The 70,851-nt window shown below is 52.8% G+C and overlaps 1 long non-coding RNA gene and 1 pseudogene across 3 annotated transcripts; both read left to right on the top strand.

Moving 5' to 3' along the window:
- The first annotated feature begins 33,053 nt into the window (after nt 1-33,053).
- Nucleotides 33,054-41,151, top strand: LOC132516381 (uncharacterized). 3 transcript variants are annotated; one of them, XR_009539305.1, is made up of 5 exons: nt 33,054-33,151; nt 37,713-37,808; nt 38,946-39,131; nt 39,898-39,975; nt 41,100-41,151. It is a non-coding gene; the product is annotated as an uncharacterized LOC132516381 (long non-coding RNA). The 3 variants fall into 3 exon arrangements; XR_009539307.1 differs by lacking the exon at nt 39,898-39,975 and having other exon boundaries at nt 40,543-41,127; XR_009539306.1 differs by lacking the exons at nt 39,898-39,975; nt 41,100-41,151 and adding an exon at nt 39,552-39,887.
- Nucleotides 41,152-50,574: 9,423 nt separating this feature from the next.
- On the top strand, nt 50,575-51,759 carry LOC132516380 (large ribosomal subunit protein uL18-like; annotated as a pseudogene).
- The last annotated feature ends 19,092 nt before the right edge of the window (nt 51,760-70,851 follow it).

Here is a 70,851-nt window from a genome sequence, read left to right as displayed (position 1 = left end):
CCACTTGACTCTCAATTCGTTGACCCTGTAGTATGACCGATCATCCTGGTTCACTCGAGACTGTCTCAGTTTTAGCACTCAAAGTCCCTGGTCATGAGAAGCCCCACAGTCCAGAGTAAACTGGGACAGTCAGTCAAACCCCCTGTGCCCTACAGAGGTTGGAGAGGGGGAGGGGAGAACTGGCAGTGCTGGACAGAACAGCTCTCCATAAAGCCTCCTCTCTAGTCAGGACTCCCTAGGACCCCAGACCCTGAAGCCCCCTCCTCAGAGGTGGCTAGGCTCGGGAAGGGCTAAAAGTGGCACCTGGAGTCCTAGGCAGAATCTGTGGGCGTCAGGGCCCTGGGCCCTGGGGCTGTAGCTCTGATAATATCCCAGCCTGCGTCAGCTCTGGGGCCCGCCTCCTGCAATATTTGCTTAACAATCAGAAACGGCAGAAACGGCATTGTTCAGGACAAAAATGAAAAACATTGGCCTGGGACTTGTTGTTTTTTCTTTGCCTTCCAAATTCCTCTGGGCCCTTGGGAGGGGAGATGGTATCTCGGCACTGCCACCTCAAGGACAGGCAGAAGCAAGAGTTGGGACACCTGGCTTCTGTTCCCCATTTCCACCCCCCAGGAACTTGGGGTTGGTCTTCAGTTTCTCCAGGTGCTCAAAAGGGGAGACTTTGGACTGCGAGCTGAATGAGACAGGAGAATATTTGGTTAGGTTAAAATAGCTATCGCATTACGGTGCGTTTATTGAAGCCTTCCAACTCTCCAGGAAGGAAGTCTCATTCCCATTTTACAGATGGGGAAGTTGAGGTTCAGAGCACTCACCTGAACCAACATCAAAACCAAGGCCAATCAGAGGACGTGAGAGAGAGAATTTCTATTTGGCGTCTTGGGGGAACCAGATTCTTCTCAGAAATGAGCCTTCTCTTCAAACATGTGTTTGCTCATTAAACACCTTTATCAAGGGCTGAGGAAGTGGGCTGGAGAAATGAGGGCAGGGGGGCTTTGCCCCTTTCTCCAGAACTCTTGGGCCCTCAGAGAGTGTGGCTGCCTTTTGTGCAGGTACCTCCTTTCCCCCAACCCCATCCAGGAGGAGGCCAGCCCCCACCAGGGCAGCCCCACAGGAGGGGCCCAGCTCTTTCCCCACGATGCACAGGAGGAGGAGGACAGGAGGCAGGCCTGGCTCGCCTGCCAAGCCTGGCAGCTTGGCACGCAGATGGGTGTGGGGCAGAGATTGAATGTGCCTGGGGAGGGGTGCAAGCAACCAACGGAGGCCAGGCAGGGCCAGGGCTGGTGCTCCCCGAGCCCACTCTGTGTTTCAGGCACTTTAAATGCGACACCTCCTGTGTCCTCACGGCAACCACTTGAGGTCTTCTCGTCCTCATCCTCAGGTCCTGCGAAGTGAGGAAAGGAAACTGAGATTCGGCGAGGCAGGTTCAGTGGCTCAAGGTCACATAATAGCAGTCTTGAACCCAATCCTGACTCTCTACTGGGCATAACCAGGGCTGGCCCTCCAGCATTAAGAGATGGTTCTGGGGTCAGGCCTCTTGGATTCAAATCCTCAGTCTCTGACTCACAGCTGTCACATGAATGACATCACTGGTCTGTGCCTCTGTTTCTTCATCTGTAAGATGGGGCAATAACACAACCTCCTCACAGGGTTATCGTGAGGGCTCAATGGAATAATGCCAGGCACAGAGAAGCTGTTTGACAGAGGGTGGCCATTGCTGTCACCACCTGCAGTTAGAGTAATAACCTTCTTACTTCAGGACTCAGGCAGGGGTCCCCCCAGGACTGGGGGCTCTGTAGGCTCAGGATCCTGTATCATACTAGAACCTGGACCTCCAGCTGCTGCTTAACCCCTGCCGTTTGGATGGATTCTTTTCATCCTCAGCCCCCAGTTCTGGACCATTCTAAATGCCCTGGTCTTGCCAGGACCACTCAAGACTGTCTGCCTGTGACCTGAGCAGGTATCTCCCAGTGGACCCCTGCCTTCTTAGGTGCCTCACCCTTCCCTGCTCCATGGTGGGGAGGGGCCTCCCTGCCTTGAGACCCGGGCCCTGGATTCTCACCCCAGCTTGTTCTCAAACTCAGACAAGGCTCTCCCCAGCTCTGGGCCTCAGTGTTCCCAACTGAAGATAAGACCGAATGAACCCCAAGGGTCCCCAGAGGCTAAGATCTGGGAGCCCCAGACTCCCTGAGCTGAGGAAGGAGGAACAGTAAATCTGGGCGCCCTCAGGCTCCCCTGGAATTCTGCAACTGCCTCCTAAAAGGGCACTGGCCCCAGGCTGGTCCTGCCCACCTGCTGTCCACGTAGCAATGGATTTGAGGCCATCAGGGGTCCAGACTCCTTCCTGTGACTCACAAGGTCCCTCCAGGTGTGACCCTGCCACCCTCTGCTCTCTCCTCTTCGGCTCTCCCTGCCCCAACACACTGGCCTTCTGCTTTCCCTCGAAAGTGCCATGTGGTCTCGGCCCTGGCCTTTGCTTGTGGCGTGGCATTTTCGGGAATGCTCTTCTTGCCTGGTCCCTGCCCCTACCCCTCTGTTGTCAGGTCTCAAATGAGACGGCATTTTCCTGACCACCTGCCGTAGTCTTGGTCACATGTCCCTCCTCTAAGCTTCCAGAAACCCTTGCTTTTCCTGAGTGTGAGACCACCTGGTCCCTGCCCTCAAGCAGCTTAGCATCCAGGGGAGGAAATGAGGTAAGCCCACAGGTACTGGCTCATTCATGCATTCTTTATCCAGCCAGTATCTATTGGGCACCTACTCTGGGCTGCTGCCAGGGCTAAGCTTGGGGAGCCTGCACCCCTGGGGACTAGAGAACTGGGGACCTGGGGGGCACGGGCAGGGGGATCATGCTATTAGAAAAGTGTTACAGGAATGTATGATGTGATCCCCCCCACCACAGGCCTGAGCGCACCCACAAGGCCAGGACTGTGTGTTAACAAGTTTTTCTCTCCCTGCACCCAGTCAAGTATAGCACAGGGCTTGGTGCACAGCAGGGGCTCAGTCAGTGTGGGTTGAAGAGAACTGAAGGCTGGTGTGTGTCCTACATAAGGGCTTTGTGAATTCCAGGTGGGAAAGGGAGATTACTGTGAGCTGCAGCAGTCAGAGAGGACTTCCTGGGGGAGGTGTCAGGAGCAGGGCCTTGAAGACCGTGGAGGCTCAAAAGTTGGCAGGGAGGAGGGGGGATACTTTCCAGGCATGTTGGGGGCTAGGATAGAGGTGGGAGGAGCAGGGGTGTGGAGTTGAAAGCAGGGTGGGGGCAGATGGGGCAACCACACAAACCTGGGGGGCGAGGGTCCTGTCTATGAATTTCATTTCAGAAAGATCCAGGCTGCCCATCTGGTAACCACCATTCCTGGGACCCCCTAAGTCCTGCTCTGGCTGGTGGCGACTGGGAGTCCTGGTTCTTGTGCGCAGGGAGACCAATGCCTGTAGTCAAAGACGTGGGTGCCCTGCCCCCAGCCCCAGAACATGGGGAGTGCCCTGGGCAGGGCTTGCCCAAGCCTGGCACTCAGAATGCACCCTCCACCCTGGGACGTCCTGTACCAAGGAGGACCTATTAAAGGGACAAAGGTCCTCATGGGGTGCAGGCACCCCAGCCCAGCCCTGGCAGCTGGCCCAGGCTTGGGCTACAGCAGGAACCCCTACCCACAGCCCTGCCAGCTCAGACCTCAGGGCAGAGAGGAAAGGAGCAGGGTCCTGGGTCTGTTTCCCTTGGGGCAGGGCCCCCCAAGTTGTGTGAGGACAGGATGCTGCTTGGCAGGTGCTCTGCACCTGGCAGGGCACAGACAGGAGGCAGGAGGCAAGGCACTTGATAGTGTGGACCCTGGAGTCCAGTAGTCTTGAGTTTGAATCTTGACTCAGCCCCTAACCCGCTGTGTGACCTGGGGCAAGGGACTTGACTTCTCTGAGCCTCAGTTTGCTCACAGCTAATTAAAACAGGATTAAGGATAATACCTATTATTCATGATTCCTTGAGAAAATGTCTGAAAACACTACCACAGAACCTAGCACAAAGTAGGTGCTCAATAAGGGTAGCTGTTACGTGCTGTGTTTTGGAAAGAGGGATGGACAGGTGGACACCGCAGGTTGGTCTAGAGCCCGCTCTGCAGGTCCTGGTGAAAAGGAAGCAGCTTTGAGATTCTTGAAGAGATGGGAGGCTGCATCCTCTCTCCAGAAGATACCCAGGGAGTCGGCCAGCGGCAGGAGTGATCAAAGTGCCCTGCAGACGTCGCATGGGTTAGGGGCAGGGTGGTTGCTTCGTGGAGGTCTCCTCGGGCCAGCACAAGACACAGGCTTCCTATCGCTGAATCAGGGTGTGGGGGCAATCAGCTGTTAGAAAGTGGACCCGGGTTTTATTATTGCTGAATGCTATCATCCTTGATAAGAACCAGATTAAAAGGAAGGAGCGGGAGGCAGAGGCGGGGGTGAAGGGGTGGGGGAGAAGCAAAGGGCAGCGTTGGTCTTGCTGAGCAAGCCCTCAGCTGCTCTTGGGGCACTGGCCAGGACCCCACAGCCAAGCCCCTTCCTCGGGGGGGGGGCCCTGGGAGAGGCGGGGATGCAGAGACTGGAGAGGAGCGACCTGGCGGAGCAAGGGGGCAGGAACGCTGCAAGCTGGGGGCTCCCACGCGGGGACACGGTCCTGCACCTGGTCCTCTCTGCTGCCAGCTGTCACCAGGGGCGGCCTGCTGAAGTGACCAAAGGGAGGGACAGATGTGAGTGCGGATCCACCTCTGCCACTTATAAGCCAGGTGACCTTGGACCAACAACTTCGCCGTGCGAGCTCGCTTTTCCCATGTGTCATGTTGATCGCTGTGCCCCCTCCAAGGCTCAGGATTACATGAGGCGAAGGAGGTGGAGTGCCTGCCACACCGAATCACTCCTCCGTCCTCCCGCCAGCTCCTTTGAAATGGTAACTGTTTTGCCTCCCTTTCCCCTGGTCTCTGCCTCTCCCTCCTGCCCTCACAGGGCCCTGGCCCTGGGACCTGCTGACCCTCTGCCCCATTCTCCCCAAAGCTTCCCCACCCTTCACCACCATGGGAGGCACGCAAGGCCTGATAGTCCCATTTTACAGGTGGGGAAAGTGAATTTTAGAGCCCAATAGTGGCCTGCCCAAGACCAGAGTTGCAATCAGGGAGTCCTGGCTGTCTGTTCAGGGCACTTCCACCTTCTTGGACAGCATCCCTGGCCCTGTGACCTGGCAGGGGTGGGGGCCTGGCCTAGAAGGGCTTCAGAGCACTGGGGTGTCAGGCCGGCATGGCTGCGGGGCCCCCAGCCCCCTGAGGTAGCTCGGCCCAGGAACCAGGACTCCCCAGGATGGGCCCCACTGGCATTCCTTGCCATCAGGGAAGGCTATAAAAAGCAACACTTTTCAGCCCCAGAGTGTGACCTGTGCGACTTCACAGAATCCAGAGAAAAACAGAGATAACCTTGGGGAGGCCCGACCTTCAGGCGGGGCAAGGGTGAGAAGGGGGCACCCCACCAGGCTGCAGCTTAGCCTGGGTTTGAGATGGGGCGTGGGACATGGTGTAAAATGAAAAACAGAGCTTCTTGGTGGTAGTTGGAAATATTATTAATTATTAATTTAATTTTAAATTATTATTATTAGAGCCACTGAGGATTCAGGCCTGGCCATGGGCTGGCCTTGTGCATAGATCCCTGGGTCCTCCCAAGTCCTGATGAGGTAGCTCCTTTTTTTTTTTTTTTTTTTTTGTCGTACGCGGGCCTCTCACTGCTGTGGCCTCTCGCGTTGCGGAGCACAGGCTCCGGACGCGCAGGCTCAGCGGCCACGGCTCACGGGCCCAGCCGCTCCGCGGCATGTGGGATCTTCCTGGACCGGGGTACGAACCTGCATCCCCTGCATCGGCAGGCGGACTCTCAACCACTGCGCCACCAGGGAAGCCCAGAGGTAACTCCTTTTATTATCCCATTTGACAGGTCAGGAAACTGAGGCCCAGAGAGGACCAACAGCTTGTGCAAGGTCACAGCTAGAAAGGAGAGGGACTGGGTTGAACAGCCTCCACCTCACTGCATCCCACTCAGCACACTCCAGCCACATTTGCATCATCTCTGCTCTTCAAAAACTCTGGGCTCTTCACTCAAGACCTTCACACACGCTGACCTGAGGGCTTGTCTCTTTTCTCTCCACCTCTTCAGATTTCAGCTGGAACGTAACTGCCTCCGGCAGGCCTCCCCGGACAGCCTTGCTTATTCATTCAGGCAACACCTATTTATTGAGCACTTACTATGTGCCAAGCACTGTTGTGGGTGCTGGTGACACAGCAGTGAACAGAACTGACAAAATTCTGTCCTCAAGGGGCTGGCGGCCAGAGTGGATCAGTGAACCCTGAGTTTCTCTAGCTGGGGGAGATATTGCCCTGTGTTGGGGGGAGGTGAAGCCGCAGGATAAACCTGGCACGTCATCTCAATATGTCAATTTCTTTCTTAAATTTGGCAGGAGGGGGGTGGGGAGAGAATTATCTTTTATTTAAGCAACACAGATCCATTATGGGATAGCACATGATACTTCTATAAACTGAGGGGGGGGGTCCCAGGGTTTTACCACAAGGCCACCCTGGTGAGGGGCTGCCCTTAGCAGCACTTTGGGGGAGAAGGTTTGAGACTTTGTGTCCCACGATGGAGCTATCCCAGCCTGAGAAAGCCAGGTGTCCAAAGGACTGGGGCTAAGTTCCTCCGGCCAAGCCCAGAGCCAGGGAGGCCGGGGTCAAGGCAGGCTCTGATCCTGCCTGCTGTGCAAGCCTCCTCCCCAATCTGGGTCTTCGTTTCCTTGTGGGTAAAATGATGGGCTTGTGTTAGAGTTTCTCTAGGGTCCCAGGAGCCCCGAAAAACCTGTCAGACTCTAAGGCCAGATTTGGTTGACCAGCTTCATCTGGTCCCATCCCATCTTCCCACAGTCTTCCCGCCCCCCCACGTCCCCATCCCCCACCTCAGCATCTGTCCTAGTGGTACCTCCAGCCTGAGACCCAGCTGAAGGCAAAGACCCTGCCCCACCTCACCCCAGGCTCAGAGGGGAGAGGAAGGGGAGGCAGGAGGAAGGTCACTTTTCTTACTTGGCCTGCTGCCTGGTTTTCATTAGGCCCGCTGCCTAATTTTCCTGGGCGGTACTTGCTGTCTTGGTGAGTCTCTCTTTCTTAACCGTTTTGGAGGAGACAGCCGTCACGCCCCGTCCCCCTCGCTGCTGGTATCATGGCCTGAAGTTCTTCCTGCTGTGTCACCTCCGTGCCTCTTGCTGCCGTGTCAGCCCTTGTCCCCTTTTCCCGGAGTCCCCAGAGACAGAGAGCAGCAGCTCAGATGTACCCAGACTTGATTAATAATCACACTAATTATGACCATTAGCATTTATCGAGCACTTACTATGTGCCAGGCCCTGTGAACCCAGTAACTTCCCCCCAACAACCTTATGGCGTATGGACTATTATTATCACCCCCATTTTATAGATGAGGAAATCGTGGCTCTGAGATGGCAGGTTGTGGGACTGGGACCCCAAAATCAATGCTTCTAACCACCATTCCATATGGACTCAAAGAGCCCATGAATGCCCTTCTCCTGGCTAAATGCCTGCCCCACCACACACACACCCTTGTCTTCTAGACCTCTCCCTATCACTTCCAGAATGGTGTTTTTTCCTCCAGTGCAAGGAACCAAAACCCCAAACACAATGCCCTTGGGGTAGTGAGCGCTGAAGGATCCGACCCATTTTAAAGGTGTGGGAGGTGAGGCAGCCCCGGCAGGACTTCTGGGCCCAATAGCTGGTTTCTGGGGACCTCAAGGGCTGGGCCTCTTTCTGGGGTCAAGATCAATTAATGATGGGGCCAAGGAGAAACTGAGCCATCTGGCAGAGGGTGAAGGGAGGCAGGGCCTGCATGGGGACCCAAGCCCCTGCCCTCCACCCCTGAATCTGGGATAAGCAGAGCCAGAGAGATGATGCCGAAGGCAAATTAGCGCCCCACCCTGTGGACTGAATTCTCCTGTGGGCAGAAACAAGTGGAGGGAAGTCGGGGAGAGACTACTTGGAAGTCTAGTTGATGCCCTAGCTAGACGGGGGAAGCACGGGCCCTTTCCAGTCTGAAGCGGGAGGGAGCATGCTGTTACCACCAGCCATGCCACCGTAAGCCCTGGAAGCCAGCCACCCACTCCAGGAAGAGATAACCAACTTTGCCCCGGACCCAGAGCTCAGCTGGTACTAGTGGGCTGCCCAGCTCCTTGGGGCCAGGCCGGCAATAAAAATCCTGCAGTGGTGAGTGCAGTGATCAGAGGAGGGAGGGAGAGAGAGAGAGGAGAGGGAAAAAAACCCTCTAGTGCCTGACATTCTTTTTAGGATGCCCATAAAAGATAATGTGACCTGTAAAATCTGCAAGCTGCTTCCCAGCCTGTGGCGCCTCGGACCCACACCCCACTCCCACCCCCAGCTCCACTCTCCTGCCCTCAGGGCGAGGGCACTGCCCGGGGTGTCCCTTGGGGCTCAGGCCCTCAGAGCATCAGGGACCCTTGGGCTGAAGGAAGCAGCCGACCTAAGCCCCTACGGTCTGGTCTGCCAAGGTGGGTGGAAGTGGTGTGGCCCCTTCCACCCCCTCCTCCTCTGAGCCCCCATTTCCCGGGCCCTCGGGTCAGCAGGGCTGCTGCTGCCAGGCCAGGGGGCAGAAATGTGCTGGGGCAGATCCCGGCTCTCCTCTCCCAGGTGAGTCACCCCTGTGGGAGTGTGTTGATGAGTCTGAATCCCTGCTCTTTGTTTTCAGCTCCTGGGAATTCACACATTGCAGCAGATACCGTATGCCCTAGAAGCCTGGGTTCTAGTCCCAATGTTACCACCGAGCAGCTGCTTGAAATCATGTGTGTTCTGAGCCACTTTGGGCCTCAGTTTCTCTACCTTTAAAATGGGCATAAAAAAAAGAAGGAAAAAAAAAGAAAAAGAAAAAAAAAACAAAAAAAGAAAAAAAAAGAAAAAAAAGAAAAAAAAAGAAAAAAAAATGGGCATAAAAATCCTGCCTTTTGTAATTTTGCAAGAAGGTGATAAAGCAAAAGAGAGGGTCACAGCATGGGATGATGACAATAACCATCATTTACTGACCACCTACTATGCGCCAGGTGCCCAACTAAGAGGTTTATAATCTTCTAACCACCTTATGAAGCCTGTGAGATTATTATCCCTTTTTTTTAAGGCGGAAACTGAGAGAGTTTAAGCAACTCTCCTGAGGCCACATGACTTATACACCCAACCATTAGGCTCCCTCGCCACCCACAGTGAGAGTTAAGGGCATCCCTGCAAATGCCGGGAGCAGTGACCACTGTGCTGACCGGGCCTTCCCCCGCCCTCCAGGTGGGGACCAGTCCTAGGTGCTCCCTTCACCGGCTTTGTCTCCAGAGGGCCCACCCCTGCCATGGGTCCTGATGGAACTACCAGCACCCTCCCATGGGCGGACGGTTGAACTCTGTGTACCCAAACTGAAACGTACACTCGTCACAGCCAGGAAGCCGTCCAGATCTGTAGATCTGCCTTGGGAAGGCACCGCCGGCTGGGTTTCTCAATTTCCCAGACTCCACATCTTCACCCCAGCCTGGGGAGCAGGCAGCTCCTTGGGACCCCAAGGCCTCCTGAGAACAGTCCCTGAGATCAGACTTCTTTGTAGGGTGCAAAAATTTGAGTTCCAGTCTAACCTCCTCTCAGCCCCTTTCCTGGGGTTCATCTGACATTTCTAAATGCATCAGTTGGGCAATGAGGTAAGGCAGGAAATACTCCCTCCCCAGGCAAAAGCCCTTGGCCCCATGCTTCTGTCCCTTCCTCACACTTCTCTAAATCCTCTCATTCGCATTTCCCAGTTCCCTCCGTGCCTTAGGAAAGCCACTGTCTCTCTCTATGTCCTCATAGCAACACAAAAACAATGGCAACAGGCGTCGTGTGTCAAGCATGTGCTGTGTGTTAGGTGCTCTCCATACGGTCACTCATTTCACCCCCTTTTTACAGATGAGGGAATTGAGACTCAGAGAGGTCCAGTGACTTGCCCAAGGTCACACAGCTAGTCAGCATCAGAGCCAGGGTTCAAAACCCACATCTCCTGGACACAAAGGCCCTGGTTCTCAGCCATCAAGATTCTTCCAGCTCTGCCAGCTCGTGAGGCTCTTGCTGATTCTGTCCACGCTCAGAGCGGCCTGGTACAGAGCAGGGGTCCAATGAGTGCTTCCACAGTGGAAGAACTATCTGAATGATTTTTGAATGTGTGAAAGCACAAGTGAGAGAATAATCAGCAAATGAATGAATGAATGAATGACCTCCACCCTCCCCATAACCATGAAAGATGGGCAGCATTATCCTCATGTGTCAGATGAAGAAACTGAGGCTCAGAGAGGGGAACGCAATATGCTTGAGGTCACACAGCGAGTTGAGGGCAGAGAGGAAAATGCAAGCCTCTTGACTCCTATCCCAGGACTCTTCCCCCTCGACACCAGCCAGCCACAGGCCCTTCCCACCTCCTTTATCCCTTCATCATCCCAGCCACACTCTGGGCCCAGCTCTGCCTCGCATCTCTGAGGGAGGCTGCGGGCGCAGCATCTTTAAGCTGCCCTTTGAGGGACGAGCCAAGGAGGGGGCTGGGGAGGGGGGGCTCCACCCAGCACGCAGGGCAGGGAGCCCAAGCCCGTCCGTCTGAGATGGGGTCAGTGCAGGGGGTCTTTCTCGGCAAGCACTTACGGCACAATTGATGGGAGAAGCGCTCATCAAACAAGGGACAAATCATAAAGTTCGGGAGATGGAAATTAGGCAGGACAAACGATCCAGGTGCAGGGGAGATTTATGGGGGAGGCTGTATTCTAGCTAATGATTTCTGCTAATGATTCTCCGAAGTGTACAGTGGCACGGAGCCCGCGCTCCATGGGGTGACATGAATCCTGCGGGCCGGATGAAGGACGTTCCTGGGGAGACGGTGACGGCAAGGGGATGATGAAGAATGACGGACGGAGGGGGCCCCCAGATCCCCGGCCCCCTGGGGGTGGCTGGAGGAGACGGGACTCTCGGGGCGTGAGTAGGTTCTTCAGAGATTTATCGCTCGGCCCGGCTATTTGGCCCTCTCTCCACTCGCCCTGAAAGCGCCTCCCTGCCTGGCAGCTCTAAGTGTTGGTGGGGTCTGCCCACTGCTGACACACACATTTTCAGAGCCCACCACCATCTTTCATTCCACCAGCCCCGCTCACAGACGCAGGCTTCTGGCTGCAAACGGTCCCTCCCTGCCCCCTTTCTTCTCTCCTCCCTGGTCCTCCCCTCTGTAAGAGTCTCTCCTCCCAAATGCTGCTGCCCCACTCCGCGGCTGTTCTCTTCCCCTCTCAAGTTTCAGTGACCCCAAGAATGCCACTTCCGAGGACCCCAGCCAGGGACTCCCCCAGCATCTGTCCCCGGAGCACCCAGTTCCCCTCTGCTCCCCTCCATCACCTGGCTCGGGGATGCTGACCCTCTCACCTGGGACAGTCCCTCCCAATCTACCCTAAATTCTACTTACTGTGGACCAAGTCCAGCCTCCTGGCTCTGTAGTGGAGGACCCTTGAGGGACGGGAAGGCCCTGCCTTTCAAATCCATGACCAGAAAATGTTCTCAGTAGTTAATTCACAAGGGTCGAATGGCCAGGGAATTACATTTGCTTCTTAGAATCTTTATATATTGTCTGATTTCTCCGCAATGAGCGTGTGTGTGTGTGTGTGTGTGTGTGTGTGTGTGTGATTTTTTTAATTAATTTTTATTGGAGTATAGTTGCTTTACAATGTTATGCTAGTTTCTGCTGTACAGCAAAGTGAGTCAGCTATACATATACATATATCCCCCTCTCCTTTTTTTTTTTTTTTTAAATTTCCTTCCCATTTAGGTCACCACAGAGCACTGAGCAGAGTTCCCTGTGCTATACAGTAGGTTCTCAGTAGTTATCTATTTTACACATAGTAGTGTATATATGTCAGTCCCATTCTCCCAATTCATGCCCCCCTTCCCCCCTTGGTGTCTATAGGAATTGGTTAAATATACCATAGAGTAAGGAATTTTATGGAGTCAGTGAATGTAGTTTTCAATATGTACTGACATGGAGAAATGTTCAAAAGACATTGGAAGTAAACAAGGCAGTTTCCAAAACAGTTTGAGGCGTAGCATCCTGTTTTTCCTAGTGGAGAAAGATCTTTGTGTGGACACATGCATAGAAACAGCTGAGTTTCCCCCCCAGTGTCTGTAATGGGGAGGGACGATTTGGGGACTTCTCTTCCATATTGTCTGAGCCTTACAGAGCAAACATATGTGCCTTTAATAGCGAGAGGGGGGAAAGATAGCAAAGCTATTTTCATTGAGAAAACAAAAAAGGAGCAGCTCCAAGCGCAGGCCAGAAGCAACGCCCAGGTGGGAACCTTGCTGTCGGAGCGCCAGCTTCAGGCCGCTTGTCATGTATCCTCAGAGCATCACTTCTGACAGCAGATACTGGTACATGTCCAGGGAGGGGGTGTTGCCTTGGAATCCACTCTCCTCTCCACTCCTCAAGGCCCCTACCCCCACTCCTCCCTGGCCCACCCACCACCCCCTCTGGGTGTGATCAAAGGCCAAAGTGAAAACGAGATCTGAAACTTCAGCCTGGAAAAGCAACGTCGCACTGATGCCGGGATAAGAAGGATCACCGCTCACCAGCTGGGTGCGCCCCCCCACCCCGGCTCCGCCCCTTCCCTCTGATCACCTCCCGCCTGCATCCCAGGCCCTGTCCAGGGACAAGGCCTTAGGTGTCCCCTACCCCATCCACTGCCCTAGAGCAGATTGAGGAGTCTGCTAGAGACACCCCTTACACTGGTCTCGTTAATTGCACTTAGGCAGCATCTCTCGAAGGCTCCTCTGATAGAGTTAGCAAGTTCCTGGAGAGGCAACCTGTGAAACTGGCTGGATGAAGTGATTGGAGCAGCTGCTGGGAGAACAGAGCCCTGGTGGACTGGGATTGGGACAAGTCAGTTTCACGGGAACAAGTTGGAGGCTCCTGGGGCTCTGAGAAAAGGGAGGACCACTAGAGAGTTAGAAGAGATGCAATAAAGACAAACGGCACAAAGCATCATGGAAAGATCGTGAGCGCTGGCATCAGAGACACCCAGTTAAAGTCCCAGCCTGGCCATTTCTAGCTCTGTGGCCTTGGGCAAGCCACTCACTTCTCTGAGCTTCCTTTTCATCATCTGTAAAATGGGGATAATAGTAATAACTTCACCTGGCGAATGGAGGGATTAGATTTAATATATGCCAAGTACTTCATAACTGCTACTGGTCAGCTATTACTATTGTCGTTGAACTTAGCGAAGAAGAGACAGTAGGCCTAGGAGGACCGTAGACCTTGTCTAGCATAGGAGAGATTTGGGGCTGAGTGGCCCCAGTGTCAGTCTGGTTCACCCAATGACTAGACAACGGGAGGAGAACAGGAAGAAGAAGGGGAAGGGGAGGCACTGGAGATGATCTGGGTCATCAGCTGCACCCCAGGAGTCATGATTCAGCTGGTGAGAAGTCCCCACCCAGAGACTGGTCCCACAGGCTGTGGCCAGGCCCACGGGCACAGCAGGAAGTCCCGTGGAGCAATGCCCAGAGTCACCCATTAGCCCAAGGGCTCAGGCACCCCTTGGCCTCTTTACAACGCAGCCCAGGATGAGGACCCAGAGCCAGCTAATGACTCCCCCAAGGCAGGGCAGGCCCAAGGAGATCAGGGAGTTTGCTGGGGCCACACAGCAAGTTCTGTGAGGTTCATCTCCTCCAAACCCAGAGAGGTCAGGTCACTTGCCCAGGGTTACACAGCTCAGATATGATAGAGCCAGGAAGCCTAAAGTTGGCCCATGACAGCAGGCTACCCAGAGTGTGGCTGGAGATGGTGCCACTGTGAGGCCCAAGCCTTTTAGTCCTAAAGCCCCAGAGCTGTGGAATGCTTATGAGGACGGGTTCTGTGGGCCTGGGTGCTCGGGGGGCTTCCCTGAGTCTCCTGAGGACCAGATCTGTGGGACATTTTCACAGCAGACCTTGCCCCCAGGAGTGAGAGATGGACAATCGCACTTGCCCACGTGCCCTTAGGGCCTCGCCTTGTCCCTGAGCCTCCCCAAGCACCTCTCCTTCCACTGGGAACGCCCCACCTGCATCCCTACTTAAAGCTCTGTGGCCTCCTCCATGCAGACCCGCTGCCCCCTGTGTCTCCCTGTGCCATCTGGCCCTCTGCCCCGGGGCCCTGGAATCAGCATGCCTGACTCTGGGTGGCTGGGTAACTTCTCCAGTCTGTTTTTTCTTTCTCTTTGGAGTGCATCTATATGTGTGTATCCCCTTGTTTGTTACTTCATGGCATTTATCACGTGTGTGCTTGTCTTCTCCCCCAGCTAGGCTCCAAGCTGCCCAAGGTGGGAACCACGTCATCACTGCCCTCCGTTCCCACCCCCACTACCTAGAACAGGGCCCTAGGTAGTGGGGGAGGAGGGTCAGAGTGTTCCAGCACAGGTCAGGGCAGCCTTGCTGTAAACAAAAGCAACTCTTTTGACTTACTATCCCATGCCCAAGGCAGGTCATTTACTTTACAGCAAGTCTTTGCTTTGGAGAAGGATGCTCAGCAGGGTCCCTCAAACAGCCAGCTTTCCTGGTACCTAAAAAGTAGATTTGTCCACAGAGATCCAACTTGCCTGCCCTGCTCTGAGCCTCACGGGCTGGGTCCACCGGCAGCCTGAGAAGCCCACATACCTGTCTGCTCTCTCTCCCTCTTTGGTGTGGCAGTCACGGCCTTTCCCAATCTAGCTCCAACCTGCCTTTCATAACAGAAATAAAAGCTATGGTTAAAAAACACAAACAAAGAAACAAAACCAATGGTGAGATGGTAATTGACATTCACCCAGTGCCTACTGCCTGAGGACACCTGACATAGCTGTCACTTCATTCATTCCTTGGATGACTCTGAGATGGGGTGTCAACTGTCATCCTCACTGTAAAGAGGGCAACAGAGAAAATCTGAAATGTCCCAGAAGGGAGCTGAGACTTGAACCCAGGTTAGCTAGTGCCCTAGGGCGAAGCCCTAACCAACGAGCCACACTGTCCCATTTGTGGCAGCCTCTCCCGCCAGGTAAGCTAGTCAGCCCTGCCATTGCTGACCACCAGCCTCTACATACAAAGTTCTCCTGCCCAAAAGTTCTCACTCTGTTTGTCCTTGGGTCCAACTCCTACTTACCTTTTCATACACAGATTTAATGTCACCTCCTCAACCCCACCACGCAGAATTAGTTCTGGTGGCCCTTCATTCAGCTCTCTGTGTGGCACCAATGACGTGATCTTAGGATTGTCGATACCTGTCACCCTTGCTGAACCAGAAGTCCAGCCACTCAGCTGGGATGTATTAGAATCATTCGCCTAGTCAACCAATATTTAATGAACATCTACTATGTGCCAGGACTCATGGTAAATGAGAAAAATGAGGTCCCGAGCTTATGGAGCACAAATCCGAGACGGGGAGAGAAATAATATATGTGTTGACAGACACGTGAACAAGATAATTTCAGATGGTGACAATCCTATGAAGAAGCAAACAAGGTGACATTCTGTAGAGACCCTGAGCAGATGTGATTCTGGTCTTCACCAAAGTGAGTCTTCTCTTAGTTTGACCTGGCTCTATCTAATGATATCTATCTGTCACTCACTCACTCATTCATTCATTCATTCAATCACTCATTTGCTAAGCACAGACCTTGCTGGGTTCATCCTCCAAAGCCCTGGGGTCCCTTGGGGAGGTGAAACCAGGGAGACTAAGGTCAGGGAGGGGAGGGACTACATGGTATAGAGCATTTCCACGCCCTCTGATCAGTCATGCTTCCTAATTCAATAAGGTGAGAGGAGCATAATTTGATCATATTTGTTTTGCATCACTGCAAAAACAGAAAATGAAGGGCTGCAGAACCGCACCAGTTTACTTCATCCGACCTTGATTAAAAGAAAATTAATTGTCGCATCTCTCAGGATATCACAGGCAGTAGCCAATGGCTCTCCAGGATACCACAGAGAGGGAAAGAGAGCAGAAGATGCTTCATGCCCTTTTCTCTAGCACTTCCAGTCCAGCTGGCAGCAGAGACAGCCGAGCTGGGGAAGCGTCTCTCTGCACAGGAGGCTGCTGGCAGATAGCTGGGGGGCCCTGAGTCCTTCCTCTTCTCTCCTACCCATTCTGGATTTTGCCCCCCTTCAACCCCACACCCCGCCCACGGCCCAGAGAAGATTCTCTGGGCTGGGGCCCCATCCCAGAGCCCTCCGCGGGCTCCTCAGTGCCTCCCCTCCCATCCCCAGGGCTGGCAGATGCCTCGTGGAAGATGTCCCCCAAAGAGCCAGGCCCCCTCGAGCTTGCCCCACCCTCAGCCCAGGCTGCCCAGCCCAGAGGGAAGGAAGGAAGGAGGGGGCTTGGCGCTGCCCGGGTGAGCCAGAGCAGGGGGGGTGGGGTGTCAGTGGGGAGAGCATCTCATGAAAAGTTAATGCCCCCTTGCAGGTTGTTGATTTTTGTTTGTTTTTCTCTTTTTGCCAGAAGAGAAGCCTCTTTCATTAGCCCAGACTGTCATTACCCGGCATTAAATTTTCATAGAGCGGGCGGGAGGCCAGGCAAGGGGAGGCATGCAGCGGGGCGGGCTGGGGGCTCCCTGAGCTGGGCCTGCTGGGGGCTGAGACTGGCTCCCCTGGGTTCCCGTCTGCACACTGCTAGGTCTTAGTAATAACACTCGCTTTTCTCTGTCACCCACAATATGTTAAGGATGGCCCGTGGACTACAGTCTATGGTCTTCCTAATGCTCCTCTGTGGTGGGTTCTAACTATCCCCATTCTACAGATGAGAGAAACTGAGGCTCAGGGAACTTGTGGCTCTTGCCCGTCACAGACAGTAAGAAGTTGCCTCACTGACTCCCCCCACCCCACCCCAGGCTGTGCTCCCACGGGGCTGAGAGGCAAAGAGAGGAGTAGAGAGGTGGAGGGGGTGGAAGGGGTGGAAGACAGACACGAGCAGGGTGGCGACTCGGGTGTCGTGGGTGCTCTGCCCTGCAGGGAGCAGCAGGAGCCTGGCCCCCAGCCCCATCCTGGGAGGCGGGGGTGTGGCTCTCTCAGCCAAGCAGGGCCTGCGCCCCGCCAGGCAGGTGTCAGGGCCTTCACAATGGTGCACCTGGCATGGGCACCAGGCCTGGCCATTCAGCCCCGAACAATCACTGCTCCACAGCCGCTGGGCCAGCGGCCTCCAGGGGCAGGAGGACAGGAGGGCAGCAGATGGGCCTTGGGTGTCAGATTTCCAGCCTGGGGCTGGGGGAGCAGGCAGCCCTGAAGGGGGAAGGGGAAGGATCAGGGTCCTTCCCGCCCCCCTATGGCCCCTCCCAGCCTCTGGTCCCTGAAGGAGGGTAGGAGGGACAGGGTGGGGGTGCAGGGGACTCTCTGCCCACCACCACTGCCACCTAGAGCAGGGCAGAGGGGAAACAGTCCCCAGGCCAGGACTGAACTGGTGGGCTTCTCATAGGGCTGGGGAGCCCTGAGAAGGCTGCACTCTGGCCCTACCACCCATTGGAGGCTCACAGAACCTCTCTGGGCCTCAGTTTCCTCATCTGTAAAATGGGTGTCTACTTGCTAAATATTTACTGAGGACTTGCTATGTGCTAAGCGTGCTAGAAAAGCAGCAGTGAACAAAAGAGATGCAAATCTCTTCTGCACCTGCACCCTGAAGCTCACATCCTAGTGTAAGAGACAGACAACAATCAACATAAAAGAATTAAATACTTAGTGGGATATGGAGGGAAGTAGGCAAGGGGGTTACAACTTGAGACAAGAGGTCAATCCCCAAAAGAGGTTATCAGCCAGGCAGATGTGGGGGAAAAGCATTCCAGGCAGAGGGAACAGTAGATGGGTGCTAAGAGTACCTGCCCTGTAGGATTTTTCTGGGGCTGGAGGAGGGGGCAGGTGAAGGGCTCAGAATAGGGCCAGGCCCACAGTCTGGGCTCACAAAGGATGCACTAAGAGCGGAGCTGACAGTGGCACTTACCACGCTCCTGTGCCAGTTAATTTGTCTACCCCGTAGCCTCTGAGCTCCTGAAAGGTAGCATCATTATCCTCGTTTTACGCATGAGAACACTGAGGCTTGTGAAGGGAAAGGAAGTGAGTCACGCCTTGTGTGCTGGGTGCCAAGTTCTCCTGTTCCAGGTCAGAGGTGAGACATGGTACAGTCAGGACGCCATCCTGGCTGGGACTTCTGCTCCAGTGCTCTGCCCATGTGATACCAGACAGGTGGAGGATAGGATGGTGAAGTCAGGGAAGGAGCAAATGCCCCACAACCGGGTCATGATCGGCCCATCTTTGCAGGGTCTGGGGGAGAGTTTAGTGCCCCTGTGCTTCGGGAAAGCTTCCTTGTCACTCTGAACTTGGCTTTGAGGCACCAGATGCCTATGGGGGTGAAGACAGGAGGCTCTGAGAAGGGAGGGGGGAAAGTTCAAACCCCTGATGTCACAGAAGTGGAAACCAAGGCTCAGAGAAGGTTTTCGGAAAAGCCTCTGCCCATCCCTGACCTCAGTGATTGCATCTGTGCAATGGGACTGGGGCTGTAATGGATATAAAATACCAACTGCCCCAGGGGTGGAAGGTACTCCCTCCATCCAAGGCCGGGAAGGGACAGCCTGAGAGATCAAGTGGGAAGACTCTTCTGAAGGGCGTTCTGGCTGTGGACGTTGGCACACACAGGAGGGCCCTTGGCACAAGGAAGCTCTCACAAGTGTGTGAGTACGGCTGCAGGCCTGGGGGCAAACGGCGGTGCACCTGGCGGTGATGCAGATGGGGATCAAGGAGAAGCTGGAAAAGGTGGCCCACCCACTCCTAAACTCCAGTGTGACTGCCTCATTTCCTTAGGTGATGCTCTTCAAGCAAAGTCTCCTTGGAGGTGTGTCAAGAAGACTGTGGGGCTCTTCCATCCCCCAGGGGGGGAGATGCAGGCAGACAAGGGGTGACAGACTGCTGGAGGTCGAACTCATGGGCCCTGGAGTCACAGACATCTGGGCTCAAACCTAGGCTCTGCCACTTACTAATGTGTGACCCCAGACAATCATATGGCCTCCCCATGCCTCAGTTTCCCCATCTATAGAATGGGAACTGGCCTCATGGGGTTCGGGGGAGGATTCAATGAAACTGCATGCAAGGTCCTCCTCGCAGCCCGGGAACAGGGTCAGCTCTGGGTGTGGGCACTGTCCTTAGTGCCCGGCGAGCCGGGAAGGAGCATCGTACCTGCAGGCAGGGTCACAGGGAAGCAGCTGAGGCCTGAAGAGTTTGGGGACTCACCAAGGTTACACATCTAATAAGTGAAAGTGTCAGGATTTGAACTCAGGTCTACCTGATTCCTGGGCTCTCTCTGGTGCACAGTGGTGGATTGGAAGGCCCAGGGGAAGTAAGGGATGGGGCTCAGGTGCGAGGAAATGAGGTGGTTCCCAGCCCCCTCCAAGGCCCAGCTGGCTCCCCAGGGACGCCCCCACGGTGGGCTCGGGGAATGACAGGGCTGCCTTACTCTTAGTAGCTAGTGGCACCTACTGTGCAGCAGATGAAGGATGAGGGTGCTGCGCGCCCCCTCCCAGCCACCCCCAAGCTTGGCTGGGTTCCTTCGCACCCATCCCCGGCTCGCTCATTCTAAGAACAAAGGCAACGCAGGCACAGCCCCACTTCCTGGCGATGCTGATTATCTAATTCTCTATCCCGCAATTACCACTTCCTGAGGGAGGCATTATCCCGGGAGATCCTGCCCTCCTGCCTGTCCCAGGGGCTCTTGGGGGTGTTTATGGTAGGGGTCCCCATTCTTACAGGGAAGCCCGCAAGGGGCCGGGCTGGGTCCTTGACCTTGCCTTCAGGAATTGGGCCCTCCAGCGGGGGCACTTGGCCCACGCTACGGCCCCACCCCCCTACCTCTCCCAGTATCCTGGGCTCTGGGCCTCCATGGGACCCAGATCCATGGGCTCTCAAGAGGTCAAGGAGAGGTGTGTGCAGGTATACGTAGGGGTGTATGTTAACACGTGTAAGTGATGTGCACATGTGTGAACAAGTGTACTAAGGACTAAGTGCATAAGAATGTACAAATACAAAGATATGAATGTGTATACATCACACTGTATATTTATACAAGTGAGAATGTGCAAAGATGAGTGCGTACAATGAGTCTGTGAGCACATATGTGAGCCGGTAACACAAATGATTGCATAAATGAGTTGCAGATGTGTATAGAGGTATATATATTAGTGTGCATTTGTGCATGGCTGAGTTTGTGTTGGACTAAAAACAGGTGTGAGAGGGTGTGACTGAGTGTGGACAGGGCCACCCGAGGCTGGGACAGGAGGAGGGGGAACCCCCACTCCCAAGCAGGGGAGCTAGCTGGGCCTGGCAGTGGTGAGGGGGAGGGGAAGGTAGGGATGCCCCCCAGGCCAGCAGGTGGGGACCTCAGACCTCCAGCCAGAGGCCTGCTTCCTGCTGCCCCTGGAGCTCCCACCCTTCCTGTCAAAGGGAAGGGAGTGCTCACCTAGGGCTGGCGGAGCTGGTTGCAGATGCAAAAAGACTCAGTGCTGATTTGCATCTTTCATCTGCATACATTTCCACAGGACCCACTGATTGGTTATTTGAAAGCCCCAATCCTTCCCAACTCCTGTCAGCTTGCAACGGCCCTTCTTGGAAAAAAATCAAGGTTAGGTTCTGCTTGACCCAGGGCTGAAGCTAAGTAACCCATGGGCCTGGCCTGGGTGGTACTTGGTGCTCAGTGAGATACTGGCCCTTAGGGGTTGCTCACTAGCACAGAGCAAATAGCATTCCTCAGGTCTTGCCTGACGCTGTGAAGGTGCTTACTGGCTATTCCATCAATGCATAAGCAAAGTTGTGGATGGGGACAAAGCAGGTGCGAGCTACCTGGGCTTCTCAAATCTTCAGGTGGGGTCTTAGCCATGAGGTCCCCAGAACCTGAGGTGGGGCCTGGTCCCCTGGGCCAGGGGGGCCAGCCCTGAGGATGGATGTCGGGGAATCTGAAGGTTGCTAGTCAGAATCCTGACTCCGGAGTTTTGCCTCTCCGTCCCAACCATCCCTCCCCCTCCTGCCCCTGCCTCCCACCACCTAAGATGGGATCCAGAGGCATGACCTCCTCTCTCCTCATCACGGCCAGATCCCCGGTCAAGCATTTTTGGAAACACCCCTGTTTCCCCAGGCCTCTGAGTCTCCCAGCCGCCCAAAGTGCACGCAGCAGGAGGCTGGGTGAGTTCTCAGAGACGAGGAAAGAATTGAGATGCCCAGCAGAGGGGTGAGTGTGTGTGCGTGTGTGTGTGTCACTCACCACTGTGAGTGTGCATGGTATAGTCTCTGAACAGGGGAGAAGGCGTACATTCTGGGCCCGGAACGGATGTGGACCTGCAGGCCCGTGTGCACAGGTGTGAGTTTATGTGTTGTGTGCACATGCTCAATAATGTGTCAAGGAAAATAGAAGTTTCCAGTGTGAAAGGCCCATATGCTCCGCTTCCGTTTGTCTTCTCACCTAAAGTACCTCATTTTCCCCTACAGTATGGCTTGACAATGACAGGGCCTTTAAATTCTCCTTTTATCAGAAACACATCACACATACATACGTGTAGATACCTACATGTGCGTGACTATATTATTGGGTACATGCACATAGGTGTGAGCACATGTTATAAATGCATTGCACGTGAACATCCACACACATCGACAGTAAACACACTCCTGTTAACACCCACAGCTCCCGTATCCACGTCTGGCACGTGGTTGTCCACATGTCCTTTTTGCCAGTGTGCTTATATGTGGCTCGTGTGTGCAGGCATGATGTGTGAACACAGCACTGCCCTGGCAGATCCCTTGGCTGGGGTGTGCCTCGGGCCCCTAGGGGACACGTGTGCCCAGGGCTGTGCCCGCACCCATGTGGGAGCACATGGGGTCTGCGTGACCGTGTGAGGAGGTGTGTGTACAGGACAGCATGTGTTTGCATATCGGGAATTGGGGATGTTTAGTAATTAAATCCCTTTTCATCCTTCTGCACCTGTCTCCTTCTGAAAGCTGAGAGAACAGACGTCAAACGGGACAAGGGCTGGATTGAATACAGCCAATTCTGAAATATTTATTAGCTTGTGACTCCACTCAATGGAGGAGAAGGAATGCCAGCTAATCCACCCAGCAGTGCTCACAGCAGGGACATTTTTCAACAGGGACTTCTCATATTTCAACGACAGCCCACTCTGTCCAAAAATGGCAGAGTTTTCATCTGGGCCCACGCGGGGTTCTCCAGAGCTCTGGTTAAGGACCTATATAGGGCAGGGATCAAACCTGGGCTCCTGTTCCTGGGTTCCCCTGTCCCCTGCTCACCGCTTCCTGGGGCCCTTCCTCAGGCAAAGTACCAGTGAACTGGTAGATAATCGTGCTGGCCTGTGCCAGCCACCCTTTATGGGGCCCTTACTCTGTTGCAGGCACTGTGTGTAGGGGTTTTTATACATTCTCTTATCAAACCTTCACAAAAATTGAATAAGTGCCAAGTAGTACCCACTTAATATACTAAGAAACTAGGAAATTCAGAAACATTTAACAAATAAGGAAACTGAGACTCAGAGTAATGAAGTAATTTGCCCAAAGTCATCAGCTATTTAGTGGTGGAGGCAGGATTTGAAGCCAGGGAACCAGGCCCCCAAACTCAAACTCTCAATGGCTACACCCAATGCCTCCTAAGTGAACTAATAAGGGCCACTCAATGCACTACGCTGAGAAGATCCATGAGAAAGAGTGCAGTGATCCATTGGTGATGTCTGCCACTATGATAGGAGGAGATGGCCATATATCTGCTGTCTCTGATCCTCACCCCACGCCAAACCTGCTCATCACCAAGTCTTCCCTTCTTATAAATGGCAACACAATTCCTCTAACTGCCCAGGCCAAACACTTTACAGTCTTCCTTTACTTCCCTTTCTCTCTAACCCACACCCAAACCCTTGGCAAATTCTGGTGTCTCTAACCACTTCTCAACATCCTCATGGATGCTTCCCAGTCTGAATCACCATCACTTTCCTTTGGATTATTACAATGGCCTCCTAAACAGTCTCTTACTTCCAATCTTGCCCCCTATGGTGCTGTTCTCCTACCTGGGGTCTCCATCCCCAGATATCCAGGCAACTTGCTCCATCACCTCCTTCAGGCTCTGCTCAAATGTCACGTTATTCGAACCACACTATAGAAATGAGCATACCTCCTTCCTTGGGGTCTGGCACTCCCATTTCCCCTTATCCTGATTTATTGCTCTCCATAACTTTTATTTGACATTCTATGTATTTGTTATTTTCATTCATTTCAATAATGACAAATATTTATGGAATATTTGTGCCAGGCACTGTTCTTTCATCACTGGTTCTCAGTAAGTTGACTGTGATGTTCCTAGGTGTGGTTTTCTTCAGGTTTCTTCTGCTTGGGGTTCATGAAGCTTTTCAGATTTGTGGGTTTATAATTTTCATCAAATTTTGTAAAAATGTAGTCATTATTTCTTCAAATATCTTTTCCGTCCCCACAAGGCCTTCTAGAACTCAATTATACATATGTTAGACCTCTTGATGTTTTCCCACAGGCCACTGAGGCTCTGTTGGGTTTCCCCCCACCAGTCGTTTTTTCCCCCTCTATATTTCATTTTTGATCATTTCTATTGCATTACTGTGACTTTAAGGTCACTGATATTTTCTTCAGCAATGCACTGTCTAAACTGCTGTTATTTGCATCCAGTGTATTTTTCACTCCAGATATTGCATTTTTCATCTCCAGAAGTTTAATTTGAGCACTTCTTATATATTTTTTTTAATTGGAGTATAGTTGCTTTACAATGTTGTGTTAGTTTCTGCTGTACAATGAAGGGAATCAGCTGTATGTATACATATATCCCCTCCCTCTTGGACCTCCCTTCCACCCTGCCAACCCACCCAGCTAGGTCACCACAGAGCACCGAGCTGAGCTCCCTGCGCTGTACAGCACGTTCCCACTAGCTATCTGTTTTAAACATGGTAGTGTATATATGTCAGTCCCATTCTCCCATTTCATCCCACCCCCCCACTCCCACCCCATGTCCACATGTCCGTTCTCTATGTCTGTGTCTCTATTCCTGCCATGCAAAATAGGTTCAACTGTACCATTTTTCCAGATCTCACATGTATGCGTTAATATATGGTATTTGTTTTTCTCTTTCTGACTTACTTCACTCTGTATGACAGTTTCTAGGTCCATCCACATCTCTATAAATGACCCAATTTCATTCCTTTTTATGGCTGAGTAATAGTCCATTGTATATGGACCACATCTTTTTTTTTTTTTTCACATCTTCTTTATCCATTCATCTGTCGATGGACATTTAAGTTGCTTCCACGTCCTGGCTATTGTAAATAGTGCTGCAATGAACATTGGGGATCATGTGTTTTTTTGGTTTTTTGGGTGTTTTTTGCGGTACGCGGGCCTCTCACTGTTGTGGCCTCTCCCATTGCGGAGCACAGGCTCCGGACGCACAGGCTTAGCGGCCATGGCTCACGGGCCTAACCGCTCCGCGGCATGTGGGATCTTCCCAGACCGGGGCATGAACCCGTGTCCCCTGCATCAGCAGGTGGACTCTCAACCATTGCGCCACCAGGGAAGCCCCATGTGTCTTTTTGAATTATGATTTTCTCAGGGTATATGCCCAGTAGTGGGATTGCTGGGTCATATGGTAATTCTATTTTTATTTTTTTAAGGATCTCCATATTGTTCTCCATAGTGGCTGTATCAATTTACATCCCACCAACAGTTCAAGAGGGTTCCCTTTTCTCTACACCCTCTCCAGCATTTATTGTTTGTAGACTTTTTTTTTTTTTTTTTTTTGCGGTACACGGGCCTCTCACTGTTGTGGCCTCTCCTGTTGTGGAGCACAGGCTCCGGACGCACAGGCTCAGTGGCCATTGCTCACGGGCCCAGCCGCTCCACGGCATGTGGGATCTTCCCAGACCAGGTCACGGACCCGTGTCCCCTGCATCAGCAGGCAGACTCTCAACCACTGCGCCACCAGGGAAGCCCTGTTTGTAGACTTTTTGATGATGGCCATTCTGACTGGTGTGAGATGATACCTCATTGTATTTTTGATCTGTGTTTCTCTAATAATTAGTGATGTTGAGCATCTTTTCATGTGCCTTTTGGCCATCTGTATGTCTTCTTTGGAGAAATGTCTGTTTAGGTCTTCTGCCCATTTTTTTCATTAGGTAGTTTGTTTTTTTGATATTGATGAGCACTTATATTTTTTATTTCTCTCATTGCGTACATGCTTTCCTCTACCTTCTTAAACATGAAGAGTATATTAATAATCGTTGTTCTAAAGCCATTGTCAGCCAGTTGTATCATCTGAGTTTATCTCTATTGATTGATTTTTCTCCTGGTTATGGGTCATATTTTTCTCCTTCTTTATTGCCTGGTAATTTTTATTAGATGCTGGACATTTTAAAAATAAACTTTAAAAAAAAATAATTAATTAATTAATTAATTTATGGCTGTGTTGGGTCTTCGTTTCTGTGCGAGGGCCTCTCACTATCGCAGCCTCTCTTGTTGCAGAGCACAGGCTCCAGATGCGCAGGCTCAGTAATTGTGGCTCAGGGGACTAGTTGCTCCGCAGCACGTGGGATCTTCCCATACCAGGGCTCGAGCCCATGTCCCCTGCATTAGCAGGCAGATTCTCAACCACTGCGCCACCAGGGAAGCCCTAGAAATAAACTTTAAACTTTGGAATAATTTTAGATTTACCAAAAAAGTTGAAGATAGTACAGAGAGTTCTTATACACCCCATACTCATTTTCCCCCATTGTCAGCATCCTCCATTACCATGATATATTTGTCAAAACTAAGAAACTGACAGTGACATATTACTATTAACTAAACTTCAGACTACATTTTGGAGTCACCAGCTTTTTCATTAATGTCCTCTTTCTATTCCAGGATCTAATCCAGAGTATTACATTGAATTTAATTGTCTTGTCTCCGCAGTATTCTCTGGTCTGTGACAATTTCTTAATCTCTTATTTCCTGACCTTGATGGTGTTGAGGAGTACTTGCCAGGTATCCTAGAGAATACCTGGATTCTTAAATTGTTTTTCTCATGATTAGATTGGAGTTTGGGGAAAGAATACCACCAAAGTGAGGTGCCCTTCTCATCACATCATATTAGGAGTTAGATGATATCCAAATGCTATCACCAGTGACGTTAAGCTTCTTCACTTGGTTAAGGTGGTGTTCACCAGGTTTCTCCACTGTAAAGTTACTATTTTTTCCTTTCCCTACTCTATTCTCTGAAAACAAATCACTAAGTCTAACCCACCCTCAGAAGGATGGGAACTACCTCCTGTAGGAAGAATATCTACATATATTATTGGAATTCTTCTGTAAGACAGATTTACCTCTTCTCCCCCTTTGTTTATTTATTCAGTCATGTGTTTACATCAGTATGGACTCATTTATATTTATTTTATACTTTGAATTACAGTTCAACACTACACTATTTTATTGTCCAAATTGATCCAGCTTTGGCCATTGGGAGTTCTTTCAGGTTAGTTCCTGTGTCCCTGTGATATGCCCCATACTTTTGTTTTTGGAGCTCTTCCTTACTTTGTGGTACTGAAAGATGGTCTTGCTCATCTTATATTTTCCCCACTCTGGTCCTAGATTTCCATTCTCTTTTTTTAATTGGAGAATGGTATTAAAAACCAAGGTCCAGCTGGGACCTTTCTTGCTGCTACTAGCCTATCATTGCTTCTAGGCCCTCTCAGCAGACATAACCCATGGATACACACATGTCTGTAATTAGTTCTGCATCTATCCATCTGTATCTACATTACACTAAACATGACTTCATACTGATGTCTCCAACTCGAATCCACAGAGTTCATTCTAACTTCCCCTCCTTGCTTATCTGTAACCTCCCTCTCCAACCACAAGAAAACTGGCTCCCACCATCCACCTTCCATGTACTTATTTGTTCAACCAACATTTAAAATTGTACACTGTTGAGGACTGGATTTGGTTGTATGCCTTTAAATATTGCTGGCTTATTTCCAAGAGACAGCTAGGTTGCATGCAATTGGCTTGATACCATCGAAGAAGGCTTGTTTTTTAACTTTGTTAGCATTAGTTTAGAGTAGCCTTAGTCTAGGACTCACTTGGCCCCTCTGCTAAGGCAATGCCTTTCCAAGGACTCTACCTAATGCCCCATGTAGAGGGAGGTCTTCCCAACTCTGGCTGGTGCTGGAGGGAACCCCTTCTCACATCTCTGCATGCACTCTCTGTGCATCAACTTCCTCTTCTTTATTTTGCCCCACAAATTCTGGTCACTTGGCCTCCCTGAACTCTAGTTGTGTCTCCTCAATTCAGGGAGACCACCAGACTCCACTTGCCTTCCTCTTTGCCTTCCCTATGCTCTGGCCTGGTACCTTTCTCTAACTGGTAAGCTGGGAGCAATCGTAGGACTCACCTTATGTTTTCCTTCTCTTAGGGATCACTGTTCTGTCCTGCCCGTTGCCCAATGTTGAAAACCATTGTTTCATAGATTTTTGTCCAGTTTTCTAGCACTTTAAGGTGGGAGGGTAAATCTGGTCCTCTTGCTCCATCACGTCCAGCAGCAGACGTCCAAGCACTGTTCTAGATGCAGGGGCCACAGTAGTGAGTAAATAGACAAAAAGCCACTGCCCTTGAAGCTTGCATTCTAATGCGGGGGTCAGCAAATTTCTGTAAAAGGCTAGATAGTAAATATTTAGGCTTTGTGGGCCAAGAGGAAAAATCAAGTCATAACCCCATTGCCACCACTTGCAGGAAGCCGGGCACACAAGCAGTGGGCTGCAATGAGAACACCACATACAGTCTCTGCGCTCACTGCTCAACTCTGCCCTTATAGCGTGAAAGCAGCATAGACACGCATAAATGAAGGAGCATGGCCATGTTCCAATGAAACTTTATTTATGACATTGAAATTTGGGCTTCATATCATTCTCACATGTCATGAAATACTATTCTTTTTTTTAAACCATTTAAGAATGTAAAAACCATTTAGTTCACCAGCCGTCCATAAATAGCAGTGGGCCAGAGTTGATGGGCCATAGTTTGCTAACTCCTGATCCAGTGGGAGAGATGGAAAATAATCAAGATAAATAAATTAAGAATATGGTATTTTAAATAAGTGCCAAGGAGAAAAACAACAACGACAACAACAAAGCCAAGAAGGGGAGGCAGGTGAAGACTTAGATAAGATGTCTGTCCAGGTAAGTCTCACTGAGAAGGTAACTTTTGTGTCAAAACCTTTTGAGAATGAGCTACCTGATGTCTACGGTAAGGGAGAGGTTTATTTGCTGTTGGTCTAGCATCTGCCGCCTGACCTGACTGAGCTCCTGCAGAGCCGAGACTGTGCTCCTGCCTGGCACTGAGCCGTGCTTAGTCAAATAAGCGTGTGTGTGTGTGTGTGTGTGTGTGTGTGTGTGTGTGTGTGTGTGTGAGACATCAGCAGACCTGGGTTCGAATTCCAGCTCAGCCACCTTCCCACGGTGGAAGCTGGGGAAAGCTCCTTCGCCTCTCTGAGCCTCGGTTTCCTCATCTGTGAAATGGATGGTGTCCCACCAGGGGGTTGTGGGATTTATATGAGATGGCACATGGCTTGTCCTGATGCTGACTTACAGGCTGCTGTTTTATTGGAAAGAGACAGAAGCTCTGCCCTGGAGTAGCCTCTGGGTTGGCTCTGTGAAGCCAGGGATCTGGACTCTCCATCCCATATCCATCACCTCTGGCCCAAGAGGACTTGGACTCCCCACAGCTGAGCCCAGAGCAAAGGGACCCCACCACCACCACTTGCCATGGGGTCATGGGCAGAGGACGGAGCACTGTGCCAAGAGTCCGGAGCCCCGAGTTCCAGTTCTGGCTGCATCAGTGCCTCCCTTGAAACCCTGGGCAGGTCATACCCTTTGACTGGACAGTGATTCCAAAGAGAAGGAAAACAAACAAGCTGGGCCTTACAAGTGCCCCAGCTGACGGCCTGGAGAGTTTCCAGACTACGGCATGAGGAAGGAAAAAACTCGTAAGCAGTGGAGCCAAGATTCAAAACCAAGCCTCAGTCTTTTTTTTTTTTTTTTTGCGGTACGCGGACCTCTCACTGTTGTGGCCTCTCCCGTTGCGGAGCACAGGCTCCGGACGCGCAGGCTCAGCGGCCATGGCTCACGGGCCCAGCCGCTCCGCGGCATGTGGGATCTTCCCGGACCGGGGCACGAACCCGTGTCCCCTGCATCGGCAGGCGGACTCTCAACCACTGCGCCACCAGGGAAGCCCTGGGCATCAGTCTTAACCAGCACGCTGACCCACTTCCCACAGGGCCCAGCCAGCTTAGGCCCAGTGGCTCCCTAGAAAGGGATGGGAGCCCCCAGACACAGGTTCAAGTCTCACCATTGTCACTTCCTGGCCGCATGACCTCAGATGGTCAGAGTTGGAGGTTGATGCTGCCTGTAGGCAAGGTCTCCTCCTTTGCTCTTGTCATTCAGACTAATGTCACCTCCCAGAAAGCCCTGACCACACCCCCATGGAAGCCCCTGGTTACTGTCACTGTCCCCTGTCCTATCGGCCTCACAGGGCTGCTCACTACCTGGTTTCCCTTTCCTCGTTGCCTCACGTCTTCCCCACGGACTGTAATCTCCATGAAGGCAGCACTCATGTGGTTGTCTCCCATCCCTGTGTCTCCAGCACCTAGGGCAGTGCCTGGCAGGGTCTTTGTGCTCAGAAGATACTGCTTAACTGGATGAAGCCAAAGAACCCTCAACAATCATTCAGTCAAATGCCCTGCCTGGCCCATTACACAGATGGTGGGGAGCGGCTGAGGACCACAAAGGGGAGGGGTGTGCCAAGGATCCCCTGGGGAGTTTGAGGCAGAGCAGGGCTTGAACCCCAGACTTGTTTCCCCGCCACACACTCCTCCCCGCCCCGAGCCTCAGTTTCCACATCAGGACAATGGGTTTTGTTTTGGTGGGCTGAGTGTTGGAGCACATCAACCGGCTCTAGGGAGATGAGGCTGGGAGGTGGTGGGGATGACCTCTTCCGAGCCACTGGGCAGGAGACCTGCCAAGAGGAGGGTGTCTGAGCCTCAGAAGACCCCATGTGCCAGGATAAAGCACTCAGCGCAGTGCTGCAGCCAGTGGAGCGATTGCTATTACTATTATTATTTCCCTGTCTACCCTCAGCGTTGTTCTAAGGCTTGGATGTGACGGCGTGTGTGAAAGTGCATTGTTCTTTGTGAATCCACAGCACGGTGAAGAGGTGAGGGGCCCTACTTTACTGTCACTACCGACAATGATGACATTATGAACGTGTACTTTCATGGACTTCCTTCCAAAGGGTATAAATAGGATGGTTAAAATCCATCCACACTGACAGACAACCCTGAGAAATAGGAGAGCAGGGAGGACCCTATCTGACCTTCAAGGACCTAGAGAGGTAAAGCCGCTTGTCCGTCCTAAGGCTCACGGCCATGGCCCAGATAGACCCACCCTCAGGGCCCAGGGAGCCCTCCCTCTCATGCCCCCAGGTCTCCTGGCCAAAATCCAACGCAAGTTGCCCAGAGCTTCGCTGGTTCTTCCGAGGCAGGCCCACGTGGAGCCCCCAGTGCCTGGGGTGAGGGACGAGTCAAGGGCAGACGTGGCTGGTTTGGGTCTGATGCTGTTAAATTCACGGTGCCAGCCCCTCAGGACAGAAAGTCGGAGCATTGAAAGGGGCTCAGCCCACAGGAGCTGCCCAGCTGTTCCACTCCCAGACCCAGATCCTCTGTCCGCAGGCCCTAGACTGGCAGCTGAGCCAGGCCTGCCCACGTTCTGTACTCCCTCCTGAGGCCCAGCAGGTGCCCATGTGAGAGTTGAGCGGGGGTGCCAACTCTGGGGAGCCCCGGGGGGCAGCAGAGGGGCCTTGAGTCAGCTGGTGATCAAGGTCAATAAATCCGACATTTCCTGAGCACCCTCTGAGCCAGGCCCTATGCTGGGCCCCTGGGACTGGAGGTCAAAGGCGGGTTGCTGCCCTCAGTGAGCTCATAATTAGTCTAACTGTGGAGGGAGACAGAGGACCAGGCCACTACAGTATGGTGCATTCATCCCAGAGGAGATGGCCAACTCACTGAAGCTGGTCGGGGAAGCTTCCGGAGGAGGTGACCCACTGTGCCGGCCGGAAGCACAAGCGGAGTTACTAAGGGTAAGCAGAAGAAAAAGGCGATCTCAGGGAAAGTGGCTTCCTGGTCTATAAAATGAATAACAGAACCCATCTCAAAGGGTGTTGTGTTTTACAAGAAGGAAGGGGAAAATTCTTTGAAACTGGGGATCACAGGACACATGCGAGGAAATATTCTTTAGGCCCTTATGTAGGTAGGGGTCTGAGGTCCCCAGGTTTCTCCATTAGACCGACCCCAGGCCTGAGTCCCTGGGTATGCCCAGCACCCACATTGCCATGGCTCACGCCACTGTCCACCCGAGGGTCCATGTCCTGCAGGAGTCCCCTAGGTCACCAGGCCCACCCTGGACCCACACTGGGTACTGGGCAAAAGACAATGTCCACCAAGCCCCCTGTCGACACACTTGTATCTGGGCCCTGAGGTCCTCGCCTAGTCCAGCACCCAGTCCTCCTGGTTCGAGGCTTTTTGCTGCTTGCTATGTTTCCATCCTTACCTTGATCATCACTCTTGACACGTAGAACCAGTTGGGACCTTGACGGCCCCTCACAGGTACGGTTAGGATCTGCCACCTTCCTACCTTGGTTACACTGAGGGAAATACTCCTTGTGGTTTGATTCAGACATCACCACAACAACCATCAACAGGACAACCACCCTTGATCAACATGATCACCGTCATCTCCATCCTCACCCCAGGCTCGTTTGCCTCTGTGCCCCTGCCCTGTCAGTTTCCTTTGCTTGGCGTGTTTTTCCCCTTGACACCTCCATGGGGATGACTTGACTCAAAAACCAGCCCCTACTCCCAGGAAGCGTAGCAGCCCCGAGTCTGGGTTGGGATCCCCTTCGCTGCTCCCAGGCCCTGTTCTGCTCCCTTAGATGGGGAAACTCGGCACCCCGTGGTGCCCCCGTCTTACGGTGGCACTCTTCGGTGCCCCCTCGATGGTGAGCTCCCTGGGGGCAGGGCTGAGCCTTCTGCAGCTCTGTGTTCCTGGCGCAGAGCCTGGCTCAGAGTGGGAGCTCCAGAAATATTTGTTGAATAGATGAATGCGTGTTAAATAAGCAAATGAAATGTTGCAAATCATGAATCAGAGAGCTTTTGGCAGGAAAGAAGAGGGGGACATGTCCTCTACTCCTCCAAGGAGGGGAGAAAATGGGGGATCAGACTGTGGAGGGCAATGGGGGTGTTGCTGGGTAAAACTTCCCTGGTGGGGGAAGGCCTGACTCAGATACGCTCTGTCAGCTGAGACGCCCTCTCAGACCATTGCCTCCAGCTGGATGTTTGGGGAAGTGGGGTCAGGGGTTCAACTGCTCACCAGCCTGGCCCTATCCTTGGAGACCCTCAGCCTGGGGGAAGCGGAGGGGGAGGAGGCAGGCCAGCCCCCCTCGCAGCCACACTCACCGTGGCCTCCACTCGACCCCTTTAAGACAGCCCAGGCGGCCTCCCTTTGCTGGTTGAAACTGTTCAGTTTTCGGACAGGACAGAGGAGGGGGGCGGGGGGGAGGTCACACCTGTTGTGGAACTTGAGAGAAGGCTTATTTATAAATGTTCAGGGCTCGGGATTCTTGCGGAGCTGATGTCCGGAGGGGAAGGTCACCAAAATGCTTGTTTATAAAAGCAACAGCAACTGGGAACACCATAAACGGGCTAAACGATGAAATTAACAAGCTACCCGAGGCGGGGCATGGCGGGGCATGGCGGGGCCTCCGCTGGCCGGGCACCACTGCTGGGCAGAGCCCCAGGCCTGCCTCCAAGCCAGGTCCCTCCCCTGCCCCAGCAGCCCTGCCCGCCCCCCAAGGTCCAGCCTCCCTCCATGACACCCCTACCCCACGCCTGCCCTTGACCCGTCCCCACGCAGGGACGCAGAGCCTGTGTGACAGCTCCTCCAGGGCACAGCCCTTGCTAAGGGCCGTTCCTTCATCACCCCAAGGTGAGCACTTCTGGGCCCCCCAAACGTGCCACGTTGGTGCCAAGTTGGGAGTGGTGGGCTGTTTGGTTTTTCTGGCTCTCTGAGGCCAGAGGCCACCCTCCAGTCTACCCCGCCCGACCCTACCTGGGGGCCCCCTGGAAGTGGCAGAGGGCAGTCATTTCCCCCATGCTCACCCCCTCCCGGGACTGTCTGTCCAATTCCCGGTTTCAGGAAAGCTGTGTTTTCCTTGGGTGACTGATGGCTGAACAGGTGGCTTCTGGGTTAGAGAGTGTCAAGTGAACAGCGGCGGGAGAAGTGGCCCTTTTATGGCTCACTTTCGCTGCCCGCCGCTTCTTGGCTGCTCAGAGCTCTCTGGCCTCCTCCCCCCACACCCCGTGAGGGCATGTGTCAGGCTGCCCACCCATCCTGGCCCTGCAGCCCACCAGCCGGGGCCGACGACACATGGATTCCTCACCGAGGGGGCGTGGGGACAGCTGAGGGGGAGCGGAGCCCTGCCCTCCTGCACATCATCACACACTTACACGCGTGCACAGGCCGCACGTGTGATCACAGGCACTCAGGAATAGTCCCACTAGGAGGGCACGCGTTCTCTTGGATGCAAAACATCTGCCTCCCCTACCACTCCATGTTCCATCAAACCCAGCAAGGATCGTCCAAACGACTCCGTGCCTGGCAGCGTGCTCAGACAGTACTAGACCCCACGTGCACAGGCCCAGACACGCTGGGCCCCACGCTCACTCCATCTCCCAGCCTGCCTTGCACACACACAGGCTCCCCGCTGGCCTCCTCCTCCTGCTCTTTGCCTCGGTTTCCTCAAGCGTGTGTCTCTGTCTCTGAGTGACTCCTAGTCTCTCCCTCCTTCCTCCCTGCCATCTCTCAGAGTGTGTCTGTTTCTGTTTCCCTTGTTTTCTCTTTGCTCTCTCTCTCCCTATCCTGTTCTAGATAGATCTGCCTCTTTTTGTCTCTCTCTCTCTCGCGCGCGCGCGCGCCCTCTCTCCTCTCCCTGTCTCTCCCCACTCCCTCTGGCTCTTTCTCTGGCACAGAACCCACAGCCTTCCAGCACATCCTCCGGAGTCATCATCATCAGATCTGTGTTCTCCCTCAGCCTCACTACTCAGAATTGCTTTTTTTTTCTTTTGGCCACGCCATGCGACATGCGGGATCTTAGTTCCCTGACCAGGGATCGAACCCACGGCCCATGCAGTGCAAGCACGGAGTCTTAACCACCGGACCACCAGGGAAGTCCCACTCCTCAGAATTTCTGAGAGGAGCTACACTTCAGCCTGGGCCTCGCCGTGGGCCCTGTAAGGTGGAGCGGGCAGCTCTCTGGAGTCACTGGTGTCCCTGAGGCCCACGGAGGACCCACAGGCCTCCCCCACCTGGGGAGTGGAGGCTGGACTGGCTCAGACCCCCCTGGCCTTGGGCTAGGAGTGGGCTACTGACCTCTCGCCTCTCTTCGGTGCCGGAGTCAGGGAGGACCTGGGTGTGAGATCTGGGTATCTTGGTACCCAGCAGACCATGGCAGTGGGGCAGGGGCTTAGGAGGGGGCACAGCCAAAGCTTCTTCATGATCAACCTTGGCCACCATAATGAGCCGCCCAGGCGTGCCCAGAACCCTGTGAAATCTGCTTAAAATACTGGGCCCTTCAAGGGCTGCAGCCTCCCTAGGGAAGGGATGTCAGGTCTCTGTTTAGACCCTAAGGAGGGACAGCTGAGCCACACTGGGGATGCTTTCGCCTCAGAAGCCAGGGAGGTGAGGGGCCTCAGACACCTTGTGTGGCCTAAGGCAGTTGGAAGAGCCTGGGAGGGAACACTGGGGACACCCAACCTGGAAAGGTTCCTCCATCCCACCCTCATACCTAGAGGGCATCCCAGCTCCTGAATCCACAGGGAAGCAGGAAAGGTCTATTCCAATGACAGAATGGGGACGGGACCCTGGGTGGTCAGGGCTTGCTCCTGAGGCCAAAGACAGAGGTAAGGTGGGCCCAAGAGACCGCTCCCCACCCCGCGCGAACCCCCATCCACATACCCTTGGCCTCCCACAGTTTTGCCTGGGCCTCATTCAATTACTCATTCATTTGGCAAATATTCATTGAGCACCTACTCTGTGTCAGGCACTGTTCCAGGTACCCTGATAGACCCACAGTCTAGAGACAGGAACAGACAAGAAGCAAGAAAACAAATATTTAGTTACAGTACATGCTGGAATAAGCTCAGTGAAGGAGGCAAGAGCATGCCACCTTGGAGACTAAAAGGGAGGCTCCTCGGAGGGGAGGTGGCAGAGGCCTCTCTGAGGAGGTGGCCTTTGAGCCTCATGACCCTCCTTCCATCCTGGAGGCACCTCCTCTCCAGGTGGGAAGCCAGGATCCCACACTCTACCTCATCACAGACTGTGGGCAGAGCCACAGTGGATTAATAGTATAAAAACTTCAGCAATAAGTTAACTTGTTGAGGACCTCGGTGTGCCAAGCCCTCTGCAATTTGCCTCTATGTATTATCCCTGTTAATATACAGAACAAGCTAGAGGGAGATACTCATAAAATAAGACTTTTAAAGATGAGGAAACTGAGGCTCAGAGAGGGTAAGTGGCTTGTTTAATGTCACACAGCTTGTGGGAGGCAGAAGCAGGATTTGTGTGACCCCCCACCTCCTCCATGTCCATTCTCCCAGATTCTCCTTCTCCTTGGGAGCCATCTCTGGCCCCAGAAAAGAGCGAGTAGGTGGGGCAGGAGGAATTGGGGGAAGAAGAGTGTTCTGCACCCCCTTTCCAGGGCCTCGGTCCCCCATCAAGCCCTCTAGACTGGGACGCTCTCATCTTCTCCTCTACTGTGGACTGTGAGCCCACAGTCCCCCAGATGCTCCCAGCTGGCTCATGACTCCAGCCCCCAACCCCGCCAGGCGCCCCCCTCCCTTTCAGGCAGGCAGTCTGGGTGGAGTGAGGCCCCATCCCAGTCCCCAGTTGCCATTGTCTTCTCCAGACAACCATTAGCATATGTGCAATGCAATTACCCTTCAGCTCTCCTGGCCCTGGGCTGACGTGGAGGTCCCATCCCCAGTGATTTGGGGGAAAGGGGGGTTATTACAACTCACAAAACCTTAAATTAAGAGTGAATAAGGGAAGCGTCGCATGCCACTTCTGAAAGGCTGCCAGACGGGCTGGGGTGGGTGACGGGTGTATTATATGCCAAGCTGATGGAGGAACTTATGGATGTGGGGATGGTGGAGAGGCAGCGCGGCTCAGCTGGTACCCACCCATGGCACAGGCCCAGTGCCCACCCAGAGTCTTGCCTGCTGGGTATGGACCCCACCTATCCCCTATGGCTGTAGGATTTGCAAAAGGCAAAAGTGGGGCTTGATCTAGATTGTACTGGGGCGGGGGGTGTGATCAGAGTCTTCCTGGGGAAGCTATAGTAGAGCCTGAGGGTTATAGAGAAGTTAGGCAGGTGAAGTGGGAAGGGCAGTGATCCAGGCAGTGGGCTTGGCTTGGGCCAAGGTCCTGTGGTGGAGGGACCACAGCACATGGCAGGTCAAGAGCCTTTCTAGACCATGGAGATCGGAAATGGAGCTGTAGATGAGGGGGTGACCCTGGGGAAGTCGGCAGGGTCCACTCCCCGATGAGCCTTCTTGGCCAGAGTATGATTTGAGATTTGATGGTAGGCGCCCGGCGGGGAGTGTACCATGTAACCATGCTGCTTCGAGCAAGGTGTCTCCTGCCACAGTGCAGAGAACAGACTGGAGTTGGCGGGGGGGCTTTGGAGACCCTCCAGGAGGCCGACACAGTACTCCAGGGGAGAGACGGTGGCCACTTGGACTAGAGGTCCGGGGGCATTGGAGAGAAGGGACCACCCTGAGTGGTATTTGTGGCAGGATGGAGCAGCGGTTGTGAGGGGGGCGGTGAGCACGCTGGAGTTGGAGTGTGTGCAGCCTGGGGAGCCTGGATGGGCAGGCCAGGTGGGGACGCAGGCTGGAGGGTGGAGGGAGAGAACAGGTTTAGGTCTGAGTATAAACATCACAGCCCACCTGAGCCTCAGTTTCCTCCATCTGTAAAGCGCTGCGTGGTGCCTGGCTCCCACGCGGGAAAGTTGGGGCAGAGAGAAATAACAGGGGTGGGAGGTATGAGGAGTACAGAAGTCACCTGGGCGGCGCCAGGTGTTCTCACTCCACTTGTCCAGGTGGAGGTGATGGAGGGGACTCAGGGTGGGCACGGGGAGGGAAGAGCCCAGAGCTGCAGGCAGGAGGCTGTGACCCCGTTCTGCTGCTCCCCCACTGTGTGTCCATGGGCTTGTGCCCTGACCCCCACGAGCTCTCCTTTCCTCCAGGGGGGCCTGCTGGCGCTGGTGCCCTTGGAAAAGGGGCAAGGCCCAAGGTCTGTTCCCAGGAAAGGGAGGGCCTCAGCCCAGGCTCAGTGGGGCTCTGGGGAAGGTTGGATTGGACCTGCCCACCCACCGGCTGGGCAGCCAGGAACCAGGCTTTCTCTGTCTCCATCAGAGCTTGGGGTTGAAGGTGGGGCTCCGGAGGTCCCCTCCCTTCCAATCCCACACCCTCTCCTGTACCTCCGGCAGGGCCCTGCGTCTCCCACGGCTCTGGGGTCCTCCCTCTTACACACACCTCCCAGGCTGGCAATTCCACCCGGAGCCAGGAGAAGCAGCGACTTCAAGGTCAGTGAGGATGAGCTCACGGGCGGTGGAAAGATGGGGCTGAGATACCCCCGTCACCCCCATGGGGACGGGGGGCAGAGAGGGCTCCCTCTGAAGCCCTGTGACCCTGGGCTGCAGGGGAGTGGCAGGGAAGCCGGAGAACTCAGCCCCTTCCCCCAGCCAGGAGCCCTGGGCCTCTGCTCGTATATCTGTCCCTGGATAATGTATATCCAGCTTATGGAAAATATTCATAATGCTCCTTACACCAAACTGGCCCCCTTCCATAGTGCGTGATCTAAAATTAAATCCATTTCAACTATACAGTAGATCGAGTCAAGCTAATATAAATGAAACATGATTAATAGGCAGAACGCTGTCCTCCTTCGCAGGAACGGGGCGGCAGGGCTGGGGGCCATTCTACCTCTCCCTCCCCACAGCCCCCGTATCCCCCAAGGCCTCCCCGCCCCATCCTCATCCCAAACTCCCCTCCCCCTGAACCTGAAATGTGAACCAACCCTGGAATTTGCCCAAATGTTGCCAGACCATTAGAGCAAAGCGGTTAAGAGAGTGTGGTCTTTGGCGTCAGGACAGAGCCAAGCCCTTGAGCAGGTGACTCCGCCTCCCTGAGCCTCAGTTTCCTCATCTATACAATGGGATATTGACAACCCCTGCCTTGCTGGGCTGTTGTGAGTGGTCAGTGAGATGATAAGCTGGTAAAGTGCAGAAGTAGCCAGCATCCCCGTATAGACAGCAAGCATCGTTAGGTTACCCCCAGAGGTCTGCTCTATTGGCCCCCATGGGAGTCGGGATCTGTATGCCCCACCGGCGGGGTTCTGCGGATCAGCCGGCAGAACAAGGGCCAGCCAGAATTCCTGCCATTGCAGTGATACGCTGGGTGGGTTATTTTTAGTTCGTTGGCAAGTGACTGTTACTGACCAAATGTTCCCACCACTGGGGACAGACTCTGCTAAGAGGGCACTTGTGTGCTGAGCCCAGGGTGGGGAGGGTTGTTTGTGGCCCGTTCCCAGGGGCTCCACGTGTGTCCCCCTTGCACACACATTTGGACACAGTTTCCGTGGCCACTGGCGGAGAGCAGAAGGACCTGGGCGGAGCAGGGCAGCACGCACGCCTGGCCTTTCTCTCCTTCCTCTCACTAAGGACGCTCCTCAGCGTGGAACGAGAGGCAATGTCACCCCTGGAGAGGAGTGGAGCTCTCAGCCTGCTGGCCAGCACACCGTATCCCTCCCTCCAGGAAAGACCCAGGTTTCCACGGGCTGAGTGTGTATGCGCACACGTGTCACGTGCATGTCTGGTCATCGCCTTCTGAGCGGTGTCCTGCTCCAGGTATGGGTGCCCTTTCCTACCTACCTGAACCCCCACTATCCGTGTTCCTGGGTCTCTCAGACCCACACCACAATCCCCGTTGCAGGTGATCTTCTGAACTTCCTTGTGTTCCAAAGGGGAACCGCCTTCTGTACAAGCCCCTGAGTCCCGGGGTGTTTTCTTCCATCTAGTCCTTTCTTTTTCTCCCCGAGGGGTGGGAAGCAGGCAAGCCCTACGGGGTGGGAGGGGGTGCTGCCGACTCTTTCCTTGTCATTGGCCATTTGCTGCCTGCTTCACCAGGCGTGTTTTGAGCATGTTTGCATAAAGTGGATGCAGGCTGCAATTCCGTAATGAATTCTATGAATACTAATCCGCTACTACCCTTGACCTTGGGGTCACCGAAAGATCAAAACCAAACCATTTAATATTTTCCTTTTGCAGATCAATAGAAGCATAAATTCCCCCTCAATGACAAGTATAATTTCAAACAGATCTATAGAAGGCATGCGTGCATTTCCAGCCGCAGACACTCACTGCCTGCCTGGCCTTTTGGGGAGCAGACGAGGAGTTTCTTGCCTTTTCTACCGTTGAATTTCTTTTTGCCTTTTTTATGGCTCTGAAATGCTATTTTCAGCAGCTGCTGTCATATAAATATCTCTTGTTTTTCTTCTCCTCTTTCCCTCCTGGTGAAAAGGGCAGGGGACCTATTGAAAATTCCGCTTTATCTCTTTCAGTCGGGTTCAAGTACAGGTCGAATAATCGATCCCTCCTCCTTTTCTTTTTTAAGTTTCCTGTCGTTCTTTTGGCCGGATCAGCAGCAGAGAGAAATCAGGAGGGCAGCTCTCTTATGCAGATCCTCTCAGAGGTCTATATTGCTGGGTTTGTGTGCGAGTTTGCGCGTGCACATGTGCGAGCTGCCCCTGGGTGTGTGTGTGTGGGGGGTGAGTGTATGAGTGTGTGTGTGTGTGTGTGTATGTACCTTTGTGTACATGACCATAAAAGCTCATGCTAGTTCAAACTCTCACCCAGAACTTGAGGAGGGAGGAAATAGAAAATCATCAAAGAGAAAAAGTGGAGGACTGGAGCGGGCATTGTTAACCCCTGCAGCTCCCAGGCAGAGCCAGGTCGGGCCTGGGAATGTCTCCCAGCTGGCTTGCCACGCGTGCACCTCGTGAAAAAGAGCTTCTGAGTCTTTACGAATACAACTCCGAGAAGGGGGAAAAGATGCAAAAAGAAGACAGGGCAAAAACCAAACCAAACCGAAACAAAACTGGAGGCGGAGGGGAAAAAAGCAAAAGAAAAAAGAGAATTAAACCATTAATCTGCCCAGATTTTCCACTTCACAGAGTAATCAGTTTGGAAGTGACTGAGATAAAGTGGAAGCCACGACTGCCATCACCTCCTCCCTCCAGTCCACGTTTCTTATTTACAGAAAAATGGGGAGCCAGGAAGGCGGCCTCCCTGCCCCCCCAACAAAGGCCCCCAGTGTCCCGCTCCAGAGAGGGATGAGGACCCCAGCCCTCAGCCGCAGCTGCCCGGTGCCGTGACACCCGGGCAACGGCCACCCTGAGCTGGAGGTGCAAAGCCAAGATGATTTAATTTATAGAAAGGACAAGGATGTCGTGTAGCAGATTTAATCATCGGAGAGTTTAAAAAAAAATAAGGACCGGGCTAATGTCGTAATTTACATTTCAGGATAATAAAGAGAGAAAGACAGAAAAGGAAGGGCCCATAAGCCTGCAAGAGGCAGTCAGGAGGGGAGGCCAACCAGGGGGCTGAGGGAGCCCAATAGATTTGCCTGAAACACCAATAAATTTAAAAACAAACCCAGAAAGCTAAAGACAGCCCCTGGAAAGTGCTGGGAAAATGGACCATCGATTTTAGAGTTGATCTGCATTTTGTATTTTAATAATGCTCTCTCTGTCTTTCCTTTTCTCTCTCTCCCTCTCTCCCTCTCTCGCTCTCTCTCTCTTTTGCAAAATATAAAAGCTGATCTGATAAATATTAATTTGAACCATCATAATGTATTTGAAAATTCCAGCTAAAATGTCACCACATGGAACATTAATGTAATATTTCAAGGCCCTGAGAGCAATACTCATATTGATTGCATTTATTTCACTCTAGGGAGGAGAGATAATTCTTCAATGTGGGACACATCTGGGAGCCAAGGAGGCAGGGGCTGAGGGGAGAAACGCAAAATTATATATGGTCATAAAAAATACAAAACAGAAGATCCTCCCCAAAACTCTCCCCTCTCCCGTGGCGCCCCACACCCTAACTTGGCTTTTTAATTTCTCAGCGTGGCGTGGGGCACGGAAGGCAGGAGCTCGTGTGCCTCTGGGGCCGGGGTTGCCAAGATTCAGCCTCCTCTCCCTGGGCCTCACCACGTGGGCCCTGTCTCCAGGCATTGGCTGCCTCCCAACATGGGGCATCGGGGCCCAGCTGGGGATGGACAGACAGATAGAGGGACTGGCCCAGCTGGGGGCCCCCCAGAGCTGTGGGGTGAAAGTCTGTGAATGCACAAGGGCTGTGGGGTCCTGTGGAGGGGGGGAGAGAAAGAGGAGAGGAGAGGAGGGCAAAGGAGGGAGACAGAGAGAAAGGCAAGAAAGAAGAGAAGAAAGATACCAAAACAGAGAAAGAGGAAAGAGGGAAGGAGGGAGACAGAGAGGTGTGAGTGAGAAAGCAGGGAGAGGGGGGAGAGGAAGGGAGGAAAGGAGGGGAAGAGTGAGTGAGGAGGGGAGGGGGCGAAGGGAGGCGGAGGGGGGCGCCGACCGACTGGAGTCCCAGTTCCTCTCACTGTCATTAAGGATATTGATGTGCTCAGGCGTCAACCAGTCTTTGCACAAGTGAAAGGAAATCCGATGCTGGTGATGACCCGGAGCCCACGCCCTCCATGCCCCCTGCCGGCCTGGAGCAGAGACCTGGGAGGCCCGGGGGGAGGGATGTGGAGTGGTGAGACCCCCATACAGGGCTGAGGTGCCAAGGCTCCGTGACTCTAAGCTTCCCCAGCCCGGGGCCCGCGCCGGGGTAGGGAGGGCACCCCTGGCACCCGCTTCTTTCAACATCCATGCCCACGGCTCCAGGGCTGGCTGCCTGGCCTCCTGCCTCCCCCTGGCCTGGTACCTGCATCCCAGATGCAGTCTGAGCCGGGGTGACCCCCTGACTGAGCCCTCAGCCGGAACTGGAGCCTCACCTTCCTCCTTGCTTCTTGGCGTGTGTGTGGGGTTGACCGTTATAGCACCCCTAGAAGGCCAGGGGCGGGGCAAGGAGAGGCCCCGGAGGCCCAGGCACTGGCCAAGGTCAGGCGCATCCTTGCCGTTCTTCAGATCTCTGCACAAATGTCACCTTCTCACAGAAGCCCTCCCTGGCCACCTAGACAGCCACTGACACACACTCCCTATCACGCCTGCGTGTTTTAAGCAGAGCACTTGTCAGTAACTGGGATTATCTTAATTTGCGTTTACGTGCTTTTTATCTCTCTTCCCCCGACTTGGAGATTAAGTTTTTAAGGATAGGGACCTTGCCTGCCCCGTTCACCTTTATATCCCCTACACCAGGCACAGAGCAGATGCTCCTAGGCGTTAGTTGACTTGATGGAAGGATGGATGGACGGTCGGAGGGACGGACGCTAAAGGCTCTGCCCTTACGCTCACCAACCCCTCCCGGCCTGAGCCCACTTTGAGCCGTGTGACCCAGCATCGCCCGCACCCCCCGGACCCCACGCAGCCCCAGCTCCCGCTGCCGCCCGCTGCCTGCCGCCAAGGCTGCGCACCCCCGCCTCCCCTGAGCCGTCACTCGCGGAGCTGCCACAATATTGTGAAGGCTACGCGCTCCCGCTCCTGCGCGAAGCCCGCAGCCTGCGCCGGGAAAGCGAGGGAGGCGGCGGGCGCGCGGCTCGGCGATGAATAATGCATGACCAAGGCGCCCCCTACCGGCGGCCGCGGGCTCCGCGGGGACACGGCCCCGCCGCGCCCCGGACCTCGCCGGGACCAGGTGGACGCGGCAGGTCTCACTTCCCCGCCCAGGGCATCCAGGGAGGGAACTTCCCTCCCTGTCCTCCCTCCGGGCTCCAGCCGCCTAATCCTCGTCCTCTCCAGGGCACCCTCCCTCCTTCCCTCCATGTCTGGGGAGCGCTTCCACCCATCCCAAGACTGAGGGCCTCTTTTGGGGGCATTTGGGGCGGTCGGGGAGGCTGCACGAAGCCTGGGGCAAGCCTGCGTGGTCTCTTAGGGATCCGATCCCCGGGTGGAGGTGGGATGGGGAAGCCCACTCCCTCTCACCCCAGGGCTTCTGCACCCTTATTTGGGCTGGGCCGGGAGTGCAGCCTCAGGAAAGACCAGCTGGAAGGCAAGGGAGAGCAGAGAACGCGACTTAATCTGCTTATAAAAATTAGTGCAAATTATTTGGTGACATTTTGGTCTCTATAGCTCATGGTAAATATCTAAATATATAATTATCTGATTAAGTTAACGTTATCAAAAAATTAATGCCAACACTATCACAAGTGTTTCCAAGTTTCTGTAGAACATTTAAAACATTTTTTTTTAAGTTAAAATACAGGAAAGCCCACTATGTACATGTGGGTGTCTGTCATTTTAGAATAAGCATCCTGGAAGTGTCTTCCTGGGAACCTCTTTTCGGGGAGGAATGGACCTTCTTGGCTGCCCTCCAGCTGGAGATGCCAGGTGGCAGAAGGCACGGGTCAAGGGTGATAAGGCCTGGAGTGTCCCCCAATGGCTGTGACCTCTGGGGTTCCGCCACCACGACTGCCTGTTCCCCAGGCCCACTGTGTCCTAACAGGCAGGTAACGAGAGGGGAGCCAGAGGTCTCTGCTGGGCTTGAGAGGCTCTTTTACTCCCAGTCATGCAGGCCCCTGGGGAGCAGGGCCTCACAGCCTCTCCTCCTTGAGAACAGACTCTGTTGACACCCCCTCACACCCAGTCATTCCTCCTGTCGCCTGACCCATTGCCCAGGCTTAATAAGCCAGAAAGGAGGGGCGACCATTCCAGAGGCTGGGACCTCGGGCCGCTGGGAAGTGTCTCCAGCCCATCTGTTGAGCACCTGCTGAAAGGCTGACACGTGTTAGGATCTCTAGTGCCGGCAGCGCCCTGGGAACTTGGACTCTGAGCCCCATGTTACAGATGAGAAAACCGAGGCTCAGAGAGGTACAGTCATGGGCCCAAGATCACACAGCTCAGATCTGAACCCAGGCTTACGCTCTTCAGTGCCTGAGGCAGGGATGAGCCAAGAGGCCTGGAGCTGGGAGGAGGAACTCCAGCCTCTTCCCAGACAGTCCTCTTGTTTCCTGGACCCCACCCCCAGGAGATCTGACTTGAATCCTGAGCTGGACCACAGCCCTCCTTGTGAAATCTTGGGGCAGCACTTGGTCTGGGTCACTACAAATGGGTTGCAAGCTTAAGTGCCCCAGGGATTGGCAGGTATAAGCACACACAGGAAATATATGGTCCTCCAATAGTTTCCCAAATAGTTTTGACTCTTAAGAAAACGACAGTTCAGGGCGATGAAACCTGACAACCTGTTAGCAACCTTCACCCTGAAGTCTTGTTCCTTCAAGGGAGGCCCGGGTTCCAGCCCCTGTCTCCCTTTGCTTTGCTCTGTTGCCTCAACCAACAAGTCTGACGTCTCTGAGACTCTGTTTCTTCATCAGTAGACTGGGAATAAAAGCAGTGCCCATATCACAGGGGGCCGCATGGGCCAGGCGAGTGGAGGGATGTGCAGGGTTTTGTAAGGCAACCCAGGGTCCTCCCAGGATAATTCTTGTTAGTAAGTTGGGGTCCTCGTTTGGTGGCTCTTTTATTTTGGGTCTCCCCAAAAGCAGACCAGGGATCTGGGTGTGTGCATTTGAGAGGGATCTCCAAGGAGAACGGGGGCGGGGTGGGGTGGGGAGAAGACGAGGAAAACGTGTCAATGAGCAGTTGCCACTGTGAGTAGCCAGGGCTCATGACTCCTGCAGAGACTAGAGCACAGCTCAGAACTGTCCCAAGGTGAGAGTGTTGGGGCGGAGGGGGCGGGCGGCCATTTATCCACCAACTCCCATCTGTCACTGGTTCATTGGTTGAGTGAGTCACAGGGGGCCAAGCTCTGGCTCCTATGGCCAGAGAGATGTCCTTGGGGTGCTCAAGTCGGAGTGATGGGGGCTGTTGGTAGAAGCTGCAGGTGCCCTCTGGGGCAGGCGGAAGGACAAGGCAGGGCCCAGTGCCCACCCAAGTTCCCTTCCTTTTGCCTGCTACACTTGTCAACGTCAGTGCCCACTCTAGGCCACACCCAGGCTCAGGAGTCAGAGATGGGCCAGACTCAGCCCCAGCCTTGTCAAGGGGGAGGAAGGAAGCTCACTTTTCCAAGAATGAGTGCTGAGAGAGAGGTAGGTCTCCTGGCCTTTTTAGGAGCCCGGAGACTGGGTATTCAACTTAGCCTGGGGCTGAGAAGGCTTCCTGGAGGAGGGGACGTTTTTCTAGCAGAATCTTGAGCCAGAGACTCAATTCTCTGTCCTGGGGCCTAGAGGGATCTCACCCCCTACTGTCCAAACTTCCTTCCGGCCGTGGTAACTTAATATTGAATGGCTGGGCGGGGCTGGCAGCCCTGCTCCATCCATCATCCTGGACTCCAGGCCATCTGTCCTCCAAATCAGACTTTGTCCTGACCCTGGCACTGCTGTGGGGTGGGCAGCAGGCAGTGAGGAGAAAGGGTAGTTCTGGGCCTAGGACCTGAGGGACTGCCAGAGGTTAGCCAGCAAGAAGTTCCCAAAGCTTCCAGAATGACTGGAGAGCTTGCTTTAAATTTGGATACAGGTTTAATTCAGACCTTCCGACTGAGTATCCGGGCGAGGATTTGAGCTTCTGCATTTTTAAGCACGCACCCCAGGGTCTCCTCATGCTATACCAGTGGACTTGGGTTGGGGACCCACCTCCTGCTCTGTGCTGAGCTAGTGGTCACCTCCCCCCCCCCCCCCTAGAGACTTCCTGTGAGCTGGGAGCTCCTGGGAGCATCCCTCCCACCATAGACATCATCCCCATCACCTAAATCATCTCCCCGCGACCTGGATCTGTGTTGCCGAGGAGAGGGAGTGAGAAAGAGGAAACTGTCTCCCCAGGGATGTCCTCTCTACCTCTGCAAGCTCCACCCTGCAGAGACACCCCCCCCCACCTCTGTTCCCTGGAGAGCGCGGGGGAGCATGGGGGCTCCTCTGTGGCTGAATCAGTGACCTCCCATTCATTCATATGCATGGATCAAATTTTGGAAATGCAATTAATTACCTGTTGTTGTGCCTGCTTTAATTATTGTCGTGTCTTCTATATACTTCACACAATTTAATAAACAGTTGGGGAAACAAGATCTTCATTGTGGCCAGGGCTCGGGAGAGGCTGGGCTCTGTCCCCAGCCCTGGGAAGCACTTTCCACCTGTCATTCATGGTCACATCCATTCATTCTTTCATGCGTTTGTTCACTCATTCTCCAGTCAGTTTGTCATTGAGTCATTCACTCAGTCCCTCATGCATTCGGATACTCATTTACTCATTCATTCATTCATTTATCCAGTGAATATGTATTAGCAAAGCCATGTGACAGCCTCCAGGAGAGATGCCAGGAAGGTCATGGTAAATAAAACAAGAAGGTCCCTGCCTTTTATGAGCTGGCAATCTGGTGGGGGAGACAGACGATAAATACATGAGATGAATACAAGTAGAGCCAGGATGACCAGGGAGGATTTCTTGGAGGAGGCAACATTTAAACCCACTCCCAGTTTCATTCATTTGTTTATTCATGCATTTGGGCAGAGCAGGCTCCATTCCTGGAAAGAGCAAGAGATAGAAGGCCCAGTTCTGAACCAAGACCTAGGGGGAGAGACAACTGGCGGCCGAATTATTACAACACAGTGGGAAACATGGTGGTAGAGGTAGGAACCAAGTGGGAGCGTGGAAGCTGGAGAAACAGCCAGGGAAGTTTTTTCCTTGAGAGGAGGCATGGAGCGGGTCTTCCAGGGCCCAGAGAAGGTGAGTAATCTGAGCCTCCAGGGGACAGGCTCAGGGGCCATGCACAGCTCCTCTGAAGGGATGGACCAGCAAGTCCCGGTCACAAGTGCTGTGCACAGTGGTGGTGGCATGGAGAAAGAGGAGCAGTGGGTCTGGTGACTAAGACCTCCTGGTTCCCAGCCCCCGCAGGGCTTGGAGTCAGAGGGGACTGGATAAGGCTGGGTCTTGGTGAAGGAACAGAAGTTTATCAGCCAGAGAAGGACACTCCAAGTGTACCCCGCACGTGCAGAGGCCTAGGGGCAGGAGGGAGCTGGTATGGAGTGGGGAAGCCTGACTTCATGGCAGAAGATGGAGCCTTAGGTCCAGGAGGTGGGAGACAGGTGACTGGATCACAGGGGCTGGGGGGGGGGCAGCACCGAGGAGCCCGAGCGAAATCCCAGAAGTAATCAGCCGTCATGGGCAGTCTGCAGGCTGGAGAGGTGACGTCACAGCTGAGCATCTGTGCTTGCTTACAAACATGTTCAAGGGACTTTCCTGACGGTCCAGTGGTTAAGACCCCGTGATCCCAGTGCAGGGGGCCTGGGTTCCACACCTGGTCGGGAAACTAGATCCCGAATGCCACAACTAAGACCCAGCGCAGTCAAATAAGTAAATATTTTTTGAAAAAATAAATATCCTAACAGACTTTTAAAACAAAAAACCAACCAAACAAATGTGTTCCAATGCCTGCTCAGGGCCGGGGATACAGCAATAAGCAAGACATGGCCTCCGCCCGTGGAGAGCCAGTGACTCCAGTGGTGAGTGTCATCAGGGTGACCGTGCTAGGTACCCAGGAGCCCAGAAGAGCAGGTTAGGCTCAGGAAAGAAAAATGAAAAGCCAGCAACACCTAGTATTTATCAAGCCCTTCCTCCATGCCAGGTGCCTCGCATTGGTTATCCCATTAATAATAATAATAGTAGGAGCAGCAGCAGTGATAAGTAACACTTATTTTCTGCCAGCTTCTTTCTGGTCTATGGGCTTTTACCCATATTAATTCCTTTAATCTTCACGACAACCCCGGGAGGTGGATATAATGATCAATGTCCCCATTTGACAGATAAGGACATGGAGGCTCAGAAGCTGAGTGACTTCCCCAAGGAATAAGTGGCCGAGCCAATATATGCACTCAGACCTTCCCTCTTCCCCAGTCCTTGCTGGCCTCTTCCTGCCCCGCCCCCCACTCCATCAAGGGATGGGCTGGGGGCTGAGGGGGCGGGGGCACTGCTGGCAATGAGCCGATGGCCCTGTCCTCTCCCTTCAGGCAGCCACGGGCTGCTGCATTCTCCTGCCGACTGAGGCTGGTGTTTTATGAACCCAGAACCGCAGCAAGATTCTCCTATTAATTTATTGGTATTGCTAATTAAACATCATATTCGCAAATGTAAATTTCCTAATGGCCTCCCTTCCATTTCCGAAGTTTCCCAAAAGAGATTTCTTGTTATGGTTGTCAATTGAAATCAATTAAATCTCACCGGATGGGTGGGCTGTGGCTGGCTCAGGGGTCACCGAGGGGATCTGGGGCCTCTGGACAGGGTCTAGCTGGGGCCCTTGTTGACCACAGAAAAGGACCGGGATCAGGGAACTCTGGGGAGAAAGAGGCAGAGTAGGCCCAGCCCCAAGCTCCTGGGTGTCAGCTGCCTTCCCTCTGGCCTCCCCTAGTCAGGGATGGGCTTTCCTCTGGCCCTTGATGTGGTTGCTGGCTGGGCCTGTAGCTGTTTGCAAGGCTACGTCAGGGGGGCCAGGCTAGGATGAGGAGTGAGGAGGGAGGTGGAGGGAAGAGAGAATCTAACAGGAGGGTCAGGAATGAGCAAATGCCAGTGCTTGGAGGAAACTTAGAGATTTTTCCAGTCAAACCCCTCATTTGAAAAATGGGGAAACTGAGGCACCAGGGAGGAAGTGACATGCCCAAGGCCGCAGAGTCAATATGTGGAGAAGCTGGGACTTAAACAGAGATCTGCCTGTAATCCCTTTGAGAATTTGATGAGCTATGTGCCCTCACTCCAGTAAAATGCACACAGGGATCACATAATTGTAGGGACCTTGCTCTCTACCATGGCAATCCCCGACCCCAGTCAGTCATCGTGTAGTGCTTAAAAGCAATGGCTCTTGGGCCACAGGTGACCGCTTTTGAATCCCATATCCAGCAAGCTCTCTGTCTCTCTGGACCTCAGTCTTCCTGTCTGTAAAATGGAACGGCAGTCTCTCCCTCCCAGGGCTGCTGGGAGGGTTATCTGACAAAGCATGTGAGTGCCCAATACCAGGATGGGCCTCATCATGTCAGAGCCCAATGTGGAGAGGCCTCTGGCCAGTGCCGGCCTGGGCTGCGGGTGGACCCAGGGAGGTTGGGAGAGGGTGAGCCCACGCAGGCCGAGGCTTGGCTTCACGTTTGGAATGATGGTCACCGTTTACTCAGCGCTGAGACACCACATGCATCATCTCTGTAATTCTCCCAGCTGATGAGGAGGTGCTGTCTTTGCCTCCTTCACAGATGGGGAAACTGAGGCTAGGGAAGTCCAGGACTTGCCTGGCCTGGGGTTCCCTGGGGGAAGGTCTCTCTGACTCCAGAGTCTGAGTTGGTAACTGCTCTGCCTTTGCTGAGAACGAAGTGGAAGAACTAAGAGTGGACCAGCCACCAGGACTTTGAGTCCCTGCTCTGCAGCTCCTTTGCTGGGGGGGCTTGAGCATGACCCCTGCACAGTCAGGGCCCAGGACACACCTGAAATATGTCAGAGAGGACTGATGGTCTCTGCAGGCCAGTCTAAGACACCAGGGTGCACACAATGGTCAGCACTGCCCTTTCCACTCCTACTGCTACAGGCCTAGTGTCCCCTCCCGACACCCCTAAGCACAGCCTCTGGGGAGACAGGCAGAAAAGGGAGCCTGTGGGGGAAACTAAGTCAAAGGGCCAAGGCATTGGCAAGGACCCAGAGGATGCGGAAGACCCCTTCCCTTGCCTTTGTCCCTGGTACCTGCGCAAAGCTGGGGAGTGGGACTGGCGGGGAAGGAGATAAGTGAGGGACATCTCCCAGATGCCAGGAAGCATCCGCCTCGCCCCAGCTCTCCATGGCCTACGTGGCTTTTGTGTGTTAGTATCGTTAGGGGACCAGTGGGTAATCTGAGCGTGTTGGTTGCTGCGTGGGGATCTCCATTAGGGAAAGTTTTAAAAATACACTCTATTGTTGTTTGTTATTAATGGTAATGACCCAGGGCGCGAGGCTGCCCATCAGCTCCCTACTGTCCCCGGCTCCTAACGTGCTGGGGGGAACAGTCACGACCCAGAGCCTTGCATGGAGCGTGGGCTGGGCTCAGGGCACAGGACGACCCTGGGGTGCCCAGACATTAAAAAAAAAAATTTTTTTTTGCTTTATCCCCCCCCCAGAGCCGTGCTGGTTCTGCAGCTCAGTGGCGGCTAAGGCCTCTGTTCTACAGGATGGGGTTTGTTAAAGTTGTCAAGAATAAGGCCTAGTTCAAGAGATGCCAAGTGAAATTTAGAAGACGGCAAGAGGGCAAAACTGACTACTATGCTCGGAAACGATTGGTAATCCAAGATAAGAATAAGTACAGTGCACCCAAATACAGAATGACAGTCCAGGTAACTCACAGAGATATCGTTTGTCAGATTGCTATGCCCGTATAAAAGGAGGTATGGCCGTTTGTGCAGCTTGTGCTCGTGAACTCCCGAAGTATGGCGTGAAGGCTGGCCTGACATTACGCTGAAGCATCTTGCACTGGCCTGCTGCTGGCACGCAGGCTTCTTAATAGGTTTGGGATGGACAGAATTTATGAAGGCGAAGTCGAGGCGACTGGAGGTGAATACAGTGTGGAAAGCGTTGATGGTCAACCTGGTGCCTTCACCTGTTACTTGGATGCAGGGCCTGCCAGGACTACTGTTGAGAATAACGCTGTTGGGGCCCTGAAGGGAGCTGTCGATGGAGGCTTGTCTATCCCTCACAGTACCAAACGGTTCCCTGGTTATGATTCAGAAAGCAAAGAATTCAATGCTGAGGTACACCGAAAGCACATCGTGGGGCAGAACATTGCAGATTATGTGCGTTACCTGATCGAAGAAGATGAAGATACTTACAAAAAACAACTCTCTCGATACATAAAGAAAAACATAACTCCAGACATGATGGAGGAGATGGATAAGAAAGCTCATGCTACAATATGAGAGAATCCAGTGTATGAGAAGAAGCCTAAGAAAGAAGTTAAAGAGAAGAGGTGGGGGCTTCCCTGGTGGCGCAGTGGTTGAGAGTCCGCCTGCCGATGCAGGGGACGCGGGTTCGTGTCCCGGTCCAGGAGGATCCCACGTGCCGCGGAGCGGCTGGGCCCGTGAGCCATGGCCGCTGAGCCTGCGCGTCCGGAGCCTGTGCTCCGCAACGGGAGAGGCCACAACGAGAGGCCCGCGTATCGCAAAAAAAAAAAAAAAAAAAAAGAAGAGGTGGAACCATCCCAAAATGTCACTTGCCCAGAAGAAAGATCGGGTAGCTCAGAAGAAGACAAGCTTCCTTAGAGCTCAGGAACGGGCTGCTGAGAGTTAATAACCCAAACCACAATTTCTACGAAGATTTTTCAGATAAAGACAGTAATAAACTTATTGAACAAGTTAAAAAAATTTTTTTAATGTGGTAAAATACACAGAACATAAAATTTAACATTGTAGGCCTTTCTTTTTTTTTTTTTTTTTTTTTTTGCGGTAAGCGGGCCTCTCACTGCTGTGGTCTCTCCCGTTGCGGAGCACAGGTTCCGGACGTGCAGGCTCAGTGGCCATGGCTCACGGGCCCAGCCGCTCCGCGGCACGTGGGATCCTCCTGGACCGGGACACGAACCCGAGCCCCCTGCATCGGCAGGTGGACTCTCAACCACTGCGCCACCAGGGAAGCCCTGTAGGCCTTTTAAAGTATGTAATTCAGTGGCATTAAGTAAATTTTATGTAGCTGTCTAGTTCCAGAACTTTCTCATCACCCCAAAATGAAACCTCATACCCATTAAGCAGTCCCTCCTCATTTTCCCATCCCCCTGGCAACCACGAAGCTGCCTTCTGTCTCTATAGATTTGCCTTTTCTGGATTTGCCGATTCTGTACCCATGAAACATCAACTCCCCGTTTCCCCCTCCCCCCAGGCCCTGGTAACCTCTCGTCCGCTTTTGTGTCTATGAATTTGTCTATTCCAGGTACCTCATATACATGGAACTCTGCAGCGTCTGGCCTTTTGTGCCTTCTTTCGCACAGCATCGTGTTTTCAAGGCTCATCCATGTGGCATGCGCCAGTGCTTCATTCCGTGTTCCGGCAGAACAATATGCCACTGTGTGGATAGACCACGATTTGTTTACCCATCATTCACCGATGGACATATGGGTTGTTGCCACCGTGAATAACGTCCAGATTCTGAGCACACGGTTATCTGCGTTCTGAGTAGGGAGATGTCTCGATTCTCCTGCACAGATGTCCGGATAGCAAATAAAAGGTCATCCTTTCATACTGTACATGAGTGTGTCCAAGCTTCAAACCCCCAGCTCAGGGGCCCAAAGGACCACTTTGGTGCTCTCATTAGGTAGGTGGGCTCCCGTAGGGCCCAGGCCCCCAGGGAAATTATCCACAGCTTGAAACAGTGCGGGTTCCTTGAGGTGGGGAAAAGAGGGGCAAGCGGTACCCCTTGGACATGTGACCCTGTGGGGTGGTGGGGGCTGGATGAGATGACCTTCTGAGGACCCTTGTAGGCTAGCACACAGGAAGAAGTCTCTGCCCACTTGGCAGACCTTGTGGCCTAGAGCATAGAACATGAAATGTCAGAGATGGACAAGGTCTTGCTGTTGTCCAGTTCAAGTGTCCCACCCTGGGCATTTTAGAGATGGGGAAACTGAAGCCAGAGAAGAGACGAGACCTCTTCATTGTGTCGCCAACACCTTCACAGCTCCCGTTGACTGGCACTTCCCAGCATGAGTTCCCTTAAACCATACACTTTAAGGGGTGTTCTAATGTCATTCCCATTTTACAGATGGGAACTTGAAGGCTCATGGAAGTGAACCCCTGTCTGAAATGTAGGGAAGGGACAGAAGTTCTCAGGTGTCCCCAAAGGAAACCAGAGGTTTTCCAGCTAAACTCACGCCACTGCGGCCAGTGGCAACTGCCCTCGAGGTTGGCACTAAGTCATCCTCTCCCAGGGCGCTTAGCACCCCTGCACTCTCCTGCTGGCATCTCCATCCCTCAGCCAGAAGCTGGATGTCTTGGGAGGTGGCATAAATAATGGCAAGAGCACAGACTTGAGTGAAAATCCCAACTCCACTCCTTGGTAATTTACTTTATCTCACTGAGCCTCAGTGTGCCCATCTGTAAAATGGGGAGTCTTGCCAACACCCACTGCAGAGGGTTGCTTTAAGAGTTAAATGAGTTAATGTATCCAGCAGGCTTGCACAGAGCTTGGCACACAGTGAGTGCTCCAAAAATGTAGCCCAAACAAACCTGGCCTCCCCCCAAGCCCCACGTGGGAAGAGCTGGACGGAAGAACATCAAACAGATCAGGGAACCTGGTGCTGCCCCCGGGGATTCGTAGCTGAGAAGAAGCGGCGCTCATGGTCTCCCTGGGATAATCAGAGAGGACACCACCTTAATTCCACCTCCATCAGACCTCTGCCAGAAGACACGACCCTTTCACCTCATCAATATTCAAGAGCTTAACAAAAAAAGCTATAACTAGGGAAGTCAGAAATAATGGAATGCAGTATTGATTATTTTATGGTGCGATTAGGGGTAATTACAGCTCTCAAATTTTATTTTAATGTTACTTTCTACTACTTTTAGCCTTTTAAAATTATCCCAAACATCCCCATTTAATGGAACACACATGCCTTCAATTTCAATGTGAAATACTTTTTTTCTGCTAAAGTGTGACCTCAATATATTTGAAGACATAAATTACACCATGTATAAACCATAAAAAATGAATGATGAATTTAATTCTGGTGAAGCAGGAGGGATTGAGGAGGCAGGCGGGCAGAGGTGCTGTTTATCCAGTGCAGAGGGGACGGTCAGAAGCAGGAGGGGGCAGTGGGGGCCAGAGGGGGTGCCTGACCTTCAGGGGCACAGGAACAGGGCTCGGCGCTCTCCAGGACACAGGCCAAGGAGGGACTGTCTGAGCTTGTGGCCACTTCCTCTGCCCACCTTCCCTGGGGAATGCGTTTCCAAAATCTTGCAGTTGCATAGTCTGATTTGAGTCTCCAGCCTAACTCTGCCCATCATAGGTAGTGTGGTGTGGTTGCTAAAATGCCGTTGCTCCCTTTTATCTATTCCAGCGTACAGATGAGCAAACTAAGGCTGAAGGAACTCACCTAAAGTCACTTGGGGAACAAGTGGGGGTTTTGGGTGCTGGCTGCAAAGCCAGAATTGGGTACTCTGCAGCCCAAGAGCTTCCGGCTGTCACAGAAGAGCCTGTAGGAACTGCATTCCCATGGACCTCAGGGCAGTGAGCAGAGTGGCTGAGGACACAGGATTTTGAGCCAGACACCCTGGGTTCAAATCCTGGTCCCCTTATAGTGCTATGAGGACTCTCTACCACTATAAAGCCCCTAGCATGTTATTTCTGATCTTCTCTTGCCCAGAGTCTATGCTGGGGTTCGGGGTGGGGGGCTTTGGGCCCAGCAACAGGGGTTTTCAAAATCTGGGTAGGGATTTCTCCTGCACCCTCAGGGTACGGCCTCCAAACCTCTGTCCTGGGCTTTCCTGGTTCCTGTACACTCCTCTTCCCCAGGTGACTGGTAGCTCATTATTTGGGGACCCTCTTGCCACCCCTACTACATCGTGAGACCCCGGAGGGCAGGGGCCAGCTCTCCTTGTTTGTTGTTGTATCTTCAGCAACGGCACATTGTGGGAACTCGAGAAAACTGCATGAATGAAATGCTCGGTCAGACTTCCCTGGTGGTGCAGTGGTTAAAAATCTGCCTGCCAATGCAGGGGACATGGGTTCGAATCCTGGTCCGAGAGGATCCCACATGCTGCTGAGCAACTAAGCCCGTGAGCCACAACTAGTGAGCCCACGTGCCACAACTACTGAAGCGCGCCTAGAACCTGAAGCTCCGCAACAAGAGAAGCCACCACAATGAGAAGACTGCGCATCGCAATGAAGAGTAGCCTCCGCTTGCTGCCGCTAGAGAAAGCCTGCACACAGCAATGAAGACTCAACACAGCCAAAAATAAATAAACAAAAATTAATGAATTTATTAAAAAAAAATGCTTGGTCAACTGGTCACTTTGCTAATTTCAACGTTCAATTCTCAGCCCATCCGCAGCACTGGTCACGGGCGACTCCCTCCTCCCTGGAACACTCTCTTGCCTTGGCTTCCCGGCTCCCACTTTTCCTCTAACGTCCTAGGTTGCTCCTCTCACCTCTGGTGCGTTTCCTCTTCACCCTCTTCACCTCAGGGGGTCCAGGGCTCATCCTTGGGGCTTCTCTCTCCCATGGTCACTCCCACTGTGACCCCATCCTGCTCACATTTTAATGACCATCTAGACCAATGCTGTCCAATAGAAATAGCATGTAAGCTTCTTAGGCAGTTTAACATTTTTGGATACCTACATTTTTTAAAAATAATTAATTAATTAATTACTTTATTTATTTATTTTGGGCTGTGTTGGGTCTTCGTTGCTGTGCATGGCTTTCTCTAGTTGCGGTGAGCGGGGGCTACTCTTCGTTGCGGTGCACGGGCTTCTCATTGCGGTGGCTTCTCTTTTTGCGGAGCATGGGCTCTAGGCACGCAGGCTCAGTAGTTGTGGCTCGAGGGCTCTAGAGCACAGGCTCAGTAGTTATGGCGCACGGGCTTAGTTGCTCTGCGGCCTGTGGGATTTTCCCAGACCAGGGCTCGAACCTGTGTCCCCTGCAGTGGCAGGCAGATTCTTAACCACTGCACCATGAGGGAAGTCATCCCTACATTTTAAAAAAATGAAATAAAAAAGAGTAGGTAAATACTGTATTTTATCTAACCAAATATATCCAAAATTATTTCATTGTCATTTCAATATAAATGATCAATATAAAAAGATCATTAATGAGCTATTGTACTTTTTTTTTCATCTAAGCCTGTGAAATCCGGTGTGCATTTTATACATACAGCATGTCTCCATCGGACCAGCTGCATTTCAAGTGCTCAGTAACCACGTGTGGCTTCCGGCTACTGTGTGGGGCTGCAGAGGTTTCTACGCTGACCGTTTCCAACATGTAGCTTCAGCCCAGATCTCATGTCTCAGTGGTGGACACTTACTCCTACCCAGTGTCTCCATTTGGAGGTCTGAAAGGCATCACAAACTCCAAACATCCATAGCTGAGCTTCTGTTCTTCCCCACACCTGCCCTACCCACCGCCTTCCTGCCTCTACTAACGTTAGCTCCGGCCTTCCAAGGCTCAGATCAAAATCCTCAAAGTGACCCTTGACTCTTCTTCCCAGCCAATTCTGGTCCCCCATCTGATCCATCAGCAAATCCCGTCTGTTCTATCTTCAAAATACATCCGGAATCTGACCACTTCCCACTCCCTCCATTGCTGCCACTTGGTCCAAGCCACCAATACTTCTCACCTGGGTAACTGAAATCGCCTCTTCCCTGGTCTTCTCAAGCCCACTCTTGCCCTGGACGCTACAAACAATGGTCCACCCAGATCACAGAGTGGTCCAGTAAAAGCATCAGTGAGCTTCTGTCACACCTCTGTTCATAGCCCTTCAATGCTGCCGATCTCCCTCAGGGTGAAAATTCAAGTCCATGAAGCAGAAAACACATAAAACATGTTCCTGCCTCAGGACCTTTGCCCTGTCTGTTCCCTCAGCCCAGATGGCCCTTCTTATAGGTATCTACAAGGCCAATGCTCTCATCTCCTTTGAGTTTTTGCAGAAATATCACCTTTTCATTGAAATCTTTCTTAATCTTTCTATTTTAAACTGCCATTTCTCTCCCCATCCCCTACCCCTCCTTTATTTTCTCCTTTTATTTCTAATACATATAATTTACCTATTTATTTGACTGACTGCCTCTCTCACCAGAATGTCAGCTCTACAAGGCCAGGAATGTTTGTCCTTTTGTCTATTTTATTCACTATTCCACCTCAGCAGTGTCCACATGCATGGTGCCTAGCCTGTGTTAGGCATTCATAAATATTTGATGGAGAAATGAATAAACATTCACCACTAAATGGATAGCCATTTGAACTAAGACCATTTATTGAATTCTGTTTATTTGAAATGTCATCTTTATCATAAACTACACTTTCATATAAACATGCATCTGTTTCTTTCCATTGATTGATTTATCTAATCTCATTCCAATACTACACTGTTGTAATTACTATGACTTTATGTTTTGCCAACTGTTAAGGTTATTCACCTTTGAAATTTTTTTCAATATTATTACACATTTTCTTTCTCATACAAACTCTACAAGTGGACTATCATGTTTGATAACAATTTATGTCAGGAACTTCACTGAGACTGCAGTAGATTTATTAATTCAAGAATTTATTATATTTCAATATTGTCATCACATCTAAAATATATCTTTCCTTTTTTTTTTTTTTTTTTTTTTTTGCGGTACGCGGGCCTCTAACTGCTGTGGCCTCTCCCGTTGCGGAGCACAGGCTCTGGACGCGCAGGCTCAGCAGCCATGGCTCACGGGCCCAGCCGCTCCACAGCATGTGGGATCTTCCCGGACCGGGGCACGAACCCGCGTCCCCTGCATCGGCAGGCAGACTCTCAACCACTGCGCCACCAGGGAAGCCCTCTAATATTTTTATATTTAAAAAATGTAGAGACTCGCATACTGCAAAATATATATATATATATATATGTATATTAGAGGAAAATATTTTCACAAAATTGGAGTAGGAAAAACAAGACCTGAAACCAAGGAGCCATAAAGGAAGAGGGCTGCAATCAAAATTTAACATTTTTATGTCACAAAAATCATCAGCAGGCTGGGAGAAAGATGATCCACATCCAGGATATATAAAAATATTCCATTAGAAAAATGGACAAAAGATACAAACAGACATTTCACAGTAGACGAAATTTAAATGGCCAATAATCATATTTTTTTAAAGTTCACACTCAGTCACAGGCAAATGAAAATTAAAACAACAATGGATTTTTTGGTTTTGTTTTTTGCCTGACACATTGGCAAAAATTAAGGAGACTGATAATATCAAGAGTTGGTAAAGATGCAGTTCAAAAGCAGTCTCATACAATGTTGAAGGGTGTGTGAGTCAAATTTTCAGAGAACGATTTGTTAATATCTATTGAAATTAAAAAAAAAATTTCACCCAGAAATTCTTCTTCTAGGGCTTTCTTTACCAAAAAGACTCACTCGGGTGCACAAAGATGTGTATAAGGATGTTTATTATCTTGTTTGCAATAGAAAACATTTTTGAAAAAACGTAAATGTCCATCAATCAGAGATTGGATAAATACTTATAGCACAAGCCGAACTATGAAACCTTGAATAGGTACTTAAAAATAGTGAGGTAGGTCTATAAAAATCTATAAAGATCACGGAGAGATCTCCATAGCATACTGTCAAGTACATAGAAGCAAGTGAGATGGTGTGATGCCACTTAAGATAATTAAGATATTCGAAAAACTGGCAAAGAGTTTGAACAGAAACTTCTCCAAAGAAGATATCCTAATGTCCAAAAAGCATGTGAAAAAATCTTCAACATCATTAGTCATTAGGGAAATGCAAATCAAAATCACGATGAGATAACCACTTTACACACACTAGGAAAGCTATAATAAAAAAGACAGATGATAGCAAGTGTTGGTGAAGATGTGGAGAAATCAGAGCCTTCATAAGTTGCTGGTGGGAATGTAACCTCGCGTACCCGCTTTGGAAAACAGTCTGGCAGTTCCTCAAAAGGTTAAACATGGAGTTACCGTATGACCCAGAAATTCTACTCTAGGTATATACCCAAGAGAAATGAAAACATTATGTCCACACAAAAACTTGTACATGAATGTATGTAACAGCATTTATTCATTATGGCAAAAAAGTAGAAACCCATATGCCCATCCACCGATGAATGGATAAGTAAAATGTGGTATAGCCATACAATGGAGTACTATTGGGCAATATAAAGGAATGAAGTACTGATGCACGCTACAGCAAGGATGAACCTTGAAAACATTATACTTAAGTGAAAAAGCTATACACAAGAGACCATCTCTTGTATGGTTCCATTTATATCAAATACACAGAACAGGCAAATCCACAGAGCTAGAAAGATTAGTGGATGCCAGCGTTGGGGAAATTGAGGGGACTCGAGAGTGCCTGCTAGTGCATATAGGGATTCTTTTAGGGGTGATGAAAATGTTCCAAAATTGGTGTGGTGATGGTCGCACACTCTGAATATACCAAAACCCATTAAATTGGACAAATCATATGGCATGCAAATTATATCCCAATAAAGCTGTTTTTAAAAAAAAGATAATTAAGTGCTTGCATTTGATACTTTCTAACTAGTTAACCATGATCATGGCCATAGACTCTTGCCCACAGTCCCAGTACCCCCTGTATCAGTCTCCTTTAAAATCAAGGTGAACAAACCATGATGGACAAAATATCAACATTTTAAATAAAACAGGATCATATTCCTGATTGTTCATTTGTCACAGGCTCCAGCATGGCTCAGTTCAGCGGTTACTGATCTTGTCTTTAAAGTGTTGATATTTTGTTCACCACTGAATTTTTGGCATTAATATTTCTTTTTAAGACTATTGCATTAAAGTATCATTTATCTTGGTTTCTGAGAGGTTTGGGGGGCGCTCCTTAAGTTTGGCCCCCGAGTGCCTCATTCGCCCCATCCTTGTCTCTGTCCTGGGTCCCAGGACTAGTGCCCCTGGCCTTGTCCTTGTCCCCAGAGGTGCCACCTGGGACTCCCAGGCTCCCAGCGGCTAGAAAGTGGAGCCTGGTGTCGGGAGCCTGCAATGCCACTGTCCCAGGCTGTGGACAAAGGTCACAGCCTCCCGCCTGGGACGGTTGACCCGTCCTCCCCAAGACCTGTATAGGGAGAGATGGAGAGACACAGACCAAGAGACTAAGACCTCAGAGAGATAGGAGATGTCGGGGGAAAACGGACGGAACCCGAAGAGGGGGAGAGAGAGACAGAGAGAGCCTGGGGAGGCGGAGAGGAGCCGGGCGGGCGCGGGGCCGAAGGTCCCACCGCGGGGCGCCCCTCCCCGCGCGCGGGAGGCCCCGGAACAACCGTCAGAGGCGCCCGGGGGAAGGGGGCGCTCCCGGCCGCCCGCCGCCTGACGCGTATCGATCTGCGCCCGGGGTCGGCGCGGGGGCACCAGCTACCAGCGGGAGGGGCGACCGCACATTAGCGCGGCCGGGGACCACTCCCCGGAACGCGGGCCGGGCAGCCCATTAGACGCCCTGGCCGGTCGGCCGCGCGACCACCGTGGGCGGGGCGAGGCTGGCCCGGAGGGGATGCAGCAGCCTCCGAAGCCCCACCTCTCCCCATTGCCCGCTCCGAACAGCTGGTTTCCTCTGTTTCCTGAACTCCTCTCCAGCCTCTAGGGCTTTGCACGTGCTGTGCCCTCTGCAGGGACCCGATCTCCCATCGCGCCTCACCCAACTGAACCTCGCTCGTTCTTTGGCTCTTGCTTGGAAGTAGATTCCTAGGAAAGCCTAGATTCCTTGGGAACCCCCCAGACCCAGTTGGGTGCCCACCTTTGCACCGACCTCCTGAACAGCCCCCCATGAAAGCTGGGGGCTAGTCACAGGGATCAAGGATTGACCTCCCCAGGTGGTCTGTGAGTCTCTGGGGGCTTCTCCCTGTGTCGCACCTGGGGGATCGCGGCACCTATAGTGGCCCCAGCTGGCACACCTGTAAATGAAAGAATAAACACCAGAGCTAGTCAGGAGGCAAAACCTGCACAGCCCACAGGGACTTTTGACAAGGACCTCTTGCCCCTTACTTATCCTTGGAGAACGGTGTTGGGCATAATTGGGGTCGAAATCTAGTTCTGCCACTTAACGGCTGCATGACCGCGGCAGGTTATTTAACCTCTCTGGACCCCCATTTCCCCATCTGCAGCTTTATCAAAGTCTGCATTCTAATTGCTGCTCTTACGGGAGACCCCCAGAGATCTATACCCAAGCTGGGGAGGGGACTGGAAACCCCATAAGGGGTGGCTGCAAAGGGCATGAAATGCTTCACCGGGGTGTAGAGCATGCAGGAAAAACTGGCCACCCTCACATGCTGCTGCTGGTGGGGGTCAGGGAAGGGGGACTTTCTGGCCGCAGTGACTCTCCCTCTTAGGGCTCTTTCTCATCAGCCTCATTTTTCTCCCATGCATCACTTTTCCCTTGACACCACTTCTCTGCCAACTACCACCCTGTTCTCTGCCCTTTACCCAGTAAGATTCCGTGAGAGGTGCCCCTGAGCCCACTGTTCTCTGGTTCTTCCCTTTCCATCCTCTCTTGAACCCACCCCCATGCAACGGCTCTGGTCCAGAACACCAATGACTCCACAATGTAAAGTCCAACAACGGTCAGTTCTCAGCTCTCGATTTACTGGCCCCTCAGTGCCCTGGACCCAGGTGGTCCCTCTATCCTCCATGGAACCCTTTCCTTACTCCGCTGGTTCTCTCCCTTCTCCCTAGCTGGTCCTTCCTGTCTCCTCTGCAATATCAGAGGCTTGGTCTTCTGAGTCTTCTCCATGTACCCCCCTCCCTCCGTGATCCCCCCCAGTGCCATGGCTCTTTAAACACCAATACATGCTGACAATTCCCAAATGTATATCTCTAGCTCAGCCCTCTCCCCAGAGCTCCGCGCTTGTCTGTCTACTCAACATCTTCACTTGGGTAATAGGCAGAGCTGCCTCTAACTCATACAGCCCCATGCAAGTTAGCAGAAGGTGCTTTTCTTAAGTAATTAAAAAAAACAAAAAAACCAAAAAAACCCACTTCATGCTACATATTATTCTGTCCAACTATGGGCAGGCCAGCCAGGAGAAGGCAGAAAGCACTGACCCGCTGCAGGCCCTGCTAGGCAACGAACGCCAGGCTGGCTCTTGTATAAAGGAGGGGGATGGGAGGAGAGGGAAGAGAGGCAGGAGCCGGAGAGGTGGACGGGGAGAGGTAGAGGGGGCACTGGGTCCGGGGTTTAATCAGTAGCATCCAGCTTAAATTCATCTGAATGGCAGGTCCATAAATCAGACTTCTTGTTAAATCTGTGGCCAGAGCATATGCTTCCCGTTAGGAAGCAGTGAAGCTTCTGGAGCATGGCTGTGCCCCCTTGCTCATCCCCCTCAGCTTGGCCTGGATCTGCCCCAGAAGACTTTACTGGGAGCGACAGCCCTGGCTGGGGCTCGCTTGTACCCAGGCGCTAAGGCAAGTCACTCAGTGTACAGTCCTTCCACTGCCCCTGCTCTGTGAGGTGGCTGTTGCCTGTTTAGAGTTGGGTGGGGGTAGGGAGTGGAAATCAGGCCTCTGAGAGAGTCTGGTAAACAAGAAGAGCAGCCTCAGGGGATGCCCCGAGCATGATTGCAACAGGACATAATCCTTCACACGTGTGCAGGATCTAGAAGTTAGACAGGTCTATGATTATAATGAAACCTCCTCAGAGATGCTGCCGTTGTACAGTGTACAACCTGTGCAACCTTACATGGCAGTCCTACTGACAGGTGCCTGTATTATTCAGGATAGGATAAATTATGCTGTGTTAGCAAACAACATCTAAATCTCAGCATCTTAGAACAACAAACATTTATTTCTTTGTGATGACACATGTCCAGGGCAGGTGGGCAGAGGGCTCTCCTCCATGAGTCACTCAGGGTCCCAGGCTGATAGAGCTTCCACCTCGGCCAAGCTCCGGAGATAGTCTCCACAGGGCACCAGCAGAGCCGGAAGTGATTAAAGCCCCAGCCCGGAAGTTACACATATCACTCCCACCCACAACTCTCTGGCCAGAGTTCATCCCCTGGCTGCATCTAACTTCAAGGGGGCAGGAAGTGCCGTCCTCCTGCACACCCAATGGAGAAGAACAGGATATCAGGCTGGCAGTGATGGCTGCCTTAGCTCCCCAAACCGAATTCCTCCCAGGGTTTTCTCTGCTGTGCTAAACGCATCTCTCCCTCTCCAGGGTTCAAGCTCCAGACTTTGGAGGCATCCTGGATTCCTCTCTCTTTTTAATATCCCATAGACAAGCGATTTGCAAAGCCCGTCAACTCCATTTTCAAAATATATCCAGAAGGAAACCACTTCTTTCCACCCCACAACACCAGCCTGGTCTGAGCCACCATCATCTCCAGCCCAGCTGTCACAGGGACCTCCTCGCTGCCACCCTGGCCCTCTACAGCGATTCTTCACCCAGTAGCCAGAGAGATCTCATTAGATGTAAGCTGGACCACATCACTGCTCTGCTCAGAACCCTCATGGCTCCCACCTCCCTCAGAGAAAAGTAAGTGTCCTCACAGTGGCCCTTAGAGCCCCGAGATCTGTACCCCCTTCATTACCTCTCTGACCTCACTGCTCCCACCCTGTACCTCTCTCCCTAGTCTAGCCTCACTGGCCTCCTTGCTACTCCCTGGACAGTCAGCTCACTGTTGCCTCAGGGCCTTTGCACTTGCAGGTCTCTATCTGGCATGCCCTCCCCTCAGATCCCAGCCTAGCTCCCTCGTCCTCCTCCTTCAAGACTTTGCTCTAATGCCCCTTCTCAGTGAGGCCTTGCCTGGCCTCCTTATTTTAAATTGCACACCCACCTCTGCATTCCCATTCTATTGTTTTTGTTTGTTTGTTTTTGGCCAGGAAACTTACTAACTTCCAAAAACCTAAGGATTTCACTTATTGTGTTTACCATGTGTCTCCCCAGCTAGAATGTAGGGCAGAGATTTTTATCCGTCTGGTACACTACTGTGTACCTATTATCTGTAATAGTACCTGGCATATATAGTAGGTGCTCAGCAAACATTGTTGAATGAATGAACAAACCAAAGCATGGCACAGTGGCTAGGAGCTCAGGCTCTAGAACCAGGCTGCTGGTGTTCAAAACCCAGCTTTGCCATTTACTATCGTGTGATTTGGGGCAATTCCCTTAGCTTCCCTGACCCTCAGTTTGCTCATCTGTACAATGGGAATAGAAAAGTACCTACCATGTGGAATTGTAAATTTGAATGAGCTAATGCATTTAAAGCTGTCCAATGCCTGGCAAAGAAATGCTTGGCATACGTTGGCTATTACTATTTTAAAAGATTGACCCTACAATTCTACTTCTATCTACTGAAACGAAGAACTAGTGAGAGGTTGTTTTGATTATGGGCAAAGATTTACATATGACTGTGCTCATCACTGTGTTCTTTTAATAGTAAAAAGTTGGAAACAACCTAAATTTCTAGGAAGATAAGATTTGTTAAATAAAATATGGTACACCCTTTGAAAGAATACCAGGCAGCCATTAAAACTCAAGTTCTCAAAGAATATTTAATGGCATGGGAAAATGTTCAGAGCCTAATGCTAAGTGAAAAAACAGGATGTAATTCTTAAATTAAGTTGTGGATATCTGGCTGTTTTATTTATTATTGTTCCTTAAAATGTACATATACTCTTTCATACGTATTAATTCATAAAAATGCAGGAAAAAAAGCAGGACACAAAACTACATGATCTCAATTTAGATTGACATGTTTTTATGCGCCTTCCTACACCCCTACACGTTCAGAGAAAAAATAAAAAAGACTGAAAAGAAATGGACCAAAGTGTTAACAGTTGTTCCTTCTGGGTGATCAGGTATTGAAAGAGCTAAACAATCTTTCCTATTCCTTATTTTATTTTTTAGATTTCTTTCAAGGAAAGTGAAAAACTGAAATCCTTTAGTAATCAGGAAAAAGGAGGGTTTTAAAGATTCAGGTCAGAGTTTTCCAAATAGCACATTAATAGGTGATCATTGAAACATAAGCTGCAGGATCAGAGAAAGGAGACCACGGTAGGGTAAAGGGAGTACAAGCAGTTTCACCCCTGCAGGACGTCTCAGAGCGTTTACTGTAGCACCAGTGATGGCTGTCAGTAAGAGGGGGCCCTTCGCTGCACAGTAGCTCATGGCAAATCCCTGGGTATGAACTGGCACTGGGGGGGCTTGGTGCCACCCTTACCTGCTGTGGGGCCTCTGTGCTGGTCTCTACAGGCTCCCCACACAGGATCTGGAGCCTGGGCCTGGGTCTGCCTCTTCTAGTCCCTTTGCCAAGCCTCTGTCCATCTGGAATGTCCTTCTTCTGCACTAACCCCAACCCTACCCATCCTCAGGGCCTCTCTCCCCCTGGAAGCCTAAGGCTGCCCAGCACCCTTGAGTGCCAGTGACAAGGACTGAGTTACCAGACTGGGTTTGGGGGTTTATCAATGCTTCCACAATGGTTTCATGATTGTATTTAGAAGAGGGAAGTGATCTGTCTTCCCAGATGACCTGCAAGAACCCCAGAGGCCAGGCTGCCTCTGGGGGCTTCCCCCGGTCTTACAGGGCACCCAGCACAGCCTGGACAGGTGCAGATGCCCCATGAGGAAGCCCACTGCATCCCTGCTGCCCACCGCTCCCAGAGGGTACCTCCATTTGCTCAAGCCAAGACACTCCGCTGACACCAACTCTCGCAGGGTCCCATCCCCCAGTTCCTGCTCTCCTCCTTTCTGAAGACCCACTGCCCACCCCCTCCTCAAAAAGTCCGCCATGATCCTCGGGCAGGCAGAAGTCATCCCCTTCTCAGTCATTGCTAGAAAGAGCTGCTTCTCTGAACGCACACCTGTGCCAGGTCCAGGGGCACCGAGACAAATGTGACACACGGAGGGGCACTGGCCTGTTTTTCTGGAGGTGACTCACCTGGAGTCTGAATCACTTTCCTTTCCTAGGTTTCGGTTTGCCTATCTCTCCAATAGCAACAGGGAGGAAAAATCCCCTTTCTAGTCATTGAAGACTCTGTTGTCTGCGTGCACATAGCCAGACTGGTCTGGAGGGGGCCAGTTATTCCCGCCACGTGTCTTCTTGGGGTACACGGATCTGTCTGAGTGGAATCCTGAGACAGAGCACATCTGTGTAAAGTGTTCATTTTTGTGGCTGTGATGCCTCGAGGACCTGACTCTGTCCCTGTGAATCCTGCTGTGCTGTGCTCTGTGTGTGTGTGTGTGTGTGTCTTGGGTCCCTATTGAGCTCTGCAGTTCTCTGGGCCTGGATCACAAGGCCAGAGTCCCAGCCAGGCTGGGGTCTACAGGGGGTCATGAGGCAGAACATCATCCCCCTATTCCTCCACTCCCTGCCCAGAGAGACACTACAAAATTCCCACCAAGCAAGGGAGGGCTGAGGGGACCACCCCTCCCAGTGCACATGTGTCCTGGCATAACCTGGTCCCTGAACCCAGCCAGCCACGTCCTCTAAGGGGCTGACCAGGAGCCCAAGGTGACAGAGGCTGGGCAATACTACTGGGTCCCCCCCACGGTCCAGGACTCACTGTGGGGGGTCCCATAGGGCCCTCCCTGTCCCCCGCAGCTGGGCTGAGCAGCTGGGAAACACCTTCCACCCTGCCTACAGGGACCTAGCTTTGACTCGCAGCCACAAGCAAATGCAGTGAGGACCCCTGGCGCCCCGGCTCCCCGCCTCGTGGCCGCTTTTCCCGCAGAATCAATCATCCTGCCACTGTGTTTGCGGGAAGTGTGGGGGTGGGGCTGAGCAGAAGGCTTGCAGGGTACCTGCTCCCCAGTGGGGTGGCAGCCCACTTGGGGCAGTGAATGGGGCTCACAGGCACCAGCACTCCCAGCAGACCTGCATCCCCTGCTCTGGGCCCCTTCCCTGCTGGCGGAACCAGACCCTGAGCATAAGGAAAGGAGTGGGTGGGAGTTACCTCAGGGGTGTGGCCAAGGGTGGGGCAGACGAGGCTGCACCCAGAACAGGCCCCCCAGGAGGCGGGGGTGGAGGGAGGTGAGGGGAAGGGTGAGAGTAACTGCTTAAGCCGTGTTAGGTGTCCCCCAAGTGGGAAGTTAGATCAGATTCTTTCATTCACGGGTTCAGGAGTCTTCCCCACGCCCCCGCACACCGAGGAGCCCTCTCCACCCTCCCGGAGCTGGCAGGAGTCTCGACTGTGGGTGTGGGCTGGGCCGGGATAAGGAGGAAGAGCCCCAGGCACCTCCTCCATGGTTGGTGGTTGGCCTCTGCTGCCTGGATTTTACCATTAGAGAGCCATCTCCCCACCCCAGGGAGGGTGACCACCCCTGCCCCTCTTTGGTTACAGGGAACGCCCCACAGTTGGGGAACAGATGAGGAGCTGTCAGCTCGACTACACCCTCCACTCCCACCATCACTATTAATAAAGACCACGATTAACGCCTAACATTTACACTGGGCTTTAGCAGGTGAAAAGTGCCCTGTGAGGATGGGCAGGCACTATTATTTTCACACCCATTTTACAGATGAGGAAACTGAGGCTCAGGGAAGTCCACCTGATTGCACAAATGAGCAAATGGCAATGGGCTAGAACAGCTAGAGGTGCAGGGAGGAGGTCTGAGTGGGCGGGGTGTGTGGCGGGAGGTGGGGTGCTGAAGGGGCGGGGAGGACCAGCTCCCAGGAGACGTGTTCTCCTGGGAAGAGCAGCAGACTAGGAGTCCTGCAGCCTGGGTCGCGCCCTGGCTCCTGCACTGGCTCGCTGAGCAAGCCTCATCTCCTCCCTGGGCCTCTACTTCCCTCTCTGTAAAATGGAGTTAATAATCCCTGCCCGGCCCTGCCCTGTGGGATGTTGCAGGGACCAAACCAGTGTTACTGGCTGGGAACTGGCTTTAGAAACTGCAGGGAGCTGCCAGCCTGTAGGAGTAATCAGCCCACGTCTGCCTTCCTGCAGCTCTGGGCCCAGAGGAAGGCAACCCAGCTGGACCCTGGTCGTAGAAGCTGGAACTTTTCCCAGCTTGGAGTCTCAGAGCCACACACCTCTGAGCCCCATCTGGCTCGCCCATCGCTGTCTTCTCCAGGCTTCGAGGGCTGAGGTGGCGACAGAGAGCGGCAGCCCGAGATCCATGGGGAGCTCCCTCCACCCTCCTCAGATCCTGGGTTGAGGAGGGGGCGTGGGGAGTCCAGGCTGCCAGTATGAATATCAGCTGGTGTGAACTAATTTGATGGTGCTGATAAAGACTGGGCTGCCTGGAGCCCCTGAGCCCCACCCAGCCCCCCACTCCACCCCCACTGAGAACATCGAGGCTGAGCTGTCCCCGCTCCATTCTCGGTGATGAAATCCCAGCTCAGTCGGACTGGCTAGCGCTGCAGTTACCAAATCGCTGTAATTGAGATTAATTTGGGTGCCAGATTGGGTCGGTCCTCACCGGCACCCATTAATTAGTGGGGGAGGCTCAGAACCCCAACAGCTGGGCCCTGCCCCCAGCAGGAGCTGGGGCCGTGGGATGAGGGTGCTGAAAGATGCCCAGGTGGGTATGTGGGGTGGAGCCGCCAGCTGGACAGAGCCTCCCCCACCCCGTCCAGAGCTCTTCCTCCCCTGCCCAGGAGGGGAGGGTGCAGCGGATCTTTGACTCAGGCCCAAAGGCAGCTCTGGGTCCAAGGGTTAAAGGGCTCATTACAGGGGTGGGGAGGACGGGTGGGGGGCTCAGAGGCTTCTTGGACATCAAACAGCTCTTGCAAAACTTCTAGATGAGTTAAGTGCAAATGAATTTGAAACAGACAATGACGGTCCCTTTATTGACACCTGGGCAGAAAAATGCAGGGAAAATTGCCCCAGGGGGAGCTCAATTAGGGATTTTTTTTTTTCCCTGAACCCAAAACTCACAGGGAAAAACAATCCCACCCATCTACACAGGCTACCCCGGGGCGCCAGAGGCAGGCTGGCTCACCCTGACTCAGGGCTGGGCTGGCAGTGAGCTGGGGACACACGTGAGGCCCTGGGCACACATAAGTGAATGGAGAGCAGCAGCACAGACCTGTGCAGAGCTGGGAGCACTAGGCACACACGTGTGGAGGTGGCACAGCCCTGGGAACGGAGCGCAGCCCGGGCTCGCTGGTGGAGGATGCGGGCATGCGTGTGTGGGCAGCTAGAAGGAGGCCAGATGGGGGTGGGGGCTCAGGGTCTTCTGGGGTGAGGCGCAGAGCCCCAGGGCCCCCCAGGGTGACAGTGAGCAGGGCTGCCCCAGTCACGTGAGTGCTCCTGGCCTGGACAGGGCCCTTGGGATTGCCGGGCAGGTCCCCACCCGCCCTGCCCCACTCACCTGACTAGCTCCAGTTAATTGCCTGGGTGTTTTATTTTTTCCCTGTGAATCTCACAGAGGGACAAAAGCAGGTTCTGAGTCACCAGGAACCAGCCCCCGCTTCCACCCACTCTGGAGCCTTACCCTTGCCCCTACCCCAAGGACCTGAGGACCCTGAGGCAGCTGGGGCCTGGCCCAGGGTGACTGCGGGAACCGGGAACCGCCGCTGGGTCTGCGAGGTGTTCCCGCTGCTGACCAGGAGCCAGCCCCCCCGCCCCCCCCCCCGGGGGGCCCAGGGCGTGTGACCTCCCTGGGGGCCTAATGGAGCAGCCTCCGCACTGCACCATATTTACAATTCATGGCTCCAGCTGAGATTGCATTAGGGCCTGGCTGTCACTCTTGATGAATGTCGCTTGTTTTCCAGAAAAAAAACGGGCTCTGGATGCAGAGTGACAGGGCGGAGGGAGGCGCCCGGCCCTTCCCCTGGCTGAGGACCAGGGCAGGGCCTGCCTCCTCGGCGGCCTGTCAGTGGCCTCGAAACTTGACCCGTCCACGGGGCTCTCAGGGGTCCCGCACGGCCTCTCCCGTTCGCCAGGCCCTTCGTGTTGCCTGCCGTGTGGGGTTCTCCCAGCAGCCCTACAGAGGGACTCTGCTAGAGCAGCTCCGCTTGACAGATATGCAAACTGAGGTTTGCAGGAAGAGGGAAGCTGATGAAAGTGTGTTGGCTGGAAGTGAGTTGGAGAGTGGTGAGGAAACTGAGGCAGAGTGCTCATGGCAAAAGGCAGGGACTCTTGTCTTGGGCTGTGAGCGCTGCTTTGCTCGCTGTATATCCCTGTCCCTAGAGCAGTGCCTGGATTACAGTAGGTATTTGCTGAAAGACTGAGTGAATGAATGAATGAATGAATGAGCTAATGGCCTCAGCAGCTGTGGGATGCCGGAGAGGCTGAACCATGGGTCCAGGCACTCAGGCCCTTGATGCCCCCTCTCCTGACCTCCCTGCTTCCCTCTGCCCTCGGCTTGGGAGCAGGCAAGCTGCTGACACAGCCTTACAGGTTTCCCCCCCGTGGCAAAGGCCTCTGACAGGGGTGGGAACCCGGCTCTCACGCAATCGGAGGCCAGGTTTCCTGGCATTCAGCCCCACAGCCCCAAACCCACACAAAGGGACTGGGGGAATGCAAACCAGCAGAAAAAAACCCCTATTCTTTGGGGGTCTAGAGCCCAAGTCGGATCCCAGATATGACATCGTAATAGCGGCTACCGTGGCCACGCACCACGCTTGTGTCGTTTGCTCTCCGGGACAATATACCACTGGGAAGTGCTGTCTTTCTCCCCATTTCACAGATGTAGAATAAGACTCAGAGACTGAGAGGCAGGTTGGGACCGCAGCCCATGTACGTGAAAACATCCCTCGTGATGACTTGGATCCTCCTGCCAGTCCTTTCCGGGCTCATGAAGCAGCAGGGTGCTACTCCTCTTGTGGCCCTCCCCTCCCCAGTTCAAGCTGCTGTCCTGG

The sequence above is a fragment of the Lagenorhynchus albirostris genome, chromosome 2, assembly GCF_949774975.1.
Source record: "Lagenorhynchus albirostris chromosome 2, mLagAlb1.1, whole genome shotgun sequence".
In the NCBI taxonomy this organism is placed as follows: Eukaryota; Metazoa; Chordata; class Mammalia; order Artiodactyla; family Delphinidae; genus Lagenorhynchus; species Lagenorhynchus albirostris.
Note: the sequence above shows the minus strand (reverse complement) of the source record. Positions and strands in the feature narration are given on the sequence as shown.